Source organism: Stegostoma tigrinum, chromosome 29, assembly GCF_030684315.1.
Source record: "Stegostoma tigrinum isolate sSteTig4 chromosome 29, sSteTig4.hap1, whole genome shotgun sequence".
Lineage (NCBI taxonomy): Eukaryota > Metazoa > Chordata > Chondrichthyes > Orectolobiformes > Stegostomatidae > Stegostoma > Stegostoma tigrinum.
The window spans coordinates 2,705,888-2,777,750 of record NC_081382.1 but is presented as its reverse complement, the minus strand read 5'-3'; the positions used below and the strand labels follow the sequence as shown (position 1 = coordinate 2,777,750).

General features: G+C 47.3%; 2 protein-coding genes across 2 annotated transcripts; both read right to left on the bottom strand.

Annotated features, from left to right (window-relative positions):
- Positions 1-26,890: 26,890 nt before the first annotated feature.
- Positions 26,891-36,760, bottom strand: edf1 (endothelial differentiation-related factor 1). Its single transcript, XM_048558815.2, has 5 exons — positions 36,636-36,760; positions 33,733-33,784; positions 30,516-30,676; positions 30,122-30,215; positions 26,891-27,330 (listed from the first exon to the last, which is right to left on the bottom strand). Exons 1-5 carry the CDS (start codon positions 36,711-36,713, stop codon positions 27,269-27,271), a joined length of 447 nt encoding a protein of 148 aa, XP_048414772.1. The 5' UTR covers positions 36,714-36,760; the 3' UTR covers positions 26,891-27,268.
- A 10,664-nt stretch (positions 36,761-47,424) lies between these two features.
- On the bottom strand, positions 47,425-70,756 carry LOC125465381 (UDP-N-acetylhexosamine pyrophosphorylase-like protein 1). Its single transcript, XM_059638187.1, has 9 exons — positions 70,384-70,756; positions 62,435-62,639; positions 61,954-62,129; positions 58,169-58,341; positions 57,391-57,584; positions 55,248-55,388; positions 51,592-51,780; positions 49,665-49,731; positions 47,425-48,723 (listed from the first exon to the last, which is right to left on the bottom strand). The coding sequence occupies exons 1-9, from the start codon at positions 70,676-70,678 to the stop codon at positions 48,634-48,636; spliced, it is 1,530 nt and encodes a 509-aa protein (XP_059494170.1). The 5' UTR covers positions 70,679-70,756; the 3' UTR covers positions 47,425-48,633.
- Positions 70,757-71,863: the final 1,107 nt, after the last annotated feature.

Here is a 71,863-nt window from a genome sequence, read left to right as displayed (position 1 = left end):
GCGCAAGAGTGAGTGTGTGAGAGTGTGTATGTGAGAGAGTGTGTGAGAGAAAGTATGTGAGTGAGAGACAGAGTATGTGCGTGTGAGAGAGAGTGTGTGTGTGTGTCTGTGTATGAGCGTGTGTGAGACAGTGTGTGTGAGAGACTGATTGTGTGTGTGTGTGTGTGTGTGTGAGAAAGAGACAGAGTGAGTGTGTGTATGTCTGTGTGTTAGAGATATCTGTGTGAGCGAGTGTATGTGTGAGAGTGTGAGTGTGTGTGTGCGCTAGGGAGAGAGTGAGTGAGTGAGTGTGTGTTGTGTGAGTGTATGTGTGTGAGATTGTGTGTGAGAGACTGGATATGTGTGTGAGAGAAAGAGAGTAAGAGTGTGTGAGTGTGTGTGCGTGAGAGAGAGAGTGAGTGTGTGTGTGAAAGAGTGAGTGTGGGTGTGAGAGAGAGTGCATGTGCGAGTGAGTTTGTGTTGTGTGAGAGTCTGTGTGAGAGAGAGAGTGTGTGTTTGAGAGACTGAGTGTGTGTGTGTGAGACAGAGTGAGTGTGTGTGTCTGTGTATTAGAGATATCTGTGTGACAGACTGTGTGTGTGTTTATGTATGTGTGACAGTGAGTGATTGTGTGTGTGTGTGTGTGTGTGTGTGTGTGTGTGTGAGAGTGAGGGAGAGAGTGAGAGAGTGAGTGTGAGAGAGTGTGTGAGAGAGTGAGTGTGTGTTGTGTGAGTGTACGTGTGAGAGATTGAGTGTTTGCGAGAGAGAAAGTGTGTATTTTGTGAAAGAATGTGTGTGTGAGAGACAGTGTGAAAGAGTGAGTCTGTGTGTATGTGTGTGAGAGAGTGAGTGTGTGTTTCTGTGTTTTAGAGATACATGTGTGAGAAAGTGTGTGTGTTTATGTGTGTGTGAGAGAGAGTGTGTGTGTGTCTGTGTGTGTGAGTGTGTGTGTAAGAGTGTGAGGGAGAGAATGAGAGAGTATGTTGTGTGAGAGCGTGTATGCATGTGTGTGTATGTGTGTGTATGTGAGCGTGAGAGAGTGAGTGTGTGTGTGAGAGAGTGAGTGTGTGTATGAGTGTGTGAGAATTTGTGTGTGTGTTTGTGAGAGAGTGAGAGAGATTGTGTGTGTCTGAATGCATGTGAAGGAAACACACTGAGTGTGTGTTTGTGAGAGTGTTTGTGTGTGTGAGAGAGAAAGTGTGTGAGTGAGAGAAAGAGAGTGACTGTGTGTGTGTATGAGTGAGGGAGTGAGAGAGTGTCTGTGTGAGAGTGAGTGTGTGAGATAGCGAGTGTGTGTTGTGTGAGAAAGTGAATGTGTGCGTGTATGTGTGTGTGAGTGAGGGAGAGTGTGTGTGTGAGAGAGTGAGTGTGTGTGTGTGTATGAGGGAAAGAGAGTGAGTGTGTGTGTGTGAGTAAGTGTGTGTGTAAGAGAGAGAGAGTGTGTGTTTGTGTGAGAGAAAGTGTTTGTGTGATTTTGTGTGTGTGTGGGAGAGAGAGAGAGAAAGAGAGAGTGTGTGAGAGAAAGAGAGTGTGTATGTGTGAGTATGTGTGAGAGTATGTGTGCGTCTGTGTGTGTGTGAGTATGAGTGAGTGTGTGCGTGTGTGTGTGTGAATGAGTGTGTGAGAGACTGTGTGTGTGTGTGTGTGTTTGAGAGGGAGAGTGTGTGTGTGAAGGTATATGTGCGTGAGTGTGCGTGCGTCTGTGTGTGTGTGTGAGTTAGTGTGCGTGTGTGAGTGTGTGTGTGTGTGTGTGAGAGAGAGAGAGTATGTGTGACAGTGTGTGTGCGTGTGTGAGAAAGAGTGTGTGTGAGAATGTCTGAGTGTAAGGGAGAGAGTGTGTGTGAGAGAAAGAGTGAGTGTGTATGTGAGAGTATGCGTGTGAGCGTGTGTGCATCTGTGTATGTGTGCATCTGTGTATGTGTGTGTGTGCATGTGTGTGTGTGCATGTGTGCATCTGTGTATGTGTATGTGTGTGTGCACGCGCGTGCGCGCGCGTGCACGCGTGTGAGTGTGAGAGAGATTGTGCCCGATGCCACCTCTCTCACTGACACCTGACGAAGGAGTGAGGCTCCGAAAGCTTGTGTTGCACTGTTACCTGCTGTGTTGTCATTTCTGATCTCATTAATAACTTCAAAGGAGCTGACATCCCAACACAGACCTGCAGAGGTCAGCAGCACACACACACACACACACACATACACAGATGCACGCACACACACGCACACACACACACACAGATGCACACACGCTCACACGCATACTCTCACATACACACTCACTCTTTCTCTCACACACACTCTCTCCCTTACACTCAGACACTCACACACACTCTCTTTCTCACGCACGCACACACACTGTCACACATTCTCTCTCACACACACACACACACTCACACACGCGCACACACACACACACACACACAGACGCACACACACTCACGCACATATACCTTCACACACACACTCTCCATCTGAAACACACACACACACACACACACACACACACACACACACACACACACACACACACACACACACGTCCGGCCCCTAACCAACTAACATTCTGTACGAATCTGAAAGGGTTAAAGCTGAGCAGTGCACTAAACAATACATTATATGAAGATATCTTATGAAGAAAGGCTGAGGGACTTGGGTCTGTTGTCATTGGAGAGAAGGAGGCTAAGAGGGGATTTAATAAAGACATACGAGATGATCAGAGGATTAGATAGGGTGGACAGTGAGAGTCTTTTTCCGAGGATGATGGCTTCAGCTTGTACAAGGGGGCATAGCTACAAATTGAGGGGTGATAGATTGAAGACAGATGTCAGAGGCAGGTTCTTTACTCAGAGAGTGGTAAGGGCGTGGAACGCCCTGCCTGCCAATGTAGTTAAGTCAGCCACATTAGGGGCATTTAAACAGTCCTTGGATAAGCAGATGGATAATGATGGATAGTGTAGGGGGAGAGGCTTAGATTAGTTCACAGGTCGGCGCAACATCGAGGGCCGAAGGGCCTGTTCTGCGCTGTATTGTTCTAATGTTCTATGTTCTATGTTCTAATGTTCTATGTTCTATGTTCTATGCCGGCTGGGTTTTATAAAGGCTCCCTTCTCCACTCCACCTCAGGGAAAAAGACTATGTCTACTTACCCTATCCATGCCCCTCTTGATGTTATAAACCTCTATAAGGTCACCCCTCAGCCTCCGATGCTCCAGGAAAAATAACCCCAGACTATTCAGCCCCTCCCTGGAGCCCACACCCTCCAATCCTGGCAACATCCTCGTAAATCTTTTCCGCACCCTCTCAAGTTTTACAACATCCTTCCTATAGCAGGGAGACCAGAATATTTTTAACCTAGTTACTATCAGGAAATAAACTGCATCTTGTTTAACAAGAGCCTCTTGTTGTTCGACTATCAGGATGCTTTTCTTAATCCTGCTAGACATTGCAGACCCTTGAGATCCCAATCCTAACCAGGGCAGATGGAAGCATTAAATCTACCAGAAGGATCTTACCCTGGTATGATGAGGGTCCATCTCACAATATAATGAGCCACCGGCCTTTAAATTCCATGGGCTTGAATTTTACAAAGACACCAAATTTGTGCAGCTTTTGAAAATTCACGAACAGATATCAACAACACGGCCTTCATCATCACTGACTGAAACATCACCAAAAAACAAAAGCAGGTTGTCGAACATGAGTTGACTTTAACAAGCCCATATCACTTCCCAGTTATTGTTTGAAGTGATAATTAATTTTGTTGCAGGGTGTTTATCCTAGAGTTTGCCCCCCTCTCCCTATTCTCAACAGCAGTGAAACATGTACAGTCTTCTTGTACCCCCACACTCCCTTTGAGGAGCTGGGTTATCTTTCTCCCGTGAATCCTTCTGACTTTCAATTACTTTCCCTCTATCTGCTTCTATCAAACACAATGCCTTGTCATGCTGCTTATTTATGCTGCATTAGCAGCATTCTCTGTAATGAAGACAGGTACAAGATACTTGTTCACTACATGAGCCACTCCCTTGGCATCTACAGGACAGTCTGTATGCTGGACCCCAGTTATGATCACATTTTCCTCTGTGAAGTCTGTCCCACTTCATGCCCCAGGGCCAGGATAGCTTCCTTCTCCTTCCAGCAATTCACTAGCCTTGTGTCTATTTGGGTTTTATAAAGGCTCCCTTCTCTACTGCACTCTTTTACAGTCTCACTGCCCCTTTTATTCCCGATTTCCAGTCTCCCCTTCATTTACTCTATTCAGTTCATTCTCACAGAGTACAATGAGCTGGACAATGATTGTAAACTTTTTATGACACACTTCAACATCGAGAGCTGTAATCATAGAGGGAGCTGCAGCTTTCTCTGCCCTCTTTTCCTCTTTTACTCAGGAGCACCACAGAACTTTTCCCAGACTAGCCCCCGCTTCAAAGCCTTTCTGTATTTACTACACCACCTTCAGTTCCAGCTTATATAGACCATGTCCCTTTGCAAGTCGCTGAAATTGACACTCCCTCAAATATTTCATAAGATCACCTTTGATGCTTTTCCATGTCCTTTTCCACTGAATATCATTACACTGAAGATGTTATGATCACATTTTCCTCTGTGAAGTCTGTCCCACTTCATGCCCCAGGGCCAGGATAGCTTCCTTCTCCTTCCAGTAATTCACTTCCATTTTCTCCAGAAGCACCACTGGGATCCCATCTTACACAGAAACATGGAAGATAGGAGCAGAATGAGGCCATTCAGCCCTTCAAGCCTGCTCCACCATTCTTCACAATCGTGGGTGATCGTCCAACTCAATAGCCTAATCCTGCTTTCTCCCCATAACCTCTGATCCCATTCTCCTCAAGTGCTATATCTAGTCACCTCTTGAGTAAAAGAATGACGAAAGTAAGATTAGGCCCAATCAAGGATAGTAGAGGTAAGTTGTATGTGGAGTCAGATGAGATAGGGGAAGCGCTAAATGAATATTTTTCAACAGTATTCAACAGTATTCACTCGAGAAAACGACAATGTTGTCGAGGAGAATACTGAGATACAGGCTACTAGACCAGGTGGGATTGAGGTTCACGAGGAAGAGCTATTAAAAATCCTACATAGGGTGAAGATAGATAAGTCCCCCGGGCCGAATGGGATTTATCCCAGGATCCTCTGGGAAGCCAGGGAGGAGATTGCCGAGCCTTTGGCATTGATCTTTAACTCGTCATTGTCTACAGGAATAGTGCCAGATGACTGGACGATAGCAAATGTGGTTCCCCTGTTCAAGAAGGGGAGTAGAGACAACCCTGGTAATTATAGACCAGTGAGCCTTACCTCAGTTGTTGGTAAAGTGTTGGAAAAGGTTATAAGGGATAGGATTTATAATCAGCTAGAAAAGAATAAATTGATTAGTGATAGTCAGCACGGTTTTGTGAAGGGAAGGTCATGCCTCACAAACCTTATTGAGTTCTTTGAGAAGGTGACCAAACAGGTAGATGAGAGTAAACCGGTTGATGTGGTGTATATGGATTTCAGCAAGGCATTCGATAAGGTTCCCCACAATAGGCTATTGTACAAAATGCGGAGGAATGGAATTGTGGGAGATATAGCAGTTTGGATCAGAAATTGGCTTGCTGAAAGAAGACAGAGGGTGGTAGTTGATGGGAAATGTTCATCCTGGAACCAGTTACTAGTGGTGTAGCGCAAGGGTCAGTGTTGGGTCCACTGCTGTTTGTCATTTTTATAAATGACCTGGATGAGGGCGTAGAAGGATGGGTTAGTAAATTTGCAGACGACACTAAGGTCGGTGGAGTTGTGGATAGTGACGAAGGATGCAGTAGGTTGCAGAGAGACATAGATAAGCTGCAGAGCTGGGCTGAGAGGTGGCAAATGGAGTTTAATGCAGACAAGTGTGAGGTGATGCACTTTGGTAGGAGTAACCGGAAGGCAAAGTACAGGGCTAATGGTAAGATTCCTAGTCGTGTAGACGAGCAGAGAGATCTCGGTGTCCATGTACACAGATCATTGAAAGTTGCCACCCAGGTTGACAGGGCTGTTAAGAAGGCATACAGTGTTTTAGCTTTTATTAATTGAGGGATCGAGTGAGTTCCAGAACCAAGAGGTTGTGGTGAAGCTGTACAAAACTCTGGTGCGGCTGCACTTGGAGTATTGTGTACAGTTCTGGTCACTGCATTATAAGAAGGATGTGGAAGCTTTGGAAAGGGTGCAGAGGAGATTTACTAGGATGTTGCCTGGTATGGAGGGAAGGTCTTACGAGGAAAGGCTGAGTGACTTGAGGCTGTTTTCATTAGAGAAAAGGAGGTTGAGGGGTGACTTAATTGAAACATATAAAATAATCAGAGGGTTAGATAGGGTGGATAGGGAGAGCCTTTTTCCTAGGATGATGACGGCGAGCACGAGGGGGCATAGCTTTAAATTGAGGGGTGAAAGATATAGGACAGATGCCAGGTAGTTTCTTTACTCAGAGTAGTAAGGGAATGGAACGCTTTGCCTGCAACGGTAGTAGATTCGCCAACTTTAGGTACATTTAAGTCGTCATTGGATAAGCATATGGATGTACATGGAATAGTGTAGGTTAGATGGGCTTGAGATCGGTATGACAGGTCGGCACAACATCGAGGGCCGAAGGGTCTGTACTGTGCTGTAATGTTCTATGTTCTATGTTCTATGTAATGAATTCCAAGGCTCACCACTCTTTGGATGGAGAAATGCCTCCTCATCTCCGTCCTAAATGGTCTACCCCAATCCTCATACAGTGACCCCTGGTTCTGGACACACTCACCGTCAGGAACATCCTCCCTGCATCTACCCTGTCCAGTCCTGCTGGAATTTTATAAGTATCTATCAGATCCCCCATCGTTCATCTGAACTCCAGCAAAAACAATCCCAACCTAGTTAATCCCTCCTTATACATCAGACCCACCATCCCCAGGATCAGCCTGGTAAACCTTCCCTGCACTCCCCCGAGAGCAAGAGCATCTTTCCTCAGAAAAGGAGACCAAAACTGCACACAATATTCCAGGTGTGGTCTCACCAAGGCCGTGTACGCCTGCAACAACACATCCCTAGTCCTGTACTCAATACAGCTCACAATGAAGGCCAGCATACCATTTGCCTTCAATAATTAAATTATCTTCACTCTCATTCCCAACCCCATACTCCACCAAACCTTGCTTTCGATGACAATATGAGCAGGAGTGATGGGATCATTTCATGTCCCTTGAACAGGTGTCTGCTGAGGGCTGCTTTCAGGGAGCTCAGGGCCTGGAGGAGTAGAGGGAACCCGTGATAAGCCCCCAGTCACACTGGCACTCTCAGTGTGGAAGTTGGCATCAGCCTGGGGCAGGCACCTTATGCCCCTTGGAGGCTGCCAGGCCTGCTGAGCGTTTCCAGAAATTTCTGTTTTTGTTTCTGCTGTATGTCAGCTGGCATGGGTCTTGCATACTCCTGAATCTATAGGAATGCCCTGAAAATCCTGAGCCCAAACACATTAAAGTATCAGCCGGGGATCACCCGAGTGATTGAATCATCTGATGTGTCTGGAAGATAAATCATTATTTTTGAGGCCAGTTGATGGAGAGACTTGTATAGATACATGATTAGTTTGTGAGGGGTGGAGGGTGGGATCCCACCGATCTGGAATGTTCCATCCATTTTTCTGTTTCTTCACCACCGGGAAGGTAAGGCAGAACCCAAAGGATAAAAATATTCTGAGGCCCGCTTTCGGAACGGTGTTATTATTAATAAGGAAAAGCCTGACAACAGGTCACAGTCCAACAGGTTTATTTGAAATCACAGGCTTTTGGAGCGCGGCCCCTTCATCAGGTGCAGTGAGAGAGGAGAGCACACAGACGCAGAGTTTATCGGCAGAGAGATCAAAGGTGAAGAGATCAAAAGTTCTTATAACTGGTGTGAGTGGAGTGTCAGATAATAAGTCTCTGCAGGTGATCAAGAGTGTTAGACAGTGTGAGGAAAGTGTCAACAGCTGAATAACCAGTGAAGGGATAATATATAATCTGATTAAATGAGGCAGAGAGATAATTACAAAAAATTAAAAATAAGGTAGCTCTGGAGACAAACCAAATGGCTGGGCTAACATGAAAAGTATTAGAGTTGCATGTTGAGGGTCTAACCAACCTAACAAGTAATCCAAAACTGTAATACTAATTAAGGTATAGAGATCATAACGAGTTATCAAGGTGATGGCGTCAAAACAGGACAGTAAGGAAGGTTTTACAATTACAGAACAGAGTGGTGGGATCACCTGTAGTGTGACATGAACCCACTATCCCGGTTGAGGCCGTCCTCATTGGTATCAAGTTTGGCTATCAGCCTTTGCTGGTCGGCTCCATGTTGTTGTGTATCCCAAAGTTTGCCTTGGAGGGCATTTACCTAAAGATTTGAGGCCGAATGACCTTGACTGTTGAAATGTTCCCACACTCTGAGTGGACACCCCTGTCTGGCAGTTGTTGAGAGGTGTCCATTCATCTGTTGACACAGCATCTGCATGGTTTCACCAATATACCATACCTCAGGGCAACCTTAGGAGGATAGATAATGTTGGCCAAGTCATATTAGTATCTGCCATGGGTGGTGTTCCCACCTGTAATGGGAGTATCCATGTCGATGACCTGACATGGCCTGCAGAGGTTGCTGTGACAGGGTTGTATGGTGTTGTGGTCAATGTTGCCCTGAAGGCTGGACAGTTTGCTGCAAACAATGGTCTGTTTAAGATTTGGTGGTTGTATAAAGGTGAGAAGTGGAGAGTAGTGAAGATGTTGGCGAGATGCTCATTATCGTCATGATGTGTTGAATGCTGCGAAGAACATGGTGTAGTTTCTGTACTCCTGGGAAAGTACTGGACGACAAAAGGGTATCCTGTGGGACCTATTTGAGACCTAATGGGAGGTTCTGGCATAGGAGATGTAAAAATAAGACCAGAGGGAGAAAATAGCCCTGAATAGATGTTTGCATAGAAAAGTACAGCACAGTACAGGCCTTTCGGCCCACGATGTTGTGCCATGGAATAATCCTAATCCAAAAATAAAATAACCTACATTCCCCTCAATTCACTGCTGTCCATGTGCATGTCCAGCAGTCGCTTAAATGTCACTAATGACTCCGCTTCCACGACTACCACTGGTAAACTATTCCATGCGCTCACAACTCTCTGGGTGAAGAACCTCCCTCTGATGTCTCCTCGATACCTTCCTCCTAACACCTTAAAACTATGACACCTCATGGCAGTCAATCCTGCCCTGGGGAAAAGTCTCTGGCTATCGACTCTATCCATGCCCCTCATTACCTTGTACACCTCAGAGAATTCAGCAGAAAGGCAAGAATTGGGGAGAATGTGGTTTGAGCTACAATTAGGATGAGGACTCGGAGTGAATGATGATGATACAGTTAAGGGGCAGACAGATAAATAAGAGAAATGATGAGAAGATATTCTGAGAGGTGAGAATGAAAGAGGGTGAGGGTTCTTGTGGACAGAAACACTGGCACAGCCCTGGAGGGGAGAGCAGCCTGTGTCAGTGTTGAAACACCATAACATCTCAACAGGCTATTGGAAGCAAGGAACAGAGTGGGAAATATTTAGTGCAGTTTGCTAGGTCAGAGAGCAGCAATTTGCTAGATTGAATGCGAGGTTTGCAGGTCTCCACTTTGAGGTGCGGGCGACCATGTCTGTCCTCTGGGCTGTGTGCTGAGAATCTGGTGGATGTATCACAGGGTGCTCAGGACAATGTGCGTACAGAAGATTCTGCGGACTGCAGGTCGTTGAATTTGGGACCAGCTTGGGCCTTGGATTTCCTCTGCCAGGGATTCTGTTACACTTGCTTTTGTTTGCGTATGTTTCTGGAACACCTGGTGTGAAAACCTGGTGAATATAGGGCAGGGGTGGGATGAATGTTCCATGGTCAATGCTCTTCATTGCCAGAGTGAGGGCTGAGGACTACTAGAGGCTCCAATTCTGGGACGTGTCTCATTATCAACGCAGACTGCTCAGGACATAGGGCGCAGCTCAGATAGAGGAACCTGTTCACTGTTCATTGTTTCTGACATGGAGTGAAACCTTGTCCTTTCTGGGCCATTTTGGTATCTTCCATCAGATATACTTAATGCCACTTGGAGAAGTGAAGGTGTCACACTGCACGGGGGGAGTGTCCCTGTTACACCACATGTTCCTGTTCTAATTCAGTTAACTTCTCCGAGCTATAAAAAATCCACCTTGTCTCACACTCGGTCATGGTTTCTCTCAACCATTTGATCAAAACAAGTTTCTGATAAATCAAACATCACCTCTTTTATTTTTACTTCTTGATTTCTCCTCCTGCTTTAACTGGTGGCATTGTGACCGTATTACCACACAGTCAGGAAAAGTCCCTTACTTCCCAGAACATCTCAGTTGCCTGATTCTCCACTGGCTTTTCAACCACAGAGGGCATCACTCCCACCTGTGATCCGGCTATATCATTCGGGATGGTAAGCGGTATCACTGGAGCAAGATGGCGGCCAAACATGATGCTCCAATCGCGGTTCTCTGCCCACCAGTTCCCTTTCCTTTCTCTTTCTTTTCTGCAGTTTTTCTTCACCTTGCACCCTCCCCCAAACTTTTAACCTCTTAAACTACCCTCCCCGGATGGAATGGAGCATCAAGGTGAATCCGAGACTGTGCCAGCGCAGGAAGCAAGATCTGGAGAGGGTCACAGCTGGAGTGGAGCAGGTCGAGCCCCGGTCAAACTGGGAGGTGTGTCCTGGAGCCTGGTGCGGGGAGGTAGTGAGGCCTCATGTTCTGAATCCCAGAGGGAACAGACTCATTGAAAAGGACTATAATTTGAGTACTTTTATTGAGACTTTTAAAAAACTTTGTAAGTCTATGCTAGACCTTTTCTTTCACTCTTTCATTTCTGAAACAAACACTGAAGGTATCTGCGATAACAAAGTGTGGATCTAGATGAACACAACAGGCCAAGCAGCATCTTAGGAGCACAAAAGCTGACGTTAAGGGCATAGACCCAAGGTCCTGAGATGCTGCTTGGCCTGCTGTGTTCATCCAGTTCCACACCTTATTATCTTGGATTCTCCAGCATCTGCCGTTCCCATTATCTCTGAAAGTATCTGTATCTGGGTACACTGTACCCAAGATGGCGCCAAAGAGGTAACATTACAAAGTTTTCACTGCGCTCATTTGAGTGCACACGATAAAAAAAGTCGTTATATTCTATTCTGTGTTACCACCTTTCCTTGAAATAGTCTTTCTGAATTATGTATATCCTCATTTCCCACCATCAAAGATTATCTCTTAAAGTGTTAATTTCTCCTCCTGGCACACGCAGGTGGACCTTACCACGTTAACATACCTCACTGGCTTCTCCTGTTTTACCACATCCACCTTCCTTGTACCTTTTCTAAAACCACCAACACTGCGACTTCACGTGGCCTTTTTAACTTCTCTTTCCCCTCTCATGGATTTTCCTCTTAGCCTGTGGTAAAACTATCTTTATTATCTTCACTGAGACCTCCTTTTCCTTTAGCACCTTTTCCCCAATTTCTATCCCTCCTGGATTGAAATTGATGCCAGAAGCCAAACTTTGATTTATCAACTAGCACAAAATCATTGTCCATTCCCGCTGCTAATCTTGCAGTTTTAACTCTATGCTTTTCCACATGAGTTCTCACTACTCCAGGAAATGAAATTTGAACTCCTTCAAAAGAATAGTCTCTCTAAGAGTGTCATACCTTTAATCTATTTTCAATACCCTTTACCACTTGTCAAAAATCCTTTGTTTGATCCTTTCAAACTCTATGTATGTTTGACTAGATTCCCTCCTTAGATTCCAAAAACATTGTTTGTCGCTTCTGGCACTCGTTCATATGCACTTAAAACAGCTTTTCTCACCTGATCATACTTCCCAGATACCTTCTCTGAGAGTGATGCAAATATCTCACCAGCTCCAATGACCAATTTTTGTTTAAATCAACAATACACAGACCCCTATTCCTCACCAACCACCTCACCAACCTCCGGATACAACGCATCATCCTCTGACACTTCCGCCATCTACAATCCGACCCCACCACCAAAGACATTTTTCCATCCCCACTCTCTGCAAGACTCCCTTGTTCGCTCCACACTTCCCTCCAACCCCACCACACCTGGCACCTTCCCCTGCAACCGCAGGAAGTGCTACACTTGCCCCTACACCTCCTCCCTCACCCACATCCTAGGCCCCAAGATGACTTTCCACATCAAGCAGATGTTCACCTGCACATCTGCCAATGTGGTATATTACATCCCCAGTACCTGTTGTGGCTTCGTCTACATTGGGGAAACCAAGCTGAGGCTTGGGGACCACTTTGCAGAACTCCTACGCTCGGTTCACAATAAACAACTGCACCTCCCAGTCGCAAACCATTTCAACTGCCCCTCCCATTCCTTAGACAACTTGTTCCTCCTGGGCCTCCTGCAGTGCCACAATGATACCACCCAAAGGTTGCAGGAACAGCAACTCATATTCTGCTTGGGAACCCTGCAGCCCAATGGTATCAATGTGGATTTCACAAGCTTCAAAATCTCTCCTCCCCCCACTGCATCTGAAAACCAGCCCAGCTCATCCCTGCCTCCCTAACCTGTCCTTCCTCCCACCTATCTCTTCCTCCCACCTCAAGCCGCACCTCCATTTCCTACCTACTAACCTCATCCCGCCCCCTTGACCTGTCCGTCCTCCCCGGACTGACCTATCCCCTCCCCATCTCCCCATCTCCCCACCTACACTCAGCTCCACAGCCTCCATCCCTGCCCCTTTAACTTGTCCATCTCCTCTCCACCTATCTTCTCCTCTATCTATCATCTATCCACCTCCCCCTCTCTCCCTATTTATTCCAGTTCCCTCTCCCCATCCCCCTCTCTGATGAAGGGTCTAGGCACGGAACGTCAGCTTTTGTGCTCCTCTGATGCTGCTTGACCTGCTGTGTTCATCCAGCTCCACACTTTGTTATCTCGGATTCTCCAGCATCTGCAGTTCCCATTATCTCTGATACACAGTCAGTGGCATTTCATTTGTCTAGCCACCTTCTCAAATGAAATGAAAAATGTTTCTACATCCTCCTCATCAAACTTTTGCAACTAGTGAACATATTTAAATAGATCCCCATCAGGCCTTTGTCTACAATGGTTTTGCTCTTCATCACATTTTACCTTCCCCACATTTTACCTTCAGCACTGCCATTTGCAGTCCACATTCACTTTACAAAGTTCAAAACTCCAAAGTTCAAAAGTTCTCTCCCCTTTTCCCTTTCTTCTCTCTCTCTTTCCCCCTTTCTTCTCTCTCTCTTTCCCCCTTTCTTCTCTCTCTCTTTCTCCCTTTCTTCTACTTTTATTCGTAATTCAAACTGTTTCATTTCCGTTTCGTATTCCAGCTGTTTTAATTCTTTTGTTCTTTGTTCCACTGCAATTATCTCTCTCTCTTGCTTTTGCCTCTCTTTTTCTTTTGCCTTAAACTCATTTTTCAATTGAATTTTAGCCATTTTCAATTATTCCGATCGCATTTTTGGCTCTGATAGTTGGTTGACGATTGCTGCGATTATCTCCTTTTGCCTCACAGACAAAGACACCCTCAGCTCCAGCCTGCCTGCCAGCCAATTCTAAAACCTCTGCCTTCCCCACCCTCAGTAAGCAACTCCAGGTGACTGCTTCCACAGCCAGGAAACTCTTAGCCTCTGAAAGAACCATTTTTACCAAAGGCACTCCCTTTATAAACCAAACAAAGCCAACACCTAAATAGGAAAAACACAACACTCAACACTCTTTGAATCCAATAATCTTACACTTAACCTGGAATTATAAATTTTAAATCCCGACAAGAGCCCCCATTTTGTTTTGGACCAGACCAGAGCACACTACCCCCACCCCCATCCCCACCAACAAAATATAGTAAGGGGATAGCCTAGACGTTAACTTCTGTATTTATTTAAGGGTAAGGCGCTGTGTTCCAGATGTGATTCAATTGGTCCACCTCTAAGTTTTAATCAAAGCACACTTTATTCTTACAACATAGTTAAAACACAGAAAGAAGGAGGTTTGGTATAACGTTAATCCTATTGAAATACCCAACATGATAATGTATTATTTAATCACAGTACAGGTTCAATAGGCCAAATGGCCTCTACCTGCACTGTAGGGATTCTATGGTTAAATGATCGGGTAAGGAGGCAGATCCTGAAATCACCCCCAGATCAGAACAATGCTGCTGACAGCAACTGGATCTCTGCAGACACCCAGACAGCTAGCTCTGCCAGGAGTTACTGAGTTACTGTGACAAATTATACTTGCACCTGCATGTTGCAGTCTGAGGGCACCCAGACTCCACTTTATTTCTCTCACAAGGCTGACCAGAATCTCTCCCACTCTGACCTTCTGGCATTAGTAAGTGTTGGAAAGGTTTAGCAGTTACTTAGGGAGGCAATGGCCTAGTGGTATTATCTGTGGGCTGTTAATCCAGGGACCTAAGGTAATGTTCTGGGAATGTGGGTTCGAATCCCACCACAGCAGATGGTGGAATTTGAATTCAATAAAAACAAATCTGGAATAAGAGTCTAATGATGACCATGAATCCATTGTAGATTGTCAGGAAAAACTCATCTTGTTCGCTAATGTCCATTAGGGAAGGGAAACTACCGTCCTTACCTGGTCTGGCCTAAATGTGACTCCAGACCACAGCACTGCAGTTGATTCTTAACTGCCCTCTGGGCAATTAGGGAAGGGCAATAAATGCTGACTAGTCAGTTTTTCCCTCATTCCCTGAATGAATAAATGTAAGTTGATGTTTGGTCATGTCATAAACACATCTTCCCATCATCAACTCCTGGAGTGGGACTTGCACTCAAGAGTTTCTGGCTTAGAGGTTCAGACACTAACCACTGCACAAGACCACCCCACTCCTTTGCACACTCCCCTCCCCAAGCCCCAACATTTTGTAATTCCACACACCTATAAATGAATGCGAGTGCTTTGTTAACGTTTAATTGTTTTGCTGACCAATGTTAATGCTTTGAACCTTGCTAACCTGTATGCTAGGCCCGTTGTTCTCTAATACTATTTAATATATTGTTTTCTGAGCTACCAATGATATCTCTCTTAGCTTTCCTCCTGTTAACCCTTTCTTATTTCAAAAATATACTTTATTCATAAAAAAATCTATATATACATATATTATCACAAATATAGTTTGGTTCTGTACAGTCACTTATCATGTAAACAGACAAAACATTGGACTTTGACTCTATCCAACAAATCAAAGGCATAAGAACATAAGAACTAGGAGCAGGAGTAAGCCATCTGGCCCATTGAGCCTGCCCCACCAGTTAATAAGATCACGGCTGATCTTTGAGACTCAAGCTCCACTTACCTACCCACTTACCATAACCCTTAACTCCTTTACTGTTCAAAAATTTATCTCGTCTTGCCTTAAAAACATTCAGTGAGGTAGCTTCAACAACTTCACTGGGCAGGGAATTCCACAGATTCACAATCCTTTGGGTAAGAAGTTCCTCCTGACCTCAGTCCTACATTTGCTTCCCTTTATTTTGAGGCAATGCCGTCTAGTCCTAGTTTCATCTGCTGGCGGAAACAAACTCCTTGCCTTCACCTTATCTACTCCCTTCATTATCTTATATGTTTCTAGAAGATCTCCTCTCATTCTTCTGAATTCCAAGGAGTATAATCCCAGTCTACTCAGTCTCTCCTCATAATCCAACCCTCTCAACTCTGGAATCAACCAAGTGAATCTCCTCTGCACCCCCTTCAGCGCTAGTATATCTCTTCTCAAGTAAGGAGACCAAAACTACACACAGTACTCCAGGTTTGGCCTCACCACGACCCTATACAGCTGCAGAATAGCTTCCCCGTTTAGAAACTCCATCCCTCAAGCAATAGCAGACAAAGTTCCATTTGCCTTTTTAATCACCTGCTGCGCCTTCAATCCCACCTTCAGCGATTCCTGCACAAGGATACCCAAGTCCCTTTGCACAGCAGCACGCCGCAATTTTTTATCATTTAAAACATTGTCCATTTTGCTGTTACTCCTATCAAAATGGATGGCCTCAAACTTATCACAATTGTACTCCATCTGCCAGACCTGTGCCCACTCACTTAGACTATCTATATCCTTCTGCAGACTTCCAGTGCCTTCTGCACACTTTGCTCTAGCGCTCACCTTAGTGTCATCTGCAAATTTTGACACACCACACTTAGTCCCCAACTCCAAATCATATATGTAAATTGTAAACAATTGAGGTCCCAACACTGATCCCCGAGGCACATCGCTAGCCACTGACCGCCAACCAGAAAAACAACAATTGACCCCTACTCTTTTCTTTCTGCTGGTCAACCAATCCTCTATCCATGCCAATACATTACCTGTAATACCGTGCAACTACATCTTATGTAGCAGCCTTTGGTGTGGCACCTTGTCAAATGCCTTCTAGGTATCCACATACACCACATCCACAGATTCCCCATTGTCCACCGTGCAAGTAATGTCCTCAAAGAATTCCACCAGATTAGTTAAACATGACCTACCCTTCATGAACCCAGGCTGGATGTCCCAATGGGACAATTTCTATCCCGACGTCTTGCTATTTGTTCCTTAATGATAGATTCAAGCATTTTCCCCACTACCGAAGTTGAGCTAACTGGCCTATAGTTACCTGCTTTATGTCTACTTCCTTTTCTAAACAGTGGCGTCACATTGGGATGGTTCTCACAGATTGTAAAACAGCCAGAGTCCAGTGAATTTTGGTAAATAATTACTAGTGCATTTGCTATTTCCACCCATCACCTCTTTTAGCACCCTGGGATGCATTTCACCAGGGCCAGGAGACTTGTCTACCCTTAGCTCCATTAGCTTGCCCAGCACTGCCTCTTTAGTGATAATGATAGTTTCTAGGGCCTCACCTGCTATAACCTCCTTGCTATTAGTTTTCAGCATGTTATTTGTGTCTTCCACTGTGAAGACATACACAAAATCACTGCTTAATGTCTCGGCTATTTCCTCATTCCCAGTTATTAAATTGGCCTTTTCATCCTCGAAAGGACCAACGTTTACCTTCGCCACTCTTTTATGATTTACATATATTTGAAACTTTTGCTGCCTGTTTTTATATTCTGAGCTAATTTACTCTCATAATCTAGCTTACTTTTCTTTACAACTATTTTGTGGCTTCTGTTGGCCTCTAAATTTTCCAATCTATTAGTTTCCCACTACTCTTCGCTTTTTTGGATGTGTTTTTTTCCCCCAATCTGATACTTTCCTTTATTTCCTTAGACATCCATAGCTGGCTCTCTCTTTTCCTACAGTTCTTCCTTATCACTGAAATACATTTCTGCTGAGCACTGTGAAAAATCGTTTTGAAAGTCCTCTGCTGTTCCTCAATTGACCCACCATAAAGATCTTGCTCCCATTCTACCTCAGCTAACTCCTCCCTCATTCCTTCATAGCCTCCTTTGTTTATAGGTCCTGGATTTAACCTTCTCACGCTCCATCTGTATTTTAAATTTGACCGTACTGTGATCGTTCTTTCCGAGAGAATCCCTAACTGCGAGGCCATTAATTATTCCTGTCTCATTACACAGGACTAGATCTAGGGGAGCTAGCTCCCCGTAGGTTCCATTACATATTGTTCAAGGAAGTTATCGCTGATACATTCTATGAACCTCTCCTCAAGGCTGCCGTGACCGACCTGGTTTGACCAATCGATATGTGGATTAAAATCCCCCGTGATAATTGCTGTACATGCATTACATTTTTACATGCATTAACTAATACTTTGTTTATTGCTCCCCCCCCCACCACAGTGTCATTATTTGGTGGCCTACAGACCACACTTATCAGTGACTCCTTCTCCCTGGTATGACCTGACTTATGCATACACATTTACACATATTTGAGGCACTTGGAAAGGTCCGACCTCCACTTACCGTCAGCAGGAAGACCTCAGACAGTGGTCTTCCTCCACTGCCCCTTTGCAGCAGCTTCCCCAAGCTTTAGTGTGTCCCTCAGCACATAGTCCTGGGCCTTGAAATGTGCCAGTCTGCAACACTCAGGCAGAGTCAACTCCTTGTTCTGGAAGACCAGCAAGTTTCAGATGGAGCAAAGAGCCTCTTTCATCGATTTGATGGTCCTCCAAACACAATCGATGCTTGTCTCAGTGTGTGTCCTGGGGAACAGGCCGCAGAGCATTTAACTTCCCCATTGCAAGTATTTGACAGCCTTTTATGGTGCATTTTCCTCCAAAGATGTTGACACACTTTTGTACTCTTATTGTAGTTATTCTTTCCCTGAATCTAAATGGTGATTATAAATTATGAAAAACAGTGATCACAGCAGTTGATGCATGGTGTGTAACATTTCATTTCTGATTTCCTGCGATCTGAACCACTCTGCTTAAGATTCATTTTTGCATCCAATCATTCAGCAGTCCCTAAGTCCACATTGCATTACCTTTATCATGATGTGGAGGTGCTGGTGTTGGACTGGGGTGGGCAAGGTCAGAAGTCACACACCACCAGGTTATAATCCAACAGGTTAATTTGAAATCACAAGCTTTCAGAGCTTCAATCCTTCTACCAGTGTTAATGAGAGAGTTGGTATCAGACACAGAATTTAGAAGTGTAAGGTCCAAGGGTCACATCAATGATGAGGATGTATTAAACAAATCTAAGATGCTGTTAAATAGTTAATCAGTTAGTAGGTTTTAATTGATTAATATATATATATGTAAATCTCTGAATTCCTTTCAAGTCATTGCCCTGAGAGAACCGAAGGTTTTATCATTGTAAAGAAGAGGTAACGTTTCAGGGTGTGGCCTTTTTTAGAATCTGTTTGTGTTTTGGTTTGGAGTCAGACTGGTTTTATTTCTAATGTAGGAATTTAAAGAACGTCATATTGACTGACTGTCTATAAACTGTGTGTGTGTGTGTGTGTGTGTGTGTGTGTGTGTGTGTGTGTGTGTGTGTGTGTGTGTATAGTGTGGTGGGGACACCTGTATGCAACATGATCCCCAGATCCTGGTTGAGGCTGTCCTCATGGTTACTGAACTTGGCTATCAGCCTCTGCTTGTCGACTCTGCATTGTTGTGTATCCTGAAGTCTGCCTTGGAGGACATTTACCTGAAGATCCAAGGCCGAACGTTCTTGCCCGCTGCAGTGTTCCCCCCTGGGAGTGAACAACCCTGTTTGGTGATTGTTGCGCAGTGTCCATTCATCCATTGTCGTAGTGTCTGCATGGTCTCACCAATATACCATGCCTCGGGGCATCCTTCCCTGCAGCGTATGAGATAGACAATGTTGACCGAGTCATATGAGTATCTGCTGTGCATGTGGTGTTCCCACATGTGATGGTAGTGTCCATGTCAAAGATCTGACATGTCTTGCAGAGGTTACCAGGACAAGTTGTGCAGTGTTGTGGTCAATGTTGTCCTGAAGGCAGGGTAGTTTGCTGGGAACAATGGTCAGTTTAAGGTTTGGCATTACTGAAGTTACTCTATCGGAGATACCACATGTCCGTCTTCTGAGGAGGTCATTACAATTTTTCTTTGTGGCGCTTCAGAACACAGGACCTGTTCGGATGAGGAGGAACACGACGGATATTTGAGGTTGTTGAAGGAAGCCGTCATAGAAACAGGATATGATGCTGAACTCCTCGCTCGCCAGCTTTAATGTGCCACAGCGGAAAACCGTAACGACCCCCTCAGAGGACAAGCACACTCCTCCTTCCCAATTTACAGCCATTCAGGTAGTAATCTGCCTCTTGTTTTGTTTCTGAAGTGAATAACCTCACATTTATCCAAATTGTACTCCATCTGTCATTGAAGGATCTCTGCGTCCCTCAGCACAGTTCACCCTCCCACCCAACTTGGTATTATCTGCAAACTTGGAGATGTCACATTTTGTTCCCTCATTGAAATCCTTAATACATATTGTAAATAGCTGGGTCCCAGCACCGATCCCTGTGGCACCCCACTAGTTACTGCCTGCTAATTTGACAAGTACCATTGATTCCTACTCATTGTATCCTCTCTGCCAACCAGTTTCCTATCCATCTCAACACATTTTCCCCAGTCCCACATGCTTTAATCTTGCACATTAATCTCTTACAAACATTTTCTGAAAATCCAATTCTACAACATCAACTGGCTCCCCCTTGTCAACTCTACTAGTTACATCTTCATAGAATTCCAACAGATTTGTCAAGCATGATTTCCCCTTCACAAATCCATACTGACTCTGATCCTGCCACTACTTTCTAAATGCTCTGCCATAAAATCCTTGACAATGGATTTGAGAATTTTTTCCACTACCAATGTTAGGCGCAATGGTCTATATTCCCTGTTTTCTCTCTACTTCCCTTTTTGAATATTGGAGTGACATCAGTCACCCTCCAATCTGCAGGGGGTGTCCAGAGTCTATAGAATCCTGGAAGATGACCACCAAAGCATCCACTATTTCTAGAGCTACTTCCTTAAGTACTCTGAGATGTAGGTTATCAGGCCCTGGGGATTTATTGGCCTTCAATCCTAACAATTTTCCCAGCACCATTTCTCTATTAATATTGATCTCCCTCAGTTCTTCCCTCTCACTAAATCTTGCATCTTGCAACAATTCTGGTAGCTGATTTGTGCCCTCTTTTGTGAAGACAGAACCAAAAGTATGTATTCAGGTCCTCAGCCGTTTCTTTGTCTCCTATTATAATTCCTCGTTTCTGTCTGAAGGGGACCTACATTTGTCTTTATCAATCTCTTTATCTTCATGTACCCATTGAAACTCTTTGCATCACTCTTAATGTTCCCTGCAAGCTTACTTAATACTATATTTTCCCCTTCTTAATCAATCCCTGGGTCCTTCTTCGCTGAATTCTAAACAGCTCCCAATCTTCAGATTTATTACTTTTCTTGCCAATGTGTACATTTCTTCCTTGGATATCTCTTATTTCCTTTGTAAACCATGGATTGGCCCTCTGACCCATTTTGCTTTTGTGAAAGACAGGAATAAACAGTTGTCCCAATTCCCCCATGAATTCCTTGAAAGTTTGCCTATCTGCTGCCATCCCTTTAAGAAACTCTCCCCAGTCAATCAAGGCCAACTCAAGCCTCATATCCTTGTAGTGTCCTTTATTAAGGTTCAGCACCCTAGTCTCTGAATCACCAACCTCACTCTCCATCTTGATAAAAAATTCTATCATGTTATGCTCGCTCTTCCTCAAGGAGTCTCACACGGCTAGATTGGCAATGATTCCCTTCAAATCATGTTTGTTATGTATCAATTAGTCTTTCAGTATCCATGTGGACTTTTTCTTTTCTTTTCAGTCTGTAGATGCTCTTCTATTACTGTTTGTTATAGATCCTACCACATTTCTGACCGTTAAGATGATGGCTGTATACTTCCCTGTTTTATCTTTCTTCTGGTAAACAATAACATGATTCCTACCAGACACAAGGAAATTAAAAGGCCCTTGTTAATTACATAGGATATTTTACAAATGTTTTGGGAAACCACATTTTCCAATCAAACTGTTTTCCTTAAGAAACAAAGAAGCGTTGGCTTTAGTGATTTATGTCCATCACTTACTTTGATTGTGATCATTATACAGGCATTTCCCAGTTTGTGAGCAGGCTCACAACTCGCTTTGTGTGCAACTTAGAGTACAATGCAGGACAATATAAAGCAGCCATTCATAAGCACAGCTAATGCTTGTATGTTTAAATATTTGAAGTTGCATCCATCTGTGGGATCGTGCTCATAAGTGCAAGCGCCTAGAACTCAGATGTTCATAAGTCAATCCATTAATAAATAAATAGAAATCAACATCAGCTCTTATGTGAATACACTGGGCCCTGTTCTTTGCAGACAGAAACAACACGTACACATTACGCCCGTTTCAACTCAACACATTAGGTGACGGCTATTTGCTGGTTCATGTTTCAGGGCAATGCCTGACCAATGAGCGTCAACTGCCCCGTTTAAAATTTAAACAAAGCCTGGAAGCTAATTGTCAATTCACTAATTCGTGCATTCTTCATGGCAGTACTACCCACCAATACTAGCCCACTTTGTGCAACTAATTAGTGCACTCTTCATTCGTGTTGGTTGCCGCTTTGATTTGCATCTTTCTACAGTTTTTTAACCAGGTCATGTCCACCCAACACTCCACTCACAGGACACTGGCTGTGGCCACCCAGCTCGGAGTCAGTTCCTGAACTGAAGAGATTCTGAATCCCCTGCTTTCCCATTGCCTTTGTCCCCCACACTAGCACTGTACCACAGCAGCACTTACCTTCCCCCCACTGTACCTGTTGTCGTGTGTGTATGTGTGCAGGGTACCATTGTGCAAAATAAAATTTATTCAATATTTCTCATGCATGTGGCCAGTGAGCCAGAAACAAACAAAGCCCAGTGAGGGCGATGTTTACATGAAGAAAGTGAAGGGGGAGGCGAGTGATTAAATTAAGAGAGAGTTGGAGGGCGAAATGAAGTGGCCACAGCCCCTCCCCATCCCCCCACTGGCCCTGCAGCATCCACCTCTCCCTGGAGGCATTAAGATCATTGGAGGGCACAATGTGCTCCCTCTCTAAGGACACCAAGACTCGAATATAGCCGTGGAAGAGTGGCAGGCCATGGTCAGAAATTATCCCCTGTGTGGCCCACTGCTTGGACCTATTTATGGCCAGCCTGGCTGGGCCCAGGAGCAAGCTCACAATGTGATCCTCCAACCTGCCCAATTCCCTCTGCCCTCTGCCCTCTGCCGCAGATGCCCAAAGATCAGGAGCATAGGTACTGAAGTGTGAACAAAAGCGGAGGAGAAGGTCTTTGAGATAACTCAAAAGGGAGTGCAAACACCCACACCCAATAAAGACATGGTCCACAGACTCCACAGCACCATGAAACAGACTGATGGGCTGGGAGTCTGTGAACCACCACAATCTGTGAATATATGGGACTATTGAGTGCAACACCCTCCTCTCCCAGATCCCTGAGGGAAAGAGGGAGGACTCCAGTGTAGAGAGACCTCCAATGGGGATCCCCACGACCTAGCGGCAAATAGACCACAAGTGGTATCCAGGTGGTGGATGTAGGAGAAGAGGCGAATGATGTGTAGTAACAGCCTGTGTGTAGCTCACCGTTTTGTCTCCCTAAAAGGCATACAACATAAATTTTGCAGGTGGCTCAGGTTGTGGGGAACCCACCGCCCGTGAGAAGCATGGGATCCTAGTTCCAATGTGAAATTCCATCCGAGTGGGGCAGGGTTACCCCTATGAACTGATATTCTTGTGAACGATCCTGATGAGCAAGGAGACCAGCTTCAATAAAGTATCTTTTGTCAGAATACTGTTAGTTCTCTTTACATTCAATGATTTACTTTCACAGCTCCTCTTTGCATTTTCAATTAGTTTCCAAATCACTTCATAGTCACTTTCGCCATCCTCTCCTTTATCATTGATGTACTTAAGGTATGTTGTTATCTTTAGTGTCAATTTTACTTTCCCGTTTGTATTAGGCCGTTCAGCCCAAGTGTGTTCAACTATTTAATGATGTCACAGCAGATCTGCACCTTGCTTTGATTCCCATACATCCATCCATTGTGAATCATTATAGTCTAGTCTGCTTTTGTTTAGTTTTGAGGTACCTATTTCCCCCTGGGCTCTTTTACTCTCCAGCCCACCTGGATACGCAATTCCTTAATAGACCTTTCCTGCAACCAGGCCACTTCATTTCCCTCCAGCAAGGTCCCTCTCCACAAATTCCCACTTCCACTCCCCTACTACCCTCTCAAACACCCCTCATCCTCCTCTCTCTAACCACACTCCCCATTCTAACCCCACATTCCCTGAACACAATCTATTCTGCTGGCTCTACTTGGTCTTGAACCTATTTGCTAAATGACCATGATTGCTGGGACGTGAGTGTGTATCCTTTCAGCTACTCTGCCTTCCATAAAATAATGGCTTTGTGTACCCCCTCTGCCAGCCAAAGTTATTGAAGGAGAGCCTGAAAGACATTAGTAAGCTGGATGGGCTTTAATTAAGCTGATTTGTAACTCCAGATTCAATTGACTTCAAACTTTTTAACAGGCGTGGAGGGAATTGAACCAAGGTCCCCAGAGAGTTAGACTAGATTTCTAGATTATTAGACCATCCTACAACTGGACTATATCCTTTACCAAAATAAACATTTCCAGCTGCAGTTAATGTTTACTGCAAGTTCTGGAAAAGTGGAAGGTAGATTAGTGGGTGGCGGATCTTTAGAATTCTTGATCCTAGGTTGTAATGAATTCAGCCAGGTGGACCTCTTAGAGTCATAGAGCACGGAAACAGATCCTTCAGTCTAGTCAATCCATGCCAACCATGTCCCCGAACTAAACTAGTCCCACCTGCCTGCTCCTGGCCCATATCCCTCCAAACCTTTCCTATTCATGCACTTAGCTAAGTGCCTTTTAAACCTTGTAGCTGTGCTCATACCCACCACTTCCTCAAGAAGTTTATTTCATTCACAAACCACGCTCTGTGTAAAAATTGTGCTCCTGTCTTTTTTTAAAATTTCTCACTTTAAAAACATGCCCCCTACTCTTGAAGTCCTCCACCCTAGAGAAGAGAATCCCACCATTAACCCTGTTTATACCGCTCTTGATTTTATAAACCTCTCTAAAGTCCCCTCTCAGCCTGCTATACTCCAATCAGGGAACACTGACTGCCATACAAGCAGGACCGTCAGAGATTCTGTTCACTCTGGGAGGGAACTGGGTCAGTGTCAAGGACGCTCCATGTATGAATAAAGGGTAATGATGACAGGATGCTGGCCTCCGCAAAGTTATTTCACCGGAGTATGGGTGCTCGGTTACTGAGCATGCTTGGGACAGAAATTGATTGCTTTGACAAATGACAGCAAGGGATTTTAGGGGCCAAAGGACTCAGTGGTTAATAATCAGCATCAATTTGGTGAACAGCCTACTAAGTTTCCTATTTCCCTTTTTATCAAAATTATTTTTCACCCCTGTTCGTGTTTACTTTAATTAAGTCTTTCTCGACCATTACTTTACACCTCATAATGTTATCACTTAGATACTTGACTGTGTGTAAAGAGGGGGGTATTCATTTGTGGCCCCTTTTCCACTACTAACTGCAGCAGTTATTCTCTGGTTGCATCCTTGTACACATTTATCCTTCTCCCCTTCCCCAATTGCAGCTTCCCAATTTATTTAGGGCTAGCTGAAGGCTCCAGTGATTGATTTGTTTTTAAACTTACTTATTTACCTCTCTGTTCCTCTTTTGCTTTCCACAACAGTTGGCGTAGAATTCCCAGAGGAACATCCTCCCTGTGCTCTATCTCTAGTTTAGTGTTAGTGATGTTATTTACCCTCTACTCACATTATCACAAATGAATAGTTACCTCAATCCTCCAAGAAACAGGAGCTGGAGTAGACCATCTTACCATCAAACCTGCTCCACCATTCAATACTGCTAAATTTTCAACTTCAACTCCCCAGTCAAACCCCAATATCCCACTATTCCTGGGAAAGTGCATTGAGGTCTAAAAAAAAACGAACATTGGAGCATCCACAACCCTCCGGTGAAAAGAATTCCAAAGATTCACCAGCTGAGTGAAAAAGAAAATCTCATGATCAGCCTTTAGCATGAAACTGCATCCCAAACAATATCCTCAATTCCCCTGCCCAAAGGGAAATTACCTGATTGTCAATCCTTTCAGAATATTTATCTTTAACCTTTCTAATTATATCCTACAATGTTGCTGGCCCACTGGTGAAACCATGCCTCTTAGTACATCAATAACAATACACTTGCTCTCAAATCTGCATGGACACTCCCCTGACTGATAAAATGGCCAGTTACAGCCAAGCAAAAGCAACCAATGTGCCTCTCCTTAATCCCTTCCTCCCCAGTGTATCACTTGCTTTGTGTGTTAATGGGATTTTCCTTCTCCCTCTGTCCTTGCCTGGGACTCAGTGTCTGAAATTCCACATCAGAGTACATCCTTGCCCTGACCGGATCCGCACCTATCATCCACAGAGACAACCAGCATCCTCTTCCCCCAAGAATGAAACAACGCAACAGCGATCAGGGTGGCACAGTGGTTAGCACTGCTGCCTCACGCAACAGCATCCTGGCTTTGACTCCACACTTGGGCAACTGTCTTGTGTGTTGAGTTTGCACATTGTCCCTATGTATATATGTGGGTTGCCTCGAGGTACTCCGGTTTCCTCACACTGTCCAAAGACGTGCGGGTCCAGTGGATTAGCCACGGGAAATGCAGAGATGGAGAGAGGGTGCTCATGGGAGAGAGTCAGTGTGGACTAGTTGGGTTGAATGCCCTGCTCCACACTAAGGATTCTATGAGCAATGATCAGTCAGTTATAGGGCTTACTCTGGAGTACCTGAAGTGCCAGCCACCAATCTTCCCACCCACCTTAATGCAGTCAGGATTATCTGATGTTTGGTTGAACCATCATCTTACATTAAGGTCACATTTACAATGGTACATGGGGAAAATCTGAACACACCCCTGGACTACCTGCATGATTGCATCAAACAGCCTACTTTGCCCACTGGAGGGCTCTCAGGACAATGGGAACCTTGACTTCATGGGAACAGAAGTTATAAGGAAATGACATTCTGCTGCCTGTTCCTCAGGGCTGGGAAGAGTGTGGCAGAAAACTACAAGTTTCACTACATGTGCCAGAACTCTGTCAGGACAGCTGGGAAAAACAGGAAGTTGAATTTTCACTTGGATTCTGGAATTGAGCAGGAGCTCAAGATCTGGGTAAATGTTAATAAAAACAGGAAACAATGATACAGTCTTTACTTCATTTCAAAAGCACCGAAAACCATCAGACACCAACTCCAAAGGCTTAAACTTTATTTCTACAAGAACTTACAGAGAGAAGGGAAAGAACAGGGAAAGTGAAAGGAAACAATATATGCACCCATTCAGAGGTGCAGTTGTGAAATGAGGATTTAACACAAATAAAGTTTTCACACTTCTGTCCCTTGTTAGAGATTAATCATGTTCAAAACCATGCCTGGGAATCAGACAGAATTTTAGAAACTAAGCTTTTCTTTGGGTGAAATAGAATGCCGGCAGCAAAATCGATTAGAGTTACTCGGCTGGGGCAGGTCACAATTCCTTCTGTATTGAACCTGACAATACATCATTCTGACTTGTGAAGGAAGCCAGGGGAGACCAGTTCAAAGACAGAACTGATTTCGAGGCTTTGTCTTCATTTTTTCTTTGGGCCTTTCTCCAGGGGTTGTCCAATATCCTTCCCACGCAGCTTGAGACCTTTCAAAAACAATGTAAAGTTGGTTAATACCAAATAAGTGCATCTGACACTTGCTGCTTATTCAGTGTTTTTAATGCAGGCTAATTGAGCAGGTACCTTGTAACACAGAGTGAGGGCTTCATTGGCATTTATGTTCATTTCTGAGGCCCTTTAAGCTGGTGGCGAAATGCCTTAAAGCTACACAATTGAATTTACCTCATGTATTTCACAATCCCAGGATTCCCAAAGAACTGCACAGCCAATGAAGTATTTCTGACAATCGATATAACGTGATGACTAGTTTGCATTCAGCAAACTTCCACAAACAGCAGTATTAAATTCAGGTAATTTTTGTGATGTTGATCAAGGAATAAATAAATAATGGACAAAATACCAGAAATATTTTCCTTTGAATTTGTACCTGGGAATTTTAAATTAAGGTGAAGGAGCAGAAAGGGTCTTCGTTTAACAGCTTGTCTGGAATATGGCACCGCCTCTAGACTGTTCTCCATTATCAGCCGTGCATTTTGTGGCTTTTTTTTTTAAGAAATAGGATAGAGAGGGAATGCAGGGCTTGAAGCCACTAACCTTTGACTCCAATGTAAAAAGGAAGCTCCTTGAACCAGGGTTGACACTACAAGTTGAACCACTGCAGTCCCCTAAAGGCAGCTTCTGGATTTTTGGCCAATTTTAGAACGGTGATATGTTTAACGTCACTGCAGGGGACACTGGCAGCCGGTGTAAAGCTAGGTGATAGAAGTTGTAGATTTGGAAGCTGCTAATGAACCTTAGCACATCTTTGCAGTGCATCTTGGTGTAGACTGCTGCTACTGATACAGGGAATGAATTATGGTGAATGGCATATTGATCCAGCAGGCTGCTGCGTCTTGGAGAGTTTTAAGCATCCCAAGTGCTGTTGGAACTGCAGTTATCCAGCAAGCATCACATTCCTAACTTGTGTTTTGAATATAATAAGCAGGCATTGGGTCTCAGGGTTGAGCTGCCAGCCACAGAATTCCCAACCTTTGACCTGCTCTTGTGGCCAAAGGATTTAAATAGCTGATCCAGTTCAGTTCCTGGTGAGTGCTGGTGGTTGATGGCTCAACAATTAAGTGTTTGTGTGCTTCATGCAAGTTATTAAAATTAAACAAACCTTAAACCAAAAAGTAGGTGTAAACAATCGACACAATGAAGCCACAGAACAGATATGCATGTGGGCTGTGTCTGCAGAATGAGTGCGCTACTGGGCTGACAACACAATACTCCAGAGGAGAGCAGTGTCTGAACAGTTTGCACCAGATTTCAATCATACTTTGTAGAGAGATGCAAATCCAGAAGGCAGTTGATGGGTTTTAGAGAAGGGGTGAAAGGCGAAATGCAGATTGAAGATCTACTCAAATTACTCAGAGGGACATTTCAAGTTTGGAAGGGGAGCATTCAGTCAAACAGTGGTCCATACTGGAAACAACATAGGAAGAAAGGACGAGTGATTTTACTTGAAACGTACCAGGAATGAGGAGTAAAATTAACCTTCAAAAGACATAGCTCTGTGCAAATTGGAAGAAGGACAAACAGATGTGTGTGGACAGTTGACACAGATAAATGAGTGATGAGGTACATTTCATGGCAAACAGGCTGTATAATAGGAATTGGCTCCAACTGAACCAGGATGGAATAATAAGGAGAAATATGATGGTCACAAGAACACTAAACTCCAAGACATGGGGTGTGGCAGACCTCAGGTAGAACAGGTAATGTAAATAATCATTTACAAACAATTGAATAGAACATCATAAAAGGAACAGCCAGAAATTATGCTTCACGTGTAACCAGGTAAATAAAACCTATACGATGCTTAAACTGAGACACAGAGGAAAGAAATGAGTGTAAAACATTTGGCCAGAATGTCAGGCCAGGCTGTAGGCCCCAGCAAATGTTCTCTGTTTAGAAGATGGGAAGGATCAGGAGCAAAAGGAATGAGACACAGCTTCAAGACACCAGGAATTGGGTGCTCAAGTTCAGGATTAAAAGTCACCCAAACAAGAGGTGAGCAGACCATGAAGTTTTTATGGCAGCACCAAATGATGTTACAGATGGGGAGCCAGCTACATCGATCATCTTAACGAAGGTACAAATAGGAGGGTGGAAGCATATCCTCACAGTGGATGCAACTACCAAGGTTGTGAACAGAGTTGTTTAGGGGGAGGAAGAATAGAAACAGAGGTACAATTTATGCAGAGTACGTAAATAGGATTTGAATACTAGGCACAGATTCTCATGCTGAAATACAGTGTCACGCCAATAATGGAGATCTAGCTTAAAGAATGACAGAATCAGGTATTCAATAATTATGGATCAAGGTACTTTGAAAAGATATGTTTCACTCAGTAATACTCTGCCCGCACTCTTGGACAGGTAAATATTATGGCTCGGTGGCTCAGTAGTTAGCGGTGCTATCTCACAGCACCAGGTGCCCAGGTAATACCCCAACCTCAGCAACTGTGTGGGGAGTTTGCACATGCTCACGTCTGTGTGGGTTTCCTCAGGGTGCTCTGGCCTCCCCCCGCCCCCACCACAGTCCAAAGATGTGCAGGCTATGTGGATTGACCATGCTAAAATGCCTGACAGTGTCCAGTGTTGTGCAGCTAGGTGGGTTAGCCATGGTAAATGCGAGATTACAGGGATGCAGTGGGTTGGGGGGGGGGGGGGGTAGTCTGGGTGGGATGCGTTTCAGAGGTGCAGACTTGATGGGTCAAATGGCCACTTTCAACACAGTAGGAATTCTATGATCCTATAAGAAATTTAACTTACCGAGTACTCTTTCAATCTTGCCAAGGACCTGGTTGTTGGGAATGGCTTTCCCACACTCATAATCAGCAATGACCTGGGGCTTTTCGCTGATTCTCTGAAGTGAAAGCAAAGCAGTAAGTTAAGGCCAGGAGGACCTCTGCTTTCAGCACAATAACAGTTCGCCTGTGTTGAAATTACAGCATCTATTCTCATGCAAATACATCCCAAGGACCTTCTCTACTCCCCCTTGCCACAATTCCATCAGGGACTGTGCAGATTCTAATTGCAAAACTACACAGACACCCCATCCCTCATGACCAGGATTCACCCTGACAGCGCAGCCATGAAACAATGTGACCAGCTTTTCCTCTTGTCCCACAGATCCCTCTGAGCAAGGGGATGAACATGTACTCACTGTGGCCAGTTCCTTTTGGTTCATTCCCAGGTTCTGTCGGCCCTGCTGGATCAACTTGCCAACAGTAAGTGACACACGCTCGTGGTGCAGCTCCTCAGTTTCCCGATCCAGTTTCGCAGTGTTTTTAGTGATGGTGTGTTGCTTATTTTGTCCTGCAGCCCCTAAGCACAAAACAAAGTGCAATGTCATCCTGCAACCTGCTAGTTAGTGTTTTTGCTTAGTTCTGAGCAGGATGCTCCTCAGTGTTCATACAGGACAGTCAGAGAATGCAGAAAAGATTACTGCTGGAAATTCAACAAGCACTCCCCAGGCAGGGATACTATGCTTTAACTATCAAGTAAAGCTCCCTCTATGCTATAGTGGCCCAAACATATCCTGGGAAGACAAACTCAACTACTTACCTCAACCAATCTACACAGTAGGGCTGTGTTTGCTAACACTAGTCCTTTCAGAGTACAACATTCACGAGGGACTGCTTCGTGTTAACAAACTTGGTTTGAATTTCCTCTCAGGTGCAATCAATCTTCGTCCACCTTCTCAACTCTTTCAATTGTTAAAATTTCTCAAAAACACTAAACAGCCTCTCTTTCCAGGGAAAACAGCATGTGCAGACTTACCCAAGAGCATTGTGAGGTTGTCAGTGTCACCCTTCTAAACTATTACTTGTGAAATGGAGACCAGGCATTACAGCAGCAGGAACGGTCTGACTAAGATCTGTACAAGTGTAACATCTCTGCAATCAGGTACGTTGAGGTCCATTTACACCTCTATCCCAGTTAATCCTGCCCAAGCAGAACGTAGCCTCCTTGTTCTTCCTACCACCTTACATATGATATGGATGAGTGTGATTTGACAATGAGACACCTATTCTGCAAACTTGGTACTGGTCGTACTCTTCTGCAATTTGAGTTATTCCATCAATTTGGACTCATTACATTTTGATGTGGTACTTGGAATTTCCAACTAATTTCTGAGAGCAGCGGCCTCTCCCCACCCCAAAGCCCACACCACTTTCCACTTTTTAAACTGGTCTGAGTTATTTCCATCTTTACTCTCCCATCCTGTCTAACACAGTGCTATTGCTATATTATCGCTCCTCATCAATTCCCTGTCTATTTCTGCCTTCCCAATGGTTGCCTGACTTCTCCAGGCACCAATCATTCATCTCCACTTCAAGCCAGGAACTGAGAAAGTTTCCCAGTCTGTCCCACACAATGACTGCTGTTGGTTCCCAGCCTTAGGCAGAGTTTAATCACTAGCAGTGCACTGTTCCTCCAATCACAGACTGCCTCCCACCTGATTTGCAGTGATATCCTATCAACAGCAAACACAGGAGGAGAATAGTCGTAGACAGGCTGCTTGTGACACTTGGCTGTTACTTGTCACTGGACTCAAAACGTTAACTGTTTTCTCCCCACAGATGCTGCCAGAGCTGCTGAGTTTCTTCAGCAATTTGTGTCTGTCTCATTCCGGCACGACTTTCCCCCTCTAAAGAATCCATGCTCATTGGTTTCCAGATCTCCTCCTATAATATCTTGCATATTACTACAAGTTACCATACCTACATTGGTGCAGCAAACAAACTGCTTTTGCATTGTAAGAATTCTGTGATCTTTGAGTAAAAGATCCTATTATCTGGCCCACCTCTGATGTCTAACTTCTTTTTCCCCCCCTCTCCATTCTTCAACATAGACACACTAGATGCCCATCAAGCCTGACACTATTCCTTTCTATAGACTTTTAACCCAAACGGAGCAATTTGGCTGCCATGTATCTTGCATATTGATTACCACACTTGTAAAGTTTTTTGATATCTAGTGGTTGTGAAAATGATAAAAATGCTTTTAACTTTTGTCATACCAATAGTCTTTTTGAAGTCCAAGCTGGTTCTGGTCTAAGTAATGCAGATTGAGGACAGGGATCAGAAGGTGTGAAGTTACATATTCTGTAGCTCATGAAAAATGCTGTATAAATAATAATTTTCTGTTCTACTCTACACTTTCAAATTTCTAGGTATAGAACAACATAGTCTTCAATATTTCTGCACTTTGGCATCATTATCAGTGTTTATCTTGTGCTCTTTTGATGCCTTATTCCAAGTTTCCTCACTGTTTTTATATTCTTTGAAAACTTCATTTCAAAATTCCAATTTGTTGTTCTAAGTGCTTTTCGGACTTCTTCCCCAATTCCTTTGAATTTTTTTACCACCCTCATTTATTATCTGTTTTTTTTAAGTATTGACCTTCTCCTTTAGCTTCAACTTGTTCAGCTGTTGGTTAGTTTGTAAAGAAGGAATTTTTTTTGTCACAAACTTGCTTTTAAGATTCCCAAGGTTCCTGAACCATGCCCCCGCTCCACCCCCACCCACCCAGTTTGCTTTTCCTCGTTCCAGCCACAGAAGTAGCTTCTTTAAAAGCCAATGTATTATTACTTCAGTCTTTGCCTAACTTATGTTGCTCAAATCTAAGGTTTTGTTCAATCTCGCGATTGCTGTTGCCTAGATGTTCTCTTCTGCTTCCGTTTCCAATAGTTTCATTTTCTAGTCACTTTCCTTTAACAGATCCCACCGCAATGCAACTCTATTTCCAAGTTCCTTATGGTTTGGTTAGAAAGGAATCCTGCATACACTGAAGCCCCATTTTCCAACAACTCTTCTTGTGATTTATTTAGTTTTAGAATAATAATCATGGGAAATTGCAACTGCGCTTTGTGCCATACAGTATTCACACCAGGATTTCACCACAGGTACTTGACAATGACTGTGACACTTCAGCTCTCCTCAAAAACAGGTGAAGCAGAAAGGAGAAAAACTCTGCATGATAATCATAACTGGGAGAGGTAGGGGAGCGAGGATTCCTCAGTAACGTGAAAGCCATCAGTTCCACCTGATGGAATTTCTGTAGTCTCTAGTGTAATCTGACATTCTTCTAGTTTGTACACACTGTCCCTTCCTGCCACATTCTGCTTAGACTTACTTGATGGGAGCTTTAGTTTCCAGACACTACCACAGTTTAATGTCTCACCAATGGTCCAACACAAGGAAGTGTCACACTGGAGAACTGACCTGAAACTCTGTACCACAGGCAAACAGCCAGCCGACATTCCAGAGTCTAGGATTACTGACAAGGAATGGCAGCCTTGTGGGACAGCTATCACCTCAACTATGCATCAAATTTCCTTGTAGGATCATTATGTGCGGTAATTTAAAGATGCTTACATTTCTTTGTAGTCTCCACATCTTCTCCTCTGCGTTGGGCCAATGTGACTGCCTAGGAACACAAGGGGAATGAAAAAGTCAACAGCCGGAAGAAAAACACCATTAACTTGTCATTTTACTAACTACTGCTGAAGTCAAATTACTTCTTCTGCAGGTTTGCATTCAATGTCATGGAATCAGAGAAGCTTAGAGCAGAGTGAGTTGGGTTTCTGTATCTCTGACAGTGCTCCTCCTCACAATCTCATGCACCACCCCGCTGAATACTCGTAACTTCTCAACCAAATTTTCATCCGCTAACCCACTCCATGTTGTTCTCACATCGGAAACTCTTCCTTTAGCGCCATTCATTTCTCCAGGTCAAAAGGTTTCGCCACGATCAGCTCCCCTTCTATTTATTGTTGGGCAGATGGCTGTGCTTGTCAAATGACACATGAGAGAATTACACAGCTGGCTCTTGAAATTCAGTCAGCCCTGAGAACTTTCTGAAGCTATCTCAGCTCCTGCCTCTCGTGTATATGTATACAAGTCATTTAGGCTATGCCTCTAAGTGAAAGTTGGAAGTGGATGTTAGACCTGGAGTATGCTCTCAGGCAGAAACATAAAATGGTTAGAGAACAGGAGGCAGCCAGTGAGCCACTGAATCACTGCTAGCTCTCTGCAACAGCAATCTAACAAACGCTGCAATTTGTCTTTTTTACTGTTTCTCTTCACACAAGTGTCTAATATGCTTTTGAAAATCATAGTTAGCATAGAAACACAGCAAATAGGAGGCGGCAGCCATTCCGGTCTTCGAGCCTGTTCTACCATCCATCATGATCATGGCTGATCGTCCAACTCAATAGCCCAATCCTGCTTTCTCCCCACAACCTTGATCCCATTCACCCCAAGTGCTATATCTAGTCACATCTTGAATACATTCAATGTTTTAGCATCAACTACTTCTTGTGGTAATGAATTCCACAGGTTCACCACTCTTTCAGTGAAGAAATGGCTCCTCATCTCCATCCTAAATGGTTTACCTGAATCCTCAGACTATGACACCTGGTTCTGGACACCCACCATTGGTAACATCCTCCCTGCATCTACCCTACCCTGTTAGATAGAATTATTTAAGTGTTTATGAGATCCCCCTTCATTCATCCAAACTCCAGAGAAAAGAAAAACAAACAAACCCAGTCAGTCAATATCTCCTCCTACATCAGTTCTGCCATCCCCAGCTTTCACTTTCAACAGTTCCTTCCACAGCTCAGACACTAGCTGGGTACAAACGGGTTTTCATGCATTTTCATACCCTTAATGCATTTGCAAATCACCTGAAATCTGTGCCCACTTGTCCTTCGCCCGATGAGAACTGTTTCTCCTTATCCATTCTGTCCCAACCCACCACAATTTTGAAAGTCTTGATCAAATCTCTTCTCAATGTCCTTTTCCATGAAAACATACAACTTCTCCAATTTTATCTACATTAGAGAACTCCTTCATCCCTGGAGATTTTAGTACAACTTTTTGGTACACTCTAAATTCAAAAATTATAGAAGTTGCAGCATTGGTGAGTACAAGTTCCTCAGTATAACACTGAGGTAGAATACTGGAGGGAACAGGTCTGTCTTTGTATAACACTGGAACACTGCTGGGTACAGGTCTATCATTACTCGGCCATTACTGTAGAATAGATAAGCCTGAGCAATGCAGTGTAACAGAAGAAAATATCAAGTTTCAGGAATTACGTCAACCATCCTCAAATCGGGATCAAAGTACAAAAAAGACAATGAGATACATAGTGTCTTCACTGACTATTTGAAACTTGGCTCGGGATAACTCAACAGTCTGGCAGTACCCATTCTACTCCCGTGTGGCACAGAGTGACAAAACAACACCACCTCTAACAGCGAGGAGAATAGATTCTTGATCTAGTAACAGGACACGTGATCAGAAGATATCATTATGACAAAGGTGCATCATTGGAAATAGCATCAAGTGAGCCTGGAATCTAACCTGTCCTGGGAGTATTTGATGTGGAGAAGCTTCACTGTCCATCAACATAAGCAACTACTTATGCAGCACCTTTATCACTGTCATAGAAACATTTCATAGAAACATCAAATAATTAATACTAAGACACAGGAAGAAATATTAGGATAGCTTGCAAAATGGTTGGCCAATGATGGAGTTTCTGAGCAGCAGCTGCAAGAATGAAAAGTAAGAGCGAAGTTTCAGTGTAAACTTCTAGCAGTTTTGGCCTTAACAGCATATCATTTGTACTGTAATTCTCCCAGAATGATTTGCATTGTATGATGGGAAAAAAAATTGCTCACACCAACAGATAAAACAACAACTGAAAGCTGAAAAGTCTGCTGTTGGAATCAAAGTCAATGTGAGATGACAGTATAAACAAGCAAGGGACAAAATCAGTTGCAAATTCAGGATGAATTGTCCCTGAGAATTCAAACTCTGTTATCCCATATCACCATCTAAGAATGGAAGAAAGCACAACATCTGGCGTATTGCATAAATGACAGAATTTGGGAGAAAGTCACTGGCCTCACCGCCCTCTGGGTGGCACAGGGGGAGGGAGGGGTATATGTCACTGGCCTCACCACCCTCTGGGTGGCACAGGGGGAGGGAGGGGTATATGTCACTGGCCTCACCACCCTCTGGGTGGCACAGGGGGAGGGAGGGGTATATGTCACTGGCCTCACCGCCCTCTGGGTGGCACAGGGGGAGGGAGGGGTATATGTCACTGGCCTCACCGCCCTCTGGGTGGCACAGGGGGAGGGAGGGGTATATGTCACTGGCCTCACCACCCTGGGTGAAGGTGTACGAGCCTACAGGAGCTATCCGTTAACGCAGGTGTCGGGGCCGGAGTCCAGGCTGCGGGTAAAGATGCTCCGTCTCCCCAGTACCTGTTTACTCTTGGCCTGTGCCGCACTCGGCCCCTTCTTCCTCAGCACCGTCACCGTGTCCCAGTCACTCTCCGCCATCTTCACTCTGCTCAATGCGCAGCCGCGCAGCTGTCCTTCAATCAACTTTATTCAAACAATGACCATTAGCCAATCATAGACAAGCAATCCTACAACCAATCAGAGACGGAGGGGTCTGCAGCCAATCGGAAACAAGATATCCAACAACCAATCAGAGACGGAGGGGTCTGCAGCCAATCAGAGACCGGAATTTCGTTTGTTTTTGGACTGCAACTCTGCAGTCAGTAAGAGACAGGGATAGGCCATTCAGCCCCTCTAGCATGTTCATCCATTCAATGAAATCATGGCTGATCCCACATTCCTTAATTTTCTATTTAACCTTGTTTCCCCAACTGATCAAGAATCTTTCTCAGCCTGGAATAAACACATAGATTCTGCTCCCACAGCTCTCTGTAACAAGCAGTTCTAAAGACCCCTGAGAGAAGAAATTCCTCCTCACCACAGTCTTAAGTTGATGCCACCCCCCCCTTCTTGTGTGAATATTCCCTTGGGTCCCATACAATTCCATGAGGTGAAACGTCCTCTCAGCATTTACACTATCCAGCCCCTCAAGATTCCTATGTTTCAATGAAAGCACCTTCATTCTTCTAAACTCCAGTGAATAGAGTCCCAAACTGTTTAGCCTTTCACAGAGTCATACAGAATGAAATCAGACAGTTTGACCTAACCAGTCCATGCCACCATAATCCCAAACAACCAGTCCCACCTGCCAGCCCACATTCCTACATACATTTCTATTCTTGTACTTATCCAAATGCATTTTAAACACTGTAACTGTACCCACATCCACCACCTCCTCTGGACATTCATTCCACAAAAAAATATCATTCTCTGCATAAAAAGATCAACAATATTTGAGGTTAGAGAGTCCATCGATCAGTCCAACAACAGCCAGGAACAAGCTGTTACTGAACCTGTTGGTGTGTGTGTGTTATGTCCTTTTTAAAATCTTTCTCCTCTCACCTTAAAAATATTGCCCCCTAGTTGGAAAGGGCCCTGAGAGATAGGATTTATGATCACTTGGTTAGGCACAGCTTGATTCGGGCTCGTCAGCATGGATTTGAGTGGGGTAGATCATGCCTCACAAACGTTATTGAATTCTTTGAAGAAGTGACCAAACACGTGGATGCAGGTAGCGCAGTGGGTGTGGTATATATTTATTTAAGTAAGGCGTTTGATAAGGTTCCCCATGATCGGCTCATGCAGACAGTAAGGAGGCATGGCATAGTGGGAAATGGGGCAGATTGGATTCAAAATTGGCTGACCCTTAGAAGACAAAGGGTGGTAGTGGTCAGAAAATATTCAACATGGTGCCCAGTTACGAGTGGTGTATCAGAAGGATCTGTTCCGGGCTCCTCTTCTATTTGTGATTTTTGTAAATGATTCGGATATAGGAGTGGAAGGGTGGATTAGTAAGTTCGCGGACAATACGAAGGTGGGTTGAGTTGTGGATCACGTGGAGGGCTGTTCTAGGTTACAAAGTGACATTGATAGGATGCAGAGCTGGGCTGAGAAGTGGCAAATGGAGTTTAACCCCAAAAAGTGTGACGTGATTCATTTTGGAAGGACAAATTTGAAAGCAGAATACAGGGTTAACGGAAAGATCCTTGACAGTTTGGAGGAGCAGAGGGATCTTGGGGTTCATGTCCACAGGTCCCTGAAAGCTGCCACCCAGGTGGATAGAGCTGTCAAGAAGGTGTATGGTGTGTTAGCTTTCATTAACAGAGGGATTGAGTTCAAGAGCCATGAAGTTATGCTCCAGCTATACAAAAGCCTGGTTCGGCCACATCTGGAGTATTGTGTCCAGGTCTGGTCACCTCATTACAGGAAAGATGTGCCAGTGTTGGAAAAGGTGCAGAGGAGATTTACCAGGATGTTGCCTGGAATGGAGGGAAGGTCTTACAAGGAAAGGTTGACAGAGCTAGGGCTTTTCTCTTTAGAATGATGAAGGATGAGAGATGACTTGATAGAGGTGTACAAAATGATCAAAGGTATAGATAGAGTAGACAGCCAGAGACTTTTTCCTAGGGTGGAGGTAGCTATTATGAGGGGCATAGTTTTAAAGTGAGTGGAGGTAGATATAGGGGAGACATCAGAGGTAGGCACTTTACTCAGAGAGTAGGAGGGGCATGGAATGCATTGCTGGAGAGGGTAGTGGAGTCGGCCTTATTAGGGGCATTTAAGCGGCTATTAGATAGGCATATGGATGATAGGATAAGGTAGTGGTGGAGGTTAAATAGACCTTAGGTTTAGGGTAAAAGTTCGGCATAACCTCATGGGCCGAAGGGCCTGTACTGTGCTGTTCTATGTTCTAGTCTTGAAATCCTCTACCCAAGGGAAAAGACACTTGCCATTCAACTTATCTATATTCAACTTATCTATACCCCTCAATCTTCTACGCTCCAGTGAAAAAAAAATCCCACCTGGTCCAGCCTCTCCTTATAACTCAAACCCTCCATTTCCAGCAACATCCTGGTAAACCTTTTCTGAACCTTCGCCAATCAATAACATCCTTTCTATAACAGGGCGACCAAAACTGGATAGAGTACTCCAAAAGAGGCCTCACCAACATCCTGTACAACCTCAACATGATGTCCCAATTCCCACACTCAAAGATCTCAGCAATGAAGATGAAGTCTTAAGAAAATCCTTCCATACCAGGGATGCTTCCATTGAACTTTCTCTGAAGTGCCTCCAATGAAATGACAGCATTCCTTGAATAACAGGACCAAAACTGTTCACAGTCCTCTAAATGTAGTCTTTCCAGCACCTTGTACAGTTGCAGAAAAACTTCTCTAACCTTATCCTGTTTAAATAAAAGCTAAGATTCCATTGACCTTCCTGACTACCTGCTACACCTGTGTACTAACTTTCTGAGTTTCCTGCACAAGTACCACCAAGTTCGGCTGCGTCGCAGCTTTCTGTCTTTCTCAATTTAAAGAACAATTTAATATTTTTCCGCATTATAGTCCATTTGCCAACGTATTACCTACTTACTTAACCTATCAATAGCTCTCTTAGACTGTTTATGTCCGTCTCACACCCTGCGTTCCGTTTATTTTTGTGTTATCTATCAGAACTGAATTTGTAGACTTGCTTCCAGCTTCCAAGCTGAGGTCCCAGCACTGACCACTCTGGAATCATACTGGTCCCAGGTCACCAACCTGAAAAAGAACCCCTTATCCCCAATCACTGATCCCTGCCGATGAGCTAATTGTCAATCCACACCAATACACCACTTCTGACACCACAGGCTCTTATTTTATGACTTGACCTTTTGTGAGGTATCTTGTAGAATGCCTTCTGAAAGTCCAAATACATCACGTCTATTGGTTTCCCTCAATCCACTCTGATTGGGACTTCCTTGAAAACCTTCAATAAAATTAGATAGACATGATTTCCCTGTCATGAAGGCACACTGATTCTGTTTGATTAGATTATGATTTTCAAAATATGGTGTTATTACTTCTATAATTGGCTCCATACCTTTCCAGCAATAGATGTTAGGTGAATTATCCTGTAGTTACCTACTATTTTCCTCCTTCCCTCTTAAATAGGGGTGTCTCTTTGGCAATTTTCCAATTCTCCATTTCTTTTCCGAATCCAAAGATTTTTGGAAAATAACAACCAATCCACCCATTATCTCTGAAGCTGCTTTTTTTCAGGATCCTAGGATACAAGGACAATCAGAGACAGGGATTCTGGGCAGCCAATCGGAGATGGGGTATAAACAGAATGGACTGGAAAAACTCAGCAGGTCTGGCAATATCTGTGGAGAGAAAGCAGAGTTAGCATTTTGAGTCCAGTGACCCTTTGCTAGAACTGAAACTAATTGGGAAAGGATAGTACTTAAGCTGATTAAAGGTGGGAGTGGTGGGTGCTGTGGGGAAAATGAATAGAGTACATGGAGACAGTGTCCAAACAGAGAGAAAACAGGATAAACCATAAAAGAGATTGCAGATGATCACCAAAACAGAGGTAAATGCTGAGTGGAGTGCCCTTTCCAAAATGGTGCAAGAGCTTGGTGACATTTTGTGAGCTGTCTACAGCAGATCTTATTCTTACAGATCCCATAACGAGAAGTGCAAATGGTTGAAAATGGGCTGGCTGTGCTGGAATAGCCCATTTTCCTGGAGATGTGGAGGGTGGGTAATAAACATGGAGGGAGGTGTTCATGCTCGGTAATTGTTAAACACAATGTTTAGTCGGACATGATACCTCAGAATGATGAGGTGTTGTTTCTCCAGCTCGCACAGAGCTTCGCTGGAGCACTGCAGCAAGCCCATGTCAGAGATGTTGGCCAGGGAACACACTGGTGTGTGTTAAAGTGGCAGGCAGCTGGAAACTCATTTTTATTGGCAGAGTGTGGTTGTTTGGCAAAGCAATCACCCGAACTGTGTTTAATTTCATTTTGAGCAGCAAATAGAATAGATTGAGTGAAGTGCAAGTAAATCACTGCTTCGCCTGGGAGATGTGTCTGGATAGTAAAGAGGGAGGAGATAAACAGCCAATTGTAGTAACTTCTGCAATTGCATGAGAAGGTGCTGTGTGGTGTGAGGGTGTTAGGAAGACAGGAGGACTGGTCCAGGGTGTCCCAGAGTGAACAATCCCTGTGAGGGGAGTGCAATATTTGTCTGGTGGTGACATCCCGCTGGGGATAGCCTTTTGGCATTTTGTGATTTTTGAATGTGGACCAGAGGGTCCCTCTTTCTGTTGTGGGAGGGATGAGGGCAGAAGTGCAGAAAATGGGTCGGACATGGCTGACGGGCCCTGTCAACCACAGTAATGTGGATTCCTCGCTTGAGGTTAAAAGTGGACATTCCTAAGGTGCAAAGCTATAGAGGTGTAGATTGAGCTCAGGGACATTGGGAAAAATGAATAAAAGCACTAGTCCTCATTAGTAAGTAGCAGACACTCTTACTGGGCAATATTCCCAGCCTCTGACCTGCTTCCATAGCCATCACGTTTATACAACAGGTCAACTTCAGTTTCTCATCAATGGTGAACCCCAGGATGTTGATTGCTACAGGATTCCATAAGACGTTAGGACCATAAGACATAGGAGTGGAAGTAAGGCCATTCGGCCCATCAAGTCCACGCCGCCATTTAAATCATGGCTGATGGGCATTTCAACTCCACTTCCCTGCACTCTCCCCGTGGCCCTTGATTCCTTCTAAGATAAGAATTTGTCAATCTCTACCTTGAAGGCATCCAACGTCTCAGCCTCCACTGCACACCGTGGCAATGAATTCCACAAGCCCACCACTCTCTGGCTGAAGAAATGTCGTCTCATTTCAGTTTTAAATTTACCCCCTCTAATTCTAAGGCTGTGCCCACGGGTCCTAGTCTCCCTGCCTAACGGAAACAACTTCCTAGTGTCCACCCCTTCTAAGCCATACATTATCTTGTAAGTTTCTATTAGATCTCCCCTCAACCTTCTAAACTCTAATGAGTACAATCCGAGGATCCTTAGCCGTCCATCATACATTAAACCTACCATTCCAGGGATCATCTGCATGAATCTCCGCTGGACACGCTCCAGGACTAGTATGTCCTTGTATGAGGTGTGGGGCCCAAAATTGGACACAGTATTCTAAATGGGGCCTAACTAGAGCTTTATAATGCCTCAGAAGCATATCACTGCTTTTATATTCCAACTCTCTTGAGATAAACGACAACATTACATTTGCTTTCTTAATTACGGACTCTACCTGCAAGTTAACCTTTAGAGAATCCTGGACCAACACTCCCAGATCCCTTCGTACTTCTGCTTTGCAAATTTTCTCACCATTTCGAAAATAGTCCATGCCTGTATTCTTTTTTCCAAAGTGCAAAACCTCACATTTACTCACATTGAATTTCATCAGCCATTTCCTGGACCACTCTCCTAAACTGTCTAAATCTTTCTGGAGCTTCCCCACCTCTTCAGTACTACCTGCCTGTCCACCTATCTTTGTATCATCGGCAAACTTCGCCAGAATGCCCCCAGTCCCTTCATCCAGGTCATTAATATATAAGGTGAACAGCTGCGGCCCCAACACTGAACCCTGCGGGACACCACTCGTCACCAGTTGCCATTCCGAAAAAGAGCCTTTTATCCCAACTCTCTGTCTTCTGTCAGACAGCCAATCCTCAATCCAAGCCAGTAGCTCACCTCAAACACCATGGGCCCTCACCTTGCTCAGCAGCCTCCCGTGAGGCACCATATCAAAGGCCTTTTGGAAGTCTGGATAGATAACATCTACTGGGTTTCCCTGGTCTAACATACCTGTTACATCTTCAAAGAATTCTAACAGCTATGTCAGGCACGACCTCCCCTTACTAAATCTATGCTGACTTGTTCTAATCTGACCCTGCACTTCCAGGAATTTAGAAATCTCATCCTTGACAATGGATTCTAGAATTTTACCAACTACCGAGGTTAGGCTAATCAGCCTATAATTTTCCATCTTTTGCCTTGATCCTTTCTTAAACAGGGGGGTTACAACAGCAATTTTCCAATCATCTGGGACTTGCCCTGACTCCAGTGACTTTTGAAAGATCACGACCAATGCCTCCGCTATTTCCTCAGTCACCTCCCTCAGAACTCTAGGATGTAGCCCATCGGGGCCAGGAGATTTTGCAATTTTTAGACCTTTTAGCTTTTCTATCACTTTCTCTTTTGAAATGCCTACCGTACTCAACTCAGCCCCCTGGCTCTCCCTATTTGTTGGCATACTACTCATGTCTTCCACTGTGAAGAATGACACAAAGTACTTATTAAGTTCTTCAGCTATTTCCTTATCTCCCATCACTAGCCTTCCAGCATCAATTTGGAGCGGCCCAATATCTACTTTTGCCTCTCATTTGTTTCTTATGAATTGAAAGAAGCTTTTACTATCATTTCTAATATTACTAGCTAGCCTACCTTCATATTTGATCCTCTCCTTCCTTATTTCTCTCTTTGTTATCCTCTGTTTGTTTTTGTAGCCTTCCCAATTTTCTGATTTCCCAGTGCTCTTGGCCACTTTATAGGCTGTCTCTTTTTCTTTGATACATTTCCTGACTTACTTTGTCAGCCATGGCTGTCTAATCCCACCCCAGATAATCTTTCTTTTCTTTGGGATGAACCTCTGTACCGTGTCCTCAATTACACCCAGAAACTCCTGCCATTGTTGTTCTACTATCTTCCCCGCTGGGCTCTGCATCCAGTCGATTTTCATCAATTGCAGCAATGGTTACACCAGTAAATGTCATGGGGCAATGGTTAGATTCTATCTTGTTCATGATGGTCATTTGTGTGGTGCAAATGTCACTCGCCACTTGTCAGCCCCAGCCTGGATATTGTCCGGATCTTGTTGGATTTGAAAACAGACTGCGTCAGTATCTGAGGGGTTGCAAATCATGCTTAACATTGTTTAATCATCAGCAAACATCCTCTCCAACCTTATGATGGAGGGAAGGTCATTGATGAAGCAGCTGAAGATGGCTGGGCCTAAAACACTAGATTAGATTAGATTAGTGGAAACCTAATCTAATCTAACACTACCCTGAGGAACTCCAGTAGAGATGTCCCGGAACCGAGATGACTGACTTCTAATAATCACAACCATCTTATGTCAGGCATGAATACAACCTAAGGTCTTAGCAAAGATTTGTAGCTTGCGGTTTGGGTGAGTTGTTGATTTGTTCCTGAGCTGGCTTGTTTTCCTTCAGACATTTCGTCTCTATGCTAGGTAACAGCATCAGTGAGGCCTCGAGTGAAGCGATGTTGTTCTACCCCACTTGGAATTTATACCGTCTGCTCCATTATGGTGAGTAGTCTCATTTCCAGTTTTGTTCTGTATGGGTTTGTATATGGGGTCCAATTCTATATGGTTCTCAACCCATAAGGTAACGTACAGACAACAGCATCCACTGGAGAGTTTTTACTTTATTGACTCATGGGATGTGGGCATTGCTGGTCCAAAATTTAACACCATCCCTGGTTACCTTTCAGAAGGGCACGGACAAGTCCTGATTCCTATTGACTCCAGTTTAGCTCAGGTTCCTGAATGCCACATAGTCAAATACTACCTTGATGTCAAGAACAGTAACTGTTACTTCCCCACTTGCTTACAGCTCTTTTAGGCCAAAACTGTAATGAGATCTGGATCTGACTGAAATCAAGCTGAGTGTGTGAACAGGTCATTGCTGAGTAAGTACCATCTGATGGCACTGTTATAACACATTTTTGATATACTGTTTATTTCCATCATGTTGTCTTTTAATACCCTTGTGTTAAAGTGTGACCAACGTTATGAACTCAAAACCAGCTGGTATTAAGGTGGAACTACAAAGGAAAATTAATTCTGAAGGAAGACATCACTACGGGCGAGAGGGCAAGTTGTGTGTGGGGACACAGACAGCAGAAAGACATACAAATTCGCAGACACACACACACAGAAACACACACAAACCTAAATATATACAAGCCCACAGAAACATATGCAAAGCCATTGGCACAGCCAAACACACAGGAATGCACATAGCAAAAACACAATAGCACAGCCTTGTTAGGATATTTCTCTGAGGATGTGGTTCACTTTGGCCGCGGCTACTAACCAAGGCATGGCCCATTGGCTATGTCTGGGTGGCATCTTCCTACCCCACTCAGATCCATCGATCACACCTAGCTGCACCAGAAGCTGGCCCCTGCTGTGGCGTACTCGGAATGAGGTACATAGCAGTACAGCTGGCTGAAATTGATAACCCAATCAGCTTACATAATGTAAGGCATTGCCCTGAATGTGGAAGGTCAGAGTCAGACAGTGGGATCGAGCCCCAGTTCACAAAGACATCATCGCTACAGCTATGGGACAAAAATAAAGAACAGCAGATACTGAAAATACAAAACTCAACAGGTCTGGCTACATCTGTGGAGAACAGTTCTGAAGAAAAGTCACCGAACCTTAAACATCAACTCTGCTTTCTCTCCACGGTTACTGCCAGACCTACTGAGTTTCTTCAGCAGTTACTGTTCTGGCCTTGTTTGTGGGATCTGCCTGAGTGTGCAGGTGCTGTTCCTTAATGAGTCAGTAGAGGTTTACTACATCAAATTGTATCCAAACTTCGTTTCATTCCTTTGATTCACAGTGTACAGGGTCACAGTGAGAGGCTCCAGTTGAGAGGTTTACATTGTCAACACCTTCCAATACTTTACTCATGATCCAGAGATGATTGGCTGCATCAAATTTGTCCTGCTTTCTGTGAATGGGACATACCTGGGCAATTTTCTGCATTGTTGGGCAGATGCCAGTATTGTAGCAGGACTGGAACAGCTTGGCTAGGGGAGTGGCAAGTTCTGGAGCACAAGTGTTCAGTACTATGGCCAGAATGTTGTAAGAGCCCATAGCTTTTGCAGTATCTTGATATCACATGGAGTGAATCAAATTGGATGAAGACTGGTATCTGTAATGCTGGGGACCACTGGAGGAGGCTGGGTGGCACACTTTCGGCTGAAGATTGCTGCAAATGCTTCAGTTTTATCTATTACACTGATGAGCTGGGCTCATCCCTTATTGAGAATGGCGATACTTATGCACCCTCCTCTTCCAGTGAGCTGTTTAATTGTCCACCACCATTCCCGATTAGATGTGGCAGAACTGCACAATGTATCTGATCCGTTGATTGTGCAATCACTTAGTTCTGTCTATTACTTGCTGCTTGTTGAGGTTGGTTGGCTCGCTGAGCTGGTTTGTGGTTCCGCAGATATTTTGTTACTGTGTTTGGTAACAGCCTCAGATGAAGCTTCGGTGTGTTTTCCTGCCTGGTTTTTAAACTCTGGGGTCCGTTGCGATGGATTGCCTCACTTCCGGGTTTCCTCCACAGTCACTCCATTGCAACGGATCCCAGAGTTTAAAAACCAGGCGGGAAAACAGACTGACGCTTCAACAGAGGCTACATTGAGGATGTTACCCAGCACAGTAACTAAACATTTGCAGAACAACAAACCAGCTCGGCAAGCCGACTGACCTCAACACCTACAACCCGAGATACTTGCTGCTTATTGCTGGCATGCAAGTAGTCTCAGTTGGCACCTCATTTCCAGGTATGTCTGGTGCTGCCCCTAGCATGCCCTTCTGCACTCTCCAGCTCTTCATTCAAAGCTCCCTCCACTCTTTTAAACTGAAAATAAAGCTCTCTCTCTGTCCCCATCAAAAGCTCCCAAGACAGGTACAGCACAGGGTTAGATACAGAATGTACCTTACTCAATGCTGTCCCCATCCATTACTACAAGGAGTGGGTCAGCATGGGGATCTATCAGTGAATTTCACTCTGGGTTCTATGTATTCATGGAGCTCTGTAAACTGTCTGCAGGACATTCATGACGTAAGGCTGACCTTATGGGTGGCTGATGTGAGGGCCAACGATTGACTGTCAATGGCGTGTGAAAGTGTGCCCTCACCCTGTCTCCATGCTTCTGCTCTCCCCTCCTACTGGGGATTTGAAATGCCAAAGCAGGGGCATAGATGCTTCAGATATAGCAAGAACTGCAGATGTTGGTTTCAGAGACAACACAGCATAGCAGGTCAGGCAATATCAGAGGAGCAGGAAAGTTGACGTTTTGGGTTGGGACCTTCAGACACTACTGGGCTAGGCAAAGAGCTGTCACTGGCTGAAAGAGGAAAAAGGCACTGGCCTCAAAATGGACAATGGCGTGAAGGTGAGGGCTGAGATCATGGGCTAGGCCTGAAATAAGACTTTTTATTCAAATAATTGAGGTTATCTGATTTGAAGTAGTACATATTGGGCGTAGGAGACAAACAGTAAAAACTGGAGTGTCCCACCCTCAGGCCATCCAACGCTAGCATCTCAGAATGGTGACCATTCAAGAGATTAGAAAGTCGGCAGGCAGGATCAGTGCTAGTCCCCGGAGTGAAATCTGAAATAACGTCCAACAGCAGCAGCAATGTCTAAGGCACACGGTATCTCAGTGGCTGGTAGTGTCTCTGGTGAAACATGGTCTCTCTCTCTCCCTGTTACCATGGTGCCTCCTTTTCACTCAGTTTGCAAATAGATAGATTTATAGAAATGGAGCTCATCAGCCAGAGCTGACCTGGGGGGTAGGGAGGTGGTCACATTGACACACATCTTTTGCTGAGGGGACTTGATGTGGTGGCTGTCTCCTCCACTTGGGACAGCTTGTACCACAGAGATCATCTCAGGATACAGCGTGGGGAGTGAAGGCTCAACACTGAAGACGATGAATTTCTCCACTGTACGATGAATCTTTGTGTCACTCTTTCAGAGAAGATGAACTACGTCAAAGGTAGCGATCAATCCTGTTTTAAACTCCCAAGGGGGATGGGGACTGAGGGGGAAAACCAGCCAGGATTGGAGGGGCAGGCTCAGGGGATCACATTCCCACGTAGTGTTCCTGCTGCTTAAGTTTGGGGTGTAAACCACAATAACTCTTCTTTGATCTGGATGGTGTCTAGCAGAGTGAGGTTTTCACTGACCCCAGGAGGGGGGTTTCGCAGGGTGACACGTCTCACTGCCCCCTGACTTGGGGGGGGGTGTTATTACAGTGACATGTCCCACTGCCCCCGATTGGGATATTAGTGTGGTGTGGTGTCCCACTGCCCCCTGACTGGGGGTTTAGCAGAGTGAGGTGTCCCATTGACCAGCCATGGCCCTGTAAATACAGGTTCAATGCAGTCTGTGAGAGACAGTAGCTGTGCTGTGTCGGTCCTCTCCAGGGCAAGGTTCTAGATGTTATCTCGACCCAGGGAACACCCAGCCTCCAGTAATGGATAAAACCCCAGCTGCTCAGTCAAACCACTGAGTAAAAATCAGGAATTAGTTTTATGAATCAACAGTATAAAAATTAAGGCACTTGATCCAGTTCTCGATAGAAAGTCCTTCCTTGGCAATGAGCTTCCTTCACTCACACAGGCCATCACTGGCACTGTCCCAGTGCAGTCAGTGCTTCCTCAGTTAAAAGCAATGGAGAACGGAACTCCCGATCCTTCAGATATTCCTCCAAACCCTGCAACCAAAACAAACTAACATCAGATCAGCTTGTGTATGCATCAACAAGGGCACATGGACCTCTAAGGGATCAAATCCAGCTTTTATCGTCTTGCTGTACCTCAGCCTGAAGCCACCCTTGATAGCCTGCCCTTTCATCATTCGCTGAAAAGATGCAGATGAGGTAAAGCATGAGCTTTACATAGAGCTGGACTGACCAGCACCATGAAGCCATGCAATAATACAGCACAGGCGGCCGTTCAGTCTTTTATAATAAAGCTGTCCAATTCTTCCCATTGTCCTGCTCTTATCTGAGAGTGTAGCAACTTTCAAATACTATTTCCTTTTTGAAGGTTCTCATTGAATCTGCTGCCTTCCTTTCAGGCAGTTTGTTCTGGGTCACCATAAATCATCACAATCATGAAAAAGTTCCTTCCTCATGTCAGCTCCTACTTCTTTAGGTTCTCGATTCTTCAGCAAGTGAGACATTTCTTCATCACTCAATCAAGACTGGCGCCTAACTGTGCTTATCTAAGCTTCAGTCCACTTCCTTGCTTTTGTACTCAGTGTCTGTATTAATGAATGTATACTTTGTGAATGTGTACACATGCTACGTCTGCACTCTGCTTTATCACTTACTTTGTAATGTTTCTGAGCTTTCCTCCTCCCAGATGAATCATTTCTCACTTCTTGCCATTAAATTTCATGTGTCGTATTTCTGCCAGTTTCACCACCTTTCTGAGCTCCTTCTCATTGTCTATTAGTATCATCTCCAAGATTTCTAATTATTCACTGTGTGCTCGTGTCGAGGTTATTTGCTTTTAGCTGGGGGTCAGGTAGTACAAATGTGTAGAAGGTGCGACTCTCAAACCCAGAGTGGGCCGTGGGGGAAGCTGGACGTTGGGGCCACTGACTTCATGTGTCCCTGATTAAATCACCATGATTCACCCAGTCACCTACCTCTCCTTCACAAGAGACCAATGCAGAGATCTCACAAACTGCAGGTGGTTCCTCAGCCTCCTGGTGCCTGCAGGAATACACAAGAGTTTCAGGAAGAGCATTGTTCACCTGCCAACTCTCCATGCTTTATTGAATTCTCCATTCTGGGTATAGCCACTCCACTAAATACAAAATCTTCACTTCTGTTTGCACCCTCCATGTAAATCCTCCAAATCAAGGCCCTCTCTATCAGGCACGGGACACACAGATCAGAGGCCCAGGGGACTGAACTGTGAAGTGGGTTCAAATCGCACCACAGCAGCTATGGAATTTAAATTAATGAATTGATCTGGAAATTGAAGCTCACCTCAGTAACGGTAACCGTGAAGCCACTGTTGTTTGTTGTGAAAACCTATCTGGTTCACTAATGTCCTTCAGGCACATTGGGAAAGTTGGACTCCATTTAAGTTATGTTATTTTTCAATTCTAAGTTAATATGAATGGCACCTCTGTATAGCGACGGTGCACACTTTTCATTGTATTTTATATTGCATACACATGAGAATGAAGGATATTCTTATTCTACTGGATGGAAACCTGCCAGCCTTACCTGGTCTGGCCTACACGTGACTCCAGACCCACAGCAATATGGCTAATTTCCAACTGGCCCCAAAACAGCCTTGCAATCCCCTCCGATCGAGAGCAATTACGGATGGACAATAAATATCAGTCTTGCCAGTGATACCCAATCCCATGAGAAAATAAAGAGGGAAAGCCTGTTGCCTCTAATCTTGGTCCATCAGGTAATTGTTTCCCCCTAACCAACATGTCTGATTATTAACAGACAAAACAGTGGCTCAGTGGTTAGCACTGCAGCCTCACAGCACCAGGGACCCGGGTTCGATTCCTGCCTCGGGCGACTGTCTGTGTGGAGTTTGCACATTCTCCCTGTATCTGTGTGGGTTTCCTCCGGGTGCTCCGGTTTCCTCCCACTGTCCAAAGATGTGCAGGTTAGGTGGACTGGCCATGCTAAATTGCCCATAGTGTTCAGGGATGTGTAGCTTAGGTGGGTCATAAAGGGAATGGGTCTGGGTGGGATGCTCCAAGGTCGGTGAGGACTTGTCAGGCTGAAGGGCCTGTTTCCACACTGTAGGGGTTCTATGATCTGTGAAAATCTCAGCTGACCACTCTCAGCCAGAGTCCCTCAGGCCTTTTGTTAAAATGCTGAACATGGAACAATTACTAATTGTTGCAAAAACCCATCTGGGTTACTAAGCAGGGAAATCTGTCATCCTTACCCAGTCTGCCCCTCATGTGACTCCAGTTAGCAACACGGTTGGCTCTTAATGTTCCCCGACATGATTTAGCAAGCAACCCATTTCGTGGGCAATTAGGGAATGGCAAATGCTGGCCTATCAAGTGGTGCCAACATCCCATGGATAAATAAGATTTCTAAAAAGAAACTGCTTTTGAAAGAAAGCAGGGAATTAGTCTTGGTGTCTTGAGCAACATTTATGCCATGACCATCCTCATGTCACAAAGCTGCTTGTCAGTCAGTTTGTGTGTTCTTGCTGTGTTCCATTTGGCTGCCACATTTCTAATTTACAGCAATAGCTACACTTCAAAAGTGGATTATTGATGAGTAAGCAGTTTGGGCAGGACTGAAGTAGTAAAAGGTGCTATAAAAATGTACTTCAACCTCTTTCATTACTGCGTTGACAGCAACATCCATTAGCCAAGCAGAAAGGCAGTTAGTTTTAGTGAGAGCAAGTGGTAAATGCAGGTAGAGTTACAACATTTAAAAAAACATCTGGATACGCACATGAATAGGAAAGATTTACAGGGACATCGATCAAACACAAGCAAATGGGCCTCGTTTAGTTTGGGAAACTTGGTTGGCATGGAACAGACAGACCAAACAGCCAGCTTCCACATGACTGAGACTTACCGGGTGAGATGGGGGATCCGCATGTTGTTGGAATCCAGGAAGTGGGCTCCGGCTTGCAATGCCCAGCGATAGTGCTGCCATAGCAGGGCCCTGCGTGCTGTTGATGGGGTATCTTTACTCCCAGCACTGTCTGCATTCTTCAGAGGGGAGAATTCATCCTCCCTCAAAACCTCGAACACAACAAACTTCCTGCACAGAAACACATCAACAGTATTAGGGACAACAAGGTGTGGAGCTGGATGAACACAGCAGGCCAAGCAGCATCAGAGGAGCACAAAAGCTGACGTTTCAGGCCTAGACCCTTCTTCAGAAAGTTCTTCAGTATTAGGGAACAAGGCATCATATTAACCCCAATGGATACAGAGGGCAGGGCGAAAGGTTAATTAATGGATACAGAGGGCAGGAAGTAACATTAACTAAACCAAACAGATAGCAGGGGGGTAACATTAACCAATGGAAACAGTGGGCAGGGCATGGGTTTAACCAATGGAAACAGTGGGCAGGGCATGGGTTTAACCAATGGAAACAGTGGGCAGGGCATGGGTTTAACCAATGGAAACAGTGGGCAAGGCATGGGTTTAACCAATGGAAACAGTGGGCATTCTTTTTGACTCCTGCACACAATGACACCTTTCAGAATCTCAGAGTGGTTCCTGGTCAGCTGCTCCCACACAAGCCAGCATTTCCAAGGCACAGGACCCAGGAGTAGTAAGCAGCACTCACTCAATGCTGAGTGCTCCTCGTAAGGAGCTCCTTCAGCAAGGAGCTTATCCTTCTTCAAACTCTGCTCAGTTCACTGCAGCCACACAGACACACTGTCTCTTCCCCTTCCTCTTACTCTCTCAAATACACACACACAGACACAGACACGTGCATCCATGGGGTGAATTTATATTTGCAGATACTTTCTAGTTTAATTGAAAAGCACACAATTTACAGTCAGTCAATGTGGCATTTTATAAATTCCTACTTCAGAAATAAAACTAATCTGACTCCAAAGCCAAAATACAAACAGATTGTAAACAAGGCCTCACAGCTATCATGCATTGTCTGACCTAAAATGTCGTCCCTTCCTTATACTGATAAAACCTTTAGTTGTCTTAGGACAGTGAGTTGAAAGGAATTCAGGGATTTACATATACCTACTAATCAATTAAAACTTCTAACTGAATAATGATTTAACAGCATCTTAGGTTTGTTTAATGCACCCCTATCAGTTGTGTGGCCCTTTGTCTTTTACTTATAAATTCTGTGTCTGATACCACCTCTCTCACTAACACTTGGAGGAGCAAGGCTCCGAAAGCTTGTGTTTTCAAAGGGGGAGAATTCCCCCTTGGACTATAACCTGGTGTTGCGTGATTTCTGACCTTGTCCACCCCAGTCCAACACCGGCACCTCCGCATCACAATTTCAAACCTACCATTGAGTCCACCAGGATTCAGTACCAGCTGAGACTCTACAGCAATGGGAGTCCTTGTAGACAGGGGATTTCAAAAACTATGCCCCTACAGACAACACTGGCTCACCGATTAGCACTGCTGCTTCACAGCGCCACGGAACCGGGTTCAACTTCACCCTCTGGCGACAGTCTGTGTGCGGTTTGCACGTTCTCCTAGTGTTTGCGTGGGTTTGCTCTAGGCGCTCCAGTTTCCTCCCACAGTCCAAAGATAGGTGGACTGGCCATGCTAAATTGCCCAGGGATGTAAATGTTTAAACAAGAGGATACAGTAGGAGCCTGGGAGGGATGATTTTTGGGGAGTCAGCGTAGCATCTTCCGGCGCTGTCGGGATTTGATGATTCTGTATTACGGTCTCTGAGGACTGAGGGAAAAAGGGAGTTACCTGACTCAGGGGTTCTGAGAATGAGAGCGATCTGACCTCAGGATCCCGAAGAGGATGAGGTAATAGATGCCCTTGGAATTACTGGAACAGGAGGAGTTACCTGTGTTTGGGGTCTCTGGAGGAGAACCTGGATTGCTGAACATTTCCAAGGCACTGGGAGTCTTCTGCTCCTCTTTATTATAGTTCTATATTTCTCTCCTGGTCCTCTACTCAGTTGTTGCTAGTTCCTACTCCTCTGGATCCCTCTATTTTCTTCCACATGCAATTACCACCTTTTATTATGTTCCACCCTCACTTGGCTTTCATTTACTCTCTCCTGCCATCCAGCTTTTGTTCGTATGTCTTCCCCACATTTCCCAAGACCCTATATTCACTTAAAAGGTGTTACAACTTCAAGTACTTCCAACTCAGACCAAACGTCATCAGGCTGAAACAGGTGAAATGCTTTCTCTCTTCAGACCATCGAACTCCCTCACTAACTCACTCTTTTACATTTCCTAGGGGTGGCACGGTGGCTCAGTGGTTAGCACTGCAGCCTCACAGCACAAGGGACCCAGGTTTGATTCCAGCCTCTAGTAACTGTCTGTGTGAAGTCTGCACATTCTCCCTGTGTCTGCGTGGGTTTCCTCCGGGTGCTCCGGTTTCCTCCCACAGTCCAAAGATGTGCAGGTTAGGGTGGATTGGCCATGCTAAATTGCCCATAGTGTTCAGGGGTGAGTGGGTTATAGGGGGGCGGGTCCGGGTGGCATGCTCCAAGGGGCAGCGTGGACTTGTTGGGCTGAAGGGCCTGTTTCCACACTGTGGGGAAATCTAACCTAACATCACTGTGAGCGTCTCCACGTTCCAAGGACTGCACCAATTATACATAGTGTCTCACAGCACCGAAACAGACCTTTCAGTCCAACTTGTCCATACCGACCAAATTCCCCAAAGTAAACCTTTAGTCCCACTTGCCTGCATTTGGTCCATAACCCCTCTAGTCTTCTCCTATTCACATACCTGACAAAATGTCTTAGAAATGTTGTAAAGGTCTCTGTGTCTAACACTCCCTCTGGCAGGTCATTCCATAATTGGATAGGGTGAATAGCCAAGGTCTTTTTCCCAGGGTAGGGGAGTACATAACTAGAGGGGCGTAGGTTTGAGATGAGATGGAAAAGATTTAAAAGGGACCTTAGAGGCAGATTTTTCAGACAGAGGGTGGTGAGCGTATGGAATGAGCTGCCAGAGGAAATGGTGGCGGGTGGTACAATCGCAACATTTAAAAGACATCTGGATGGTGAACAGGGTTTAGAGGAATGTGGGTCAAACTTTGGCAACAGGGATGAGATTAGTTTAGAATATCAGGTTGGCGTGGACAGGTTGGACCAAAGGATCTGTTTCCGTGCTGTATGACTCTACACGAACCACCCTCTGGGTGAAAAAGTTGCCGCACTGGCTCCCTTTGAAACCTTTCTCCTCTCATCTTAAAGATACTCCCCCTAGTTTTGAACTACCCTAGAATAAGGCCTTTGTTATTCGCCTTATCTACGACCCTCATCATTTTATCAGCTTCTCCAAGTCAATTAGAGATGCTGGCCTAGCAGGTGATAGTGGAGGAAAGAGAAGCTTTCAGGGCTGTGTGGTTGTTTGAGAGTTTAGGAGTGTTGTGTGTAAGGTTCTGGGATGGCGTGCAGTTGGTTCAGTTGAAGGATGGGAAAAGACCATAAACAGCCCAAACAGCTCAGGATAGCCATCATTGGAGGAAACCCACATGATGGAAGGCAAATGTAGATAAACAGAGACTCAAGCAGTTACCCTATCGCTCACCGTACTCACTTGGAAAACTGGAAAACATCAAAAACAAACTTCTCCATCTTGATGCCATTGGGCACCTCTGGTCTCACAGCGTTCCCTTGCTCATCAACGTAGGGAATCTTCTTTACAGCTATGTGACGCTTCAGCTGAGGTTCAAACTCCCTGCAAGGAATAGAGAGAGTGTAACACACTGCACAGTAGGCCAGAAAGCCCATCATATCTGAGCTAGCCCTTTGAAAGAACCAGCCAATTAGTGCCACCTCATGCCCTTCTCACACAGCAATTCTTAACTCTTTATCTCATTCCCCTTTGAAAGTTCCCACTGAATCTGCTTCCACCACCCTCCAGGCTCCCATATTCCAAACCACAACAACTCACTGTGCAAAAGGTCCTCAGCAGGGTCACTCAACCCAAAACTTTAACTCTGATTTTATTTCTTCACAGATGCTGCCAAACCTGCTGAGCTTTTCCAGGAACTTCTTTTCATGTTCCTGATTTACAGCATCCGCAGTTCTTTCGGATTTCACCGAAATTAACACCACCACCAGCAACTGATCAGGGGTGACAAGGGCATGAACAGCTCCTGAGGGATGGGCATTTGGTGCCAGGCAGACAGCAATAAGAGCTCGTGACTATGTTCTTGAGGGCAGTTAGGGACGGGAAATTTTAGCGTTTCCCACATCGCGCAGACAATAAAAAGAATCAAACATTTACAGCAGGTCCCTGCATGCTTTTTGCGTGGATATAAAACTGAGCTGAGGCTAAGATGGAAACATGCCCTGGTTTATTGAGTCGCATACCAGGTGCAGCAATGAACCTTGTACTGAAAGATATTAGACCGGTTACCAAGTGCACAAATGTTCTTATAAGAACAATCTTATCTACTGGTGACAATGACCTTACAGCAACATGTAAAGCAGATAGTCAGAAACTAACTGATAAGGTAAATGTGAAGAATAGAAAATTGTGCATGCAGGTTAAAAGCAGAGGGTAAAGGTCACTCCCAACTTTAAAATGAGGATAATGGCTAGAATGCCGGAGCTGTCGAGTAACACTGCAAAGGGGCGGTAAGGAGGGGCACTGACGTCAGGGATAAATTCTGGTGATGGGCCCACAGAAAGAGGGGCTACAGTAAGTCATTCTTTGCTGACAACTGGCTTGGCAAGTGTGGGCAACAGGGAGGGCAGACCCCCACACCACACCACACCACCATGAGAGCTGGCTTGATACTGCGGCAGGATGGAAAATGCATTGCAGGAAATCACGTTATCAAACAGAGTAACAGGAAAGGAGACACACTGAGAAGCAGCAGAAAATGTTCACTTGGATTTGAGACATAATAACATATTCAAAGACTTAGTAAAGTTACATTGGTCTTTATAGTGAAAGGATTTGCGTGCACTAGCAGGGGTATCTTCCAGCAATTATACAGGACTTGGTGAGACCACAAGCGGGTGTTGTGTGCAGTTTTGGTCTCCTTGTCTGCGGGCGGATAAACTGGCTATAGGCGGGATGTAGCAATGGCTTACCAAACTGATTCTGGGATGGGACTGACATATAAAAACAGATGGGTTGTTTATGACAATATTCACTAGAGGTTGTGGGGGATCATACAGAAACAAAGAAAATTTAAACAGGACTAGACAGGGGGGTCCCGATGACCTGGGGGTCACAGTTTAAGGACACGCAGCAGACCATTTAGGACTGAGATGAAGACCTTCACCTACAGAATGGTGAGCCTGTGGAATTCTCTCCCACAAAAAAACAGTTATGGTTAAAACATTGAATGTTTCTAAGAAGGAGTTAAAATATAGTTCTTAGGGCTACAGGGATCGAAGAGTTTGGGACCAAGCGAGGAAGAGTACTGAGTTGGATAAGAGGCCATGATCAATCTGAATGCTCAAGCAGGCTCGATGGGCCAAATGGCCTACAACTTATTTTCTACACTTCTATGTCGAGGGGAAGGGAGGACTAGGGAGGTGGTGGGTATTTGTGAGGACAAATGGGGATTTAGGACAGTTAGCTTGAGAGGGAGGGGATAGGTCTGATGAAACCAGGTAGAGAAGGATGTTACCAGGGAGGCTGAACCATTACATCAGCAAAGACATAGGCCAGGGCATGGTGTATATATCCACAGGCATACCAAGCAAATCTGGAGTCTTACTCTGTCACTGATTTGAGGAAGTCCACTGTGAAGAAGTGGTTGCAGATATTGCCAGCGTTGAAGGTGAGTCTGCCATCAGGGTTCCTCTGCTCCACAGTCTCCTGGCTGACCTCACTGTACTCCACAACCTGATAGATTCCGTCTACAAGACACACCACCCCGACCGGCTCTGTGGGGTAAGCTTTCTCAACAACCTGCAGACACAAGGAGCAACAAGGTGACGCCGCAATCCTCCTGGGTCAGTGCCCAAATCAGAGGTCTTGGTGACTCCCGTCCCAGACGGCAGTTCTCAGCTCAGACATTACAAACTTCTCCGCACAACGGCAGCCTCAGAGGGCAGTTGGGAATGGAAAGCTCTCAGGCAGATGCCACTTGGTGAGGTGGCATTTGCTCTGACAGTAAATACAGTGAGTTTTCTATCAGCACGAGCAAAGTCTCTAGTGCTGCGTCAGAGAGACGCAGACAGTCCCAACACCACCATGAGCTTCACCAGCTAAGCTCACCCACTTCCCATAGTGAGGGGACACAGTGATAAGGATTTACCTCACCAAAACCACGCTCAAGCTATTGTACTATTCCACTGTAGGGGGCATCGCATCCAGGGCTGATTCCAATTCAATCACTTTGTAGTCTTTTGGAATTAAGCAGGCTGGGTTCAGGGAGGAGAAGCAATCCAGGCTGTGGGGGGCAGATGCAAGGGGTGTGTAATCGCCCAGCTCCCTGCGTGGCCTGAACACCCAGGACAGCAGGCAGTGGGGGTAAAATGTGAGTGGCTGACCTTTGCCCCACAATCTGCTCCCTTCTCCACACAGAATCCAATGAAGACTGGGTCTGCCATTTTCACCAGGATATTGTCCACACAGTACACATGGACAAAGCAGATTCCTCGCCGGTCCATATCCTCCAGAATCCTGTTGTTTGTCAGAGCTCGATACAGCCCGCCATTTCCATCTGTCACACAACAAACACAGCACGCTGAGTAACCAGAAAACCATTAGCAGCGGGGAGGATAGGAAGAGACCTTCGGAATGGGGGAGCACCTTCAGGAACAGGGGTGATCCCTCGGGAATTGGGGGGAAAGTTCAGGGGCAGAGCATAACAATTTCCTCACCTGTGGATAGTCTCTCTTGCCTTTTCAAAAACACTGACGAATTGATTTTGTTGCAGTTCTAATGACGTGATTGGATGCAGAAGCAGCAAGGGGGGTGGAGATATTAAGGACAGAATCATGGTGCCGGAGAAAGAGGACATTACGGAGGGCCGAAGGACAGAATCCATTCGGTGGGGCTGGTGTTAGGGAATAATTACATATTAAGAAGCATTTACATTCCTCGATGCAGTCTATAGGACACCAACAACGGGAAGAATACAGGAGGAATAAATTTGCAAGGAAATTACCTCTAAGTGCCCAAATCCTACCACAGTTACAATAGGAAACCATGAGATATAGGTACCATATGAAGGCCATTCAGCCCATCAAGTCTGTTCCATCATGGCTGATCTGATAATCCTAACTCATTTTCCTGCCTTTCCCCCAATAACCCTGAACTCCCTCACTGTAATTACCTGAATACAGATATAGCAGCAGTGTAGAGGTCAATGAGAGGCAAGAATTCCTGATGTATATCAGGGAAATTTTCTACAGCAGTATGTTTCAGGTCATTAACCTGGTTCTTGGACTGAAGACAGGATTATTATATTTCAAAGTTTGAAAGGCAATGGGAAAGGTCAAGAAAACAATTCATAAGTAAGAACAATTGAATAGAAAGCACTAGCCTAATGGATAAGAATGGCTCTGACCCAGTAAATTAGAATTAGAGGAAATCAGGCAAGACTGGAACTGAATTATGATGGATGTCAGGTGGACAATACAACCAAGACTCAGGCTGAACTTAGATATTTTAGAGGAAAATTGAGAGAAACAAACAGAATGTAACAGAAGAGAATAGCAGTGAACCACAAGAGGAATCCTAAAATATTCTACTGGCAAGTATTATGAACGGAGAGGACGGCAATGCAGAGATTTAAAAGGACACAGACAGGTTAGTGAATGGGTTAATGGGTAAGAGATGAAATTTAATGCAGAGAAATGTGAACTGATACATTTTCACAGGAGGGGAGCAGAAAGAGAATAAAATGAAGCTGCCGAATGTATCTAAAGGGGGTACATGAGCAGAGAAAATTAGGTGCACATACACATAAAAATACTGAAGGCGGCAGGATAGTTTGATATGAGGGGTTAATAAAACTAAGCATCTCGCTTTTGTCCTGACCAGAAGCATGAACTTTCCTGCTCCTCTGATGCTGCCTGGCCTGCTGTGTTCCTCCAGCTCCACACTGTTATCTCTGACTCCATCATCGACAGTTCTTACTATTCTGCTTTTATCGATAGGGGCAGAGTGTTCACGACCAAAGTGGTGAAGAAAAACTTGTACAGACCATGGGTTCAGGCTCAGCTGTAGTATTGTGGACAGTTCTAGGAAGAATATTGAAGGCATTAGAAAGAGTGCAGAAAATATTCTGGAGCAAGCTGTGCAGACAGGCTGGGACTGTCCTTGGGAAGAGTGGGATGGGGGGAGATTTGATGGAGGTGTTCAAAATCATGTGGGGATTGGACAGGCTGGATAGACAGAAACGGTTCCCAATGATGGTAGAATTGAGAACCAGAAAGCACAGTTTTAAGGTGATTGGTAAAGGAAGCAATGGAGGTATGAGGTGAAACTTTTTCACACAGCGAGTTGATCAGGTTTGGAACACACTGCCTGAGAATGTGGTGGGGTCAGGTTCAATCAAGGGGAATGTATTGTTATTTGAGAAGGAAGAACATTCAGGGTTCTGGGAGAAAATGGGAGGGACACCAGGTGAACGGATTCTTTTCACTTCCGCAAGAAAATAATGAGCCAACAGCCGTCCTTACGTGTTGTAAATATTCCATGATTCGATGTCAGAATTGCCCACATTGATTTCTATGTGCCACTGTTTTGCACAGGAAGGGACTGATGTGCCTGTATTGTCCCTAACTTGGGATCATGAGGTTCGGGTGTACTTGATGGAACTGAAATTCAATTCTGAGACAATTTACAAACTCATCTGGCCATGTCCTTCAGGGAAAGGAATCTGCGGTCCTTACCCAGTCTGGCCTACATGTGAATCCAGATAATGTGGTTGGCTCTAACTGCCCTCTGAAGTGACAGAGCAGCCACTTAGTTCAGGGGAAATTAACGATGGACAATAACACTGAAAGAAAATACACCCACAATCAGCTCCTCGATAATAAAGTGTGAAGCTGGATGAACACAGCAGGCCAAGCAGCATCTCAGGAGCACAAAAGCTGACGTTTCGGGCCTAGACCCTTCATCAGTCTAGGCCCAAAACGTCAGCTTTTGTGCTCCTGAGATGCTGCTTGGCCTGCTGTGTTCATCCAGCTTCACACTTTATTATCTTGGATTCTCCAGCATCTGAAGTTCCCATTGTCACAATCAGCTCCTCTTCACCTTCCTGCTCCCTCAGCTCCAATGACCATATCTCCATCATCATACCACTGGTTAGCTCCATTTCTGTAAAAATGCCGTTGGAAAATGTGGAGAAAAGCTAATGCTCAGTAGGAATTCCTGGGGACACTTGTCTCATCCCAGCACATGCCTATCCAGTAGCCCCCTGCAATCTCTCATCACAGAACCAGTTCAAAACCTCATCATGAGCCTCTCTCTAATTCTGTGCACTTTTTTTCTTCAGTTGAGAGGATTCTTCCCCATCAGCAGCAGTGGAACTGTCACAATCGCTCCTTGAGGTGGAATCTTTACTCTGTACCTAACCCTGTCCCTGGGAGTGTTTGGGAGGGGTGGGGGTGTCAGTGTACAGGAGGCTTTACTCTACATCTAACTCATTCTGTCCCACCTGGAAAAGTTTTGATAGGGGACAGTGCAGAGGGAGCTTCACTTTGTATCTAACCCCGTGCTGTCCCTCTCCCGGTAGGGTTTGATGAGAATACTGTGGAAAAGCTTTACTCCGTATCTAATCCAGTTTAATGCATATTTACATCTTTACGGTCATTTATGGAACAGGGAAGCTCGATTAACAGCCTCTTCAAACCTGAGTTTTGACAATTTCCCTCCCCTCAAGAATGCTAGAAGATGGCATTGCTGCTTGTGCTCGATGGGCTGAATGGACTCGATCTGCACTGTGATGTCTCAATGAGATTATAATGTCTGCAGCACTGAAAGCAGAGGGTGTGCAATGCAGCAGTGCTGTAAGGTCTGGCTGCAGTGGAATGGGTGAGAGTGTCCGACGAGTGGGAAGTTGTCCGGGGAGAGAGGGGGGGGGGGGGGGGGCGGTTGAGTGGGAAGTTGTTGTTGGGGGGGTAGAGTGGGAAGGTGGCGGTGGCGGTGGCGGGGGTGGGGGGAGTGGCGGTGGGGTTTGCTGACCGGCTGTGTTGATCTGAACACTGAGCAGTATGGAGTGCCTAGTGCTCCAGCCCTTGTCCTGCTCAGGCCCAGACAGCTGAGCCAATGGGGATAGGCAGGGGAGACATAACTGAAGGGATCTGAAAACAAATGAATCAACCTGGTGCCATGGCAATCTTGCCCTTCTGTTCCAGAATGATCCTCCCATTGAAGTCGACAGCTGGTAACATCTGCTGTTCAAACATGACAACGTTGGACTTGACCAGACCAAAGTAGTTATGCTGAGCGAAGAACTTCTGTGTGGGTTCCAATGTGAATTCACTGGTCATGATGTACCTGGAGATTACAGAGAAGACAGAGAGAAATCACTGACCAGGCAGCGAGCTACCTGTGGCTTCCTCAATGTTATGATCTTCTTACAAATACCCAGCAGCGATCAAAACGCTTCCGCACCCTCCACTTAACATTTTCTTGGGGCTACTTTGTAGTTTTGGTCCTTCTAACTAGATCCTTTAATAGGAGGTGCGGTAAAAAATAATATTACCCTCTGTATCGGGTACTTGGACTTGCACAAGACAAGAATAACAAGTCAATTATACAGTAACCATTCTGTGTTTTCCACTGAGCAAACAGACACTCACCAAGGGACAACACATTTCTTGCCTAGCCTTTCCTCAGCGAGCTGCTGTACTTTGCGAATCCGCTCTGCTTGGATTTGGTAAAGGGTTTTGCCACTCGGCAGCCCAACATCATACATTCCCTTTGGGTATGGCACACCCAGACGTGTGCCCTGTCCTCCAGCCAAGAGAAGAACAGCCACACGGCTTTCAGAGATCTCATGGAAACCTGAGAAGTAATTCAAAGACATAAAGTCATAGTCAGAAATATACATGACAGGAAAGACCAGCTAGAACCACTGGTCAAGATACACATTTCCAAGTGACACAGTGACAGACCCGTCCCCGCCGGTACTCCACCCCAGAGTTGCACAGTGACAGACCCGTCCCCGCTGGTACTCCACCCCAGAGTTGCACAGTGACAGACCCGTCCCCGCCGGTACTCCACCCCAGAGTTGCACAGTGACAGACCCGTCCCCGTTGGTACTCCACCCCAGAGTTGCACAGTGACAGACCCGTCCCCGCCGGTACTCCACCCCAGAGTTGCACAGTGACAGACCCATCCCCACCAGTACTCCACCCCAGAGTTGCACAGTGACAGACCTATCTTGTTTCCAGTACTGGTTTCCACTGACAGCCTGGAATTGAATAGTTAATTGGACAGAATTTTATTTTTGGCAAGTGTCTAGGCCCAAAACGTCAGCTTTTTTCTCCTGAGATGCTGCTTGGCCTGCTGTGTTCATCCAGCTCCACACTTTGTTATCAACACTGTTCGAGATGGGCTCTCTGCATCAGCTGTGAAGACAGGTATCTTAACAGCAGCACCCCTGAAGCAGTCAAATGCATCAGCATCGAGGCCAGGGTCATTCAAAACCAACTCCACAGGACATGCTACATGCTTAGGATTTCTGTTTTTTGACTACCGAAACAAATCATTCTCGCCCAGCTCAAGGAAAGCACTTCAACGAGAGGAAGACAAAGGAAGTGTTTCAAAGAACCCCAAAGGCTTCCCTCAAAAAAATGCAACATAGACATCAACACATGGTAGACCCCAGTTCAGAAGAAACTGATTTGGAAGAAACTCCTGTACAAAGGGACACAATTCTTTGAGAATACCCGGCGGCAAGAGGGAGCACAGAAAAGGAACCGGGGAAAGGAATGATAATGATCTCAAAGCCAAGGGCTAATTCCGTCTCCTGGAAACACCTGCCAAATATGTGGATGGAGTTGCAGCTCAACAATTAGATCATCAGCCGCACTAGGACCCATGGATCCCATGACCAATATGAAAGATCTCTTGGTGGATAATCATACTCGTTGATGAGGGATTGCCGACAATGACAACCAGTGACCAGAGTCTAAACTGGACTATACGTATAAATACAGTTAGTACAGAACAACATAGAAGCGGAAAATCTGCAGTAACATCCCTGTGCAGGATAGGTGGATTAGCCATGGTAAATAGCTGGTTACCAGGAGAGGGTTGGGGGCTAGGTCTGGGTGGGATGTTCTTCAGAGGATGAGCGCAGATTCAATGGACCAAATGGCAACTTCCGCACTGTAGGAAGTCTACGATTACAGACTCTCAAAGCCATCCACCGTCTACAATGCACAAGTCAGGAGTGGGATGGAATACTTCCCACTTGCCTGGTTGGGTGCAGTCCCAACAACACTCAAGATGTGTACCAGCAGCATGGTGGCTCAGTGGTTAGCACTGCTGCCTCACAGCGCCAGAGACCTGGGTTTGATTCCACCCTTGGGCGACTGTCCGTGTGGAGTTTGCACATTCTCCCCGTTTCTGCATGGGTTTCCTTCAGGTATTTCGGTTTCCTCCCACAGTCCAAAGATGTGCAGGTTAGGTGGATTGGCCACGCTAAATTGCCCCCATAGTGTTCAAGGGATGCCTGGATTAGAAGGGATTAAAGGGGGATGGGTCTGGGTGGGATGCTCTGAGGGTTGGTGTGGACTTGTTGGGCCACACTGTAGGGATTCTATGAAGCTTGACACCATCAAGGTCAAAATAGCCAGCTTGATTGGTACCACATCCACTTCCTCCACCACCGACGCATGTAGAACCGAGGCTCCCCTCACCGTGCTCTTCCAACAGCAACTTCCAAAAGCATGGCCAGAACCATCTAGAAGAACAAGGACAGCAGACACATGGGAACATCATCACAGGCAAGTTGCCCACCACAGTCAGTCACCATCCCGACTTGAAACTAAATAGCTGATCCTATCAGCAGTGCTCACAACCCATAAATGAAAAAGAAAATAAGTAGGATACAGGCTTCTTGGGTTCAGCTAGTGAATGTTTAAAAGTTCAGGATAGGGTGGTAGAGACTTAAAAAAAAGACTAAAAAGAATTACATAACAAAGCAGCGATGTGCTTCTGAGGCTTTATAAGGCTCTAGTTAGGCCCCATTTAGAATACTGTGTCCAATTTTGGGCCCCACACCTCAGGAAGGACATAATAGCCCTGGAGTGTGTCCAGCGAGGATTCACACAGATGATCCCTGGAATGGTAGGTTTAACGTATGATGAACGGCTAAGGATCCTGGGATTGTACTCGTTAGAGTTTAGAAGGTTGAGGGTAGATGTAATAGAAACTTACAAGATAATGTATGGTTTAGAAGGGGTGGATGCTAGGAAGTTGTTTCTGTCAGGCGGGGAGACTAGGAACCGTGGGCACAGCCTTAAAATTAGAGGGGGTAAATTTAAAATGGAAATGAGACGACATTTCTTCAGTGGTGGGCTTGTGGAATTCATTGCCACACAGTGCAGTGGAGGCCGGGACGTTGGATGCCTTCAAGGCAGAGATTGACAAATTTTTGATCTCAAAAGGAATCAAGGGCTACGGGGAGGGTGCAGGGAAGTAGAGTTGAAATGCCCATCCGCCATGATTTAAATGGCGGCGTGGACTTGATGGGCCGAATGGCCTTACTTCCACTCCTATGTCTTATGGTCATAATTCTATCAGAGAAAATCTGGTAGAGGAGTTCAAAACAGTGGAAAGTTTTGACAAGGAAATCTGAAGACAGCATTTTTACTGGGTGACTTGTTATGAAAGGAAATGCCTTTTTGCACAATGTTATGGGGATTGGATCTTTCTGTCAGAAGCAAGTTTGGTAATAAAGCTGAAAAGCTGCAAACAGCCAACTTTCAAACCCTGTTTATTAATTCAGTACCTGGGCAGGAATCAATCCTACTGTAGCTGAGCCAGGCAGTCATGCATGTCAAAGCTGATTGTGGGGGTTGGGGGGATATTGAGAGTGGATTTGTGCTGAATGCTCAGCTTTGACAGAAGCAACAGCCAGGCTAAGAGAGAGCGCATTCCTGGGTGAGCAGCCACTCTCAGGCAGCCTGCGCAAGATCCACGTAATGTGGTGGAATGGACCAGTTTCCTGTTGACTTCTCACAGTTAGGAGAACATCACACAGTGAACACTCAGTCCTGTTTCACCAGTCACGAGAACATCACACAGTGAGCACTCAGTCCTGTTTCAACCACAGAAACCAGTCTTGTGGAAACACAGTGCTGTTACTAGATCCACTTCACAACTGAATATTTCACAATCGCACACCCCTGTCGATTAAATCCACAACTCTCTCTGAAAGCCCACGGTCCTCTGCCCCCCAACCTCACCCCAACAGCCTCCGTGTAATCCCTTTTCTCTCCCGACAACCCGACTGTCACCTACATCTTCTGCATCTTCTCCCCAATTCCCCACCTCCTGACACTCCCCTAGTCATTACCCCTCTCCCTGACATCCTGTACCATTTGCCCCACTCCCTGAAACTCCCCCACACTTTATGACACTCCCTGACACCTTCTACCCTTTACCCCCTTCACTTACAAGAAATCGTACTGGCTTCAACCATCACATTAATCTGTCACACTCATCATTATCTCACCTCCCCCCTTTCCTCCTCCACCATTTTCCCCAGCCACCCTTCCTATTACCCCATGTTACCCCCGTCTCAGTGCATTCTCGCCATCACCCTTCCCATCACCTCTTTCTCACCCCTCACGCCACACGATCCCCACCCCTTTGCGCCACCACCCCTTAATCCCTTCCATCCCCTGCCCCCTCAACCCTTCCCAACCACTCCCACCAAATCTTTACCCCCTTCCATTCCCTCCCCCTTCCCAAACCCATCCCTCCCCTACCCCTCATTCAATTCCAACTCTTCTTCTTCCCAAGCACCCATGCCCAATCCCCTTCCAAACCCTTCCCCCTCACTCCCTCACTACCCTTCATACCACTCCACACCCTCCCCGTTCCCCACCACCCCACAACATCCCACAGTCCCTCACACCCTCACCACCCTTAACCTCCCCACCCCCTCAACCTGCAACCCCCCCCAGCCGCTCAACCTACCCCTCACCCTCCCACTGCCTACTCACCACCCTTAACCTGCCCCCCCACTCCGACCCCCAGCCCCTCAACCCATGCCCCCAGCCGCTCACCCCACCCCCACCAAAGCCCCCCGGGCACCCCCCCCGGCCGCTCACCCCCCCCCCCACTCACCCCCCCCCCCCCCATCACCTCCCCCCCCATCACCTCCCCCCGGGCACCTCCCCCCCCCCCCCATCACCTCCCCCCGGCCGCTCACCCCCCCCCCCCCCCATCACCTCCCCCCGGCCGCTCACCCCCCCCCCCCCATCACCTCCCCCCCCCCCCCATCACCTCCCCCCGGCCGCTCACCCCCCCCCCCCCCCCATCACCTCCCCCCGGCCGCTCACCCCCCCCCCCATCACCTCCCCCCGGCCGCTCACCCCCCCCCCCCCCCCATCACCTCCCCCCGGCCGCTCACCCCCCCCCCCCCCCCCATCACCTCCCCCCGGCCGCTCACCCCCCCCCCCCCCCCATCACCTCCCCCCGGCCGCTCACCCCCCCCCCCCCCCCCATCACCTCCCCCCGGCCGCTCACCCCCCCCCCCCACCCCATCACCTCCCCCCGGCCGCTCACCCCCCCCCCCCATCACCTCCCCCCCCCCCCCATCACCTCCCCCCGGCCGCTCACCCCCCCCCCCCCCCCCCATCACCTCCCCCCGGCCGCTCACCCCCCCCCCCCCCCCATCACCTCCCCCCGGCCGCTCACCCCCCCCCCCCCATCACCTCCCCCCCCCCCCCATCACCTCCCCCCGGCCGCTCACCCCCCCCCCCCATCACCTCCCCCCGGCCGCTCACCCCCCCCCCCCCATCACCTCCCCCCGGCCGCTCACCCCCCCCCCCCCCCCATCACCTCCCCCCGGCCGCTCACCCCCCCCCCCCCCCCCATCACCTCCCCCCGGCCGCTCACCCCCCCCCCCCCCCCCCATCACCTCCCCCCGGCCGCTCACCCCCCCCCCCCCCCCCCCATCACCTCCCCCCGGCCGCTCACCCCCCCCCCCCCCCCCCATCACCTCCCCCCGGCCGCTCACCCCCCCCCCCCCCCCCCATCACCTCCCCCCGGCCGCTCACCCCCCCCCCCCCCCCCCCAATCACCTCCCCCCCGGCCGCTCACCCCCCCCCCCCCCCCCCCATCACCTCCCCCCGGCCGCTCACCCCCCCCCCCCCCCCCCCATCACCTCCCCCGGCCGCTCACCCCCCCCCCCCCCCCCCCCATCACCTCCCCCCGGCCGCTCACCCCCCCCCCCCCCCCCCCCATCACCTCCCCCCGGCCGCTCACCCCCCCCCCCCCCCCCCCATCACCTCCCCCCGGCCGCTCACCCCCCCCCCCCCCCCCCCATCACCTCCCCCCGGCCGCTCACCCCCCCCCCCCCCCCCCCCCATCACCTCCCCCCGGCCGCTCACCCCCCCCCCCCCCCCCCCCCATCACCTCCCCCCGGCCGCTCACCCCCCCCCCCCCCCCCCCCCCATCACCTCCCCCCGGCCGCTCACCCCCCCCCCCCCCCCCCCATCACCTCCCCCCGGCCGCTCACCCCCCCCCCCCCCCCCCCCCATCACCTCCCCCCGGCCGCTCACCCCCCCCCCCCCCCCCCCCATCACCTCCCCCCGGCCGCTCACCCCCCCCCCCCCCCCATCACCTCCCCCCGGCCGCTCACCCCCCCCCCCCATCACCTCCCCCCGGCCGCTCACCCCCCCCCCCCCATCACCTCCCCCCGGCCGCTCACCCCCCCCCCCCCCCCATCACCTCCCCCCGGCCGCTCACCCCCCCCCCCCCCATCACCTCCCCCCCCCCCCCATCACCTCCCCCCGGCCGCTCACCCCCCCCCCCCCATCACCTCCCCCCGGCCGCTCACCCCCCCCCCCCATCACCTCCCCCCGGCCGCTCACCCCCCCCCCCCCATCACCTCCCCCCGGCCGCTCACCCCCCCCCCCCCCATCACCTCCCCCCGGCCGCTCACCCCCCCCCCCCCCCCCCCCATCACCTCCCCCCGGCCGCTCACCCCCCCCCCCCATCACCTCCCCCCCCCCCCATCACCTCCCCCCGGCCGCTCACCCCCCCCCCCCCCATCACCTCCCCCCGGCCGCTCACCCCCCCCCCCCCCCCCATCACCTCCCCCGGCCGCTCACCCCCCCCCCCCCCATCACCTCCCCCCGGCCGCTCACCCCCCCCCCCCCCCCATCACACCTCCCCCCGGCCGCTCACCCCCCCCCCCCATCACCTCCCCCCCCCCCCCATCACCTCCCCCCGGCCGCTCACCCCCCCCCCCCCCATCACCTCCCCCCCGGCCGCTCACCCCCCCCCCCCCCATCACCTCCCCCCGGCCCGCTCACCCCCCCCCCCCCCATCACCTCCCCCCGGCCGCTCACCCCCCCCCCCCCCATCACCTCCCCCCGGCCGCTCACCCCCCCCCCCCCCCCATCACCTCCCCCGGCCGCTCACCCCCCCCCCCCATCACCTCCCCCCCCCCCCATCACCTCCCCCCGGCCGCTCACCCCCCCCCCCCCATCACCTCCCCCCGGCCGCTCACCCCCCCCCCCCCCCCCATCACCTCCCCCCGGCCGCTCACCCCCCCCCCCCCCCATCACCTCCCCCCGGCCGCTCACCCCCCCCCCCCATCACCTCCCCCCGGCCGCTCACCCCCCCCCCCCCCCCCATCACCTCCCCCCGGCCGCTCACCCCCCCCCCCCCCCCCATCACCTCCCCCCGGCCGCTCACCCCCCCCCCCCATCACCTCCCCCCCCCCCATCACCTCCCCCGGCCGCTCACCCCCCCCCCCCCCCATCACCTCCCCCCGGCCGCTCACCCCCCCCCCCCCCCCCATCACCTCCCCCCGGCCGCTCACCCCCCCCCCCCCCCCATCACCTCCCCCCGGCCGCTCACCCCCCCCCCCCATCACCTCCCCCCGGCCGCTCACCCCCCCCCCCCCCCCCATCACCTCCCCCCGGCCGCTCACCCCCCCCCCCCCCCCATCACCTCCCCCCGGCCGCTCACCCCCCCCCCCCATCACCTCCCCCCCCCCCCCATCACCTCCCCCCGGCCGCTCACCCCCCCCCCCCCCCCCCCATCACCTCCCCCCGGCCGCTCACCCCCCCCCCCCCCCCCCGGCCGCTCACCCCCCCCCCCCCCCCCCCCCATCACCTCCCCCGCCGCTCACCCCCCCCCCCCCCCCCCCATCACCTCCCCCCGGCCGCTCACCCCCCCCCCCCCCCCCCATCACCTCCCCCCGGCCGCTCACCCCCCCCCCCCCCCCCATCACCTCCCCCCGGCCGCTCACCCCCCCCCCCCCCCCCCCCCATCACCTCCCCCCGGCCGCTCACCCCCCCCCCCCCCCCCATCACCTCCCCCCGGCCGCTCACCCCCCCCCCCCCCATCACCTCCCCCCGGCCGCTCACCCCCCCCCCCCCCCATCACCTCCCCCCCCCCCCCCCATCACCTCCCCCCCCCCCCCCCCATCACCTCCCCCCGGCCGCTCACCCCCCCGGCCGCTCACCCCCCACCCCCCATCACCTCCCCCCGGCCGCTCACTCCCCCCCCCCAATCACCTTCCCCCGCCCCCAAGCACCGTCCCCCGGCCCCTCACCGCGCTCCCTCCAGCCCCTCAGGCTCTGGGGCTCAGCCCGGGCCGAGCTGCCGGTCACTTCCCCGGGAAGGGGCTGCATGTGCCGGTGGGTGTTTGGAGCAGCTTGTTGTTCCCGGTGCCGGGCCGTAGCCGCCTCCTGACAGTGGGCCCGGAGCGGGCCCGGCTCCAGCTGCTTCACCGCGGCCTCCAGCAGCCGCCGCTCCTCGGCCGTCAGCTGCTCCCAGAACCGCAGCACCTCCGGCTGGCCGGCCCGGGCCAGGAGCTCCCGGACATCGGGGGCAGACGGCAGTAACATCCCCGAGGCCCAGGCGCGCACTGCGGGCACTGGGAGCGGGAGGGCGGCCCCGGGGCTCGGGAGGAGGGTCCACACCCCCGGGGAACACGGGCAGGCCCCGCCTCCATCCCGGCTCCGGGGGGAGGGGACAGAGACCGGGGGAAGGGGCTAATAACCCGGGGGGGATGGGTTAGTAACCCAGAGAGGGGCCTAATAACCTAGGGGGGGTAATAACCCGGGGGCGTTGGTGGGTTAGTGACACAGGGAGGGGGTAATCATCTGGGGCGAAGGGGTTATTAGACCATGAGACATAGGAGTGGAAGGAAGGCCATTCGGCCCATCAAGTCCACGCCGCCATTTAAATCATGGCTGATGGGCATTTCAACTCCACTTCCCTGCGCTCTCCCCGTGGCCCTTCATTCCTTCTGAGATCAAGAATTTGTCGATCTCTGCCTGAAGGCATCTAACGTCCCGGCCTCCACTGCACTCTGCGGCAATGAATTCCACAAGCCCACCACTCTCTGGCTGAAGAAATGTCGTCTCATTTCCGTTTTAAATTTACCCCCTCTAATTTTAAGGCTGTGCCCACGGGTCCTAGTCTCCCCGCCTGACGGAAACAACTTCCTAGCGTCCACCCCTTCTAAGCCATACATTATCTTGTAAGTTTCTAATGATCTCCCCTCAACCTTCTAAACTCTAATGAGTACAATCCGAGGATCCTTAGCCATTCATCGTATGTTAACCTACCATTCCAGGGATCATCCGTGTGAATCTCCGCTGGACACGCTCCAGGGCCAGTATGTCCTTCCTGAGGTGTGGGGCTCAAAATTGGACACAGTATTCTAAATGGGGCCTAACTAGAGCTTTATAAAGTCTCAGAAGCATATCACTGCTTGTATATTCGAACCCACTTGAGATAAACGACAACATTACATTCGCTTTCCTAATCACAGACTCTACCTGCAAGTTAACTTTTAGAGAATCCTGGACCAACACTCCCAGATCCCTTTGTACTTCTGATTTGCGAATTTTCTCACCATTTACAAAATATTCCATGCCTGTATTCTTTTTTCCAAAGTGCAAAACCTCACATTTACTCACATTGAATTTCATCAGCCATTTCCTGGACCACTCTCCAAAACTGTCTAAATCTTGCTGCAGCTTCCCCACCTCTTCAGTACTACCTGCCTGTCCACCTATCTTTGT

What these genes read in the sequence shown, in the direction of transcription:
- edf1 (XM_048558815.2), bottom strand. Translation starts at nt 36,713, where the DNA reads ATGGCGGAGAGTGACTGGGACACGGTGACGGTGCTGAGGAAGAAGGGG. An exon ending in TGTGGAGACTACAAAGAAAT is followed by an intron (nt 30,677 to 33,732) that starts GTAAGCATCTTT and finishes TTTTGTGCTTAG; the next exon opens with GGGCTGCAGGACAAAATAAG. An exon ending in CAAGATTGAAAGAGTACTCG is followed by an intron (nt 27,331 to 30,121) that starts GTAAGTTAAATT and finishes TGTTTTTGAAAG; the next exon opens with GTCTCAAGCTGCGTGGGAAG.
- LOC125465381 (XM_059638187.1), bottom strand. Translation starts at nt 70,678, where the DNA reads ATGTTACTGCCGTCTGCCCCCGATGTCCGGGAGCTCCTGGCCCGGGCC. An exon ending in GAGGGGCTGGAGGGAGCGCG is followed by an intron (nt 62,640 to 70,383) that starts GTGAGGGGCCGG and finishes ATTACTTCTCAG; the next exon opens with GTTTCCATGAGATCTCTGAA. An exon ending in CAAGATTGCCATGGCACCAG is followed by an intron (nt 58,342 to 61,953) that starts GTTGATTCATTT and finishes GTTGTGTGACAG; the next exon opens with ATGGAAATGGCGGGCTGTAT.